The sequence below is a fragment of the Malus sylvestris genome, chromosome 15 (assembly GCF_916048215.2).
Source record: "Malus sylvestris chromosome 15, drMalSylv7.2, whole genome shotgun sequence".
Lineage (NCBI taxonomy): Eukaryota > Viridiplantae > Streptophyta > Magnoliopsida > Rosales > Rosaceae > Malus > Malus sylvestris.
In genome coordinates, this window is record NC_062274.1 from 31806894 (window position 1) to 31863916 (window position 57023).

The 57023-nt window shown below is 36.9% G+C and overlaps 6 protein-coding genes and 1 pseudogene across 12 annotated transcripts; 4 read left to right on the top strand and 3 right to left on the bottom strand.

The window, feature by feature from the left end:
• The first annotated feature begins 13469 nt into the window (after positions 1-13469).
• Positions 13470-18227, top strand: LOC126603887 (uncharacterized). Its single transcript, XM_050270891.1, has 8 exons — positions 13470-13917; positions 14028-14144; positions 14698-14924; positions 15016-15227; positions 15350-15452; positions 15576-15946; positions 16096-16588; positions 16877-18227. Exons 1-8 carry the CDS (start codon positions 13761-13763, stop codon positions 18023-18025), a joined length of 2829 nt encoding a protein of 942 aa, XP_050126848.1. The 5' UTR covers positions 13470-13760; the 3' UTR covers positions 18026-18227.
• On the bottom strand, positions 18085-22744 carry LOC126603888 (probable glucan 1,3-beta-glucosidase A). Of its 7 annotated transcripts, XM_050270894.1 has the most exons (12): positions 22337-22352; positions 22188-22245; positions 21943-22068; positions 21682-21797; positions 21382-21501; positions 20883-21068; positions 19997-20155; positions 19665-19834; positions 19424-19576; positions 18906-19258; positions 18545-18724; positions 18085-18422 (listed from the first exon to the last, which is right to left on the bottom strand). In XM_050270894.1, exons 2-12 carry the CDS (start codon positions 22219-22221, stop codon positions 18337-18339), a joined length of 1683 nt encoding a protein of 560 aa, XP_050126851.1. In that variant the 5' UTR covers positions 22222-22245; positions 22337-22352; the 3' UTR covers positions 18085-18336. The 7 variants fall into 7 exon arrangements, with proteins under 7 accessions (XP_050126851.1, XP_050126854.1, XP_050126850.1 ...); XM_050270897.1 differs by lacking the exons at positions 22188-22245; positions 22337-22352 and adding an exon at positions 22603-22744; XM_050270893.1 differs by lacking the exon at positions 22188-22245 and having other exon boundaries at positions 18550-18724; positions 22337-22487.
• A 4525-nt stretch (positions 22745-27269) lies between these two features.
• Positions 27270-29245, bottom strand: LOC126604870 (RING-H2 finger protein ATL54-like). Its single transcript, XM_050272193.1, has one exon. It carries the CDS (start codon positions 28946-28948, stop codon positions 27668-27670), a length of 1281 nt encoding a protein of 426 aa, XP_050128150.1. The 5' UTR covers positions 28949-29245; the 3' UTR covers positions 27270-27667.
• A 7522-nt stretch (positions 29246-36767) lies between these two features.
• On the top strand, positions 36768-38017 carry LOC126604651 (uncharacterized). The gene is made up of 4 exons (XM_050271935.1): positions 36768-37063; positions 37205-37287; positions 37425-37624; positions 37743-38017. Exons 1-4 carry the CDS (start codon positions 36840-36842, stop codon positions 37866-37868), a joined length of 633 nt encoding a protein of 210 aa, XP_050127892.1. The 5' UTR covers positions 36768-36839; the 3' UTR covers positions 37869-38017.
• A 1645-nt stretch (positions 38018-39662) lies between these two features.
• On the top strand, positions 39663-40904 carry LOC126602922 (protein FAR1-RELATED SEQUENCE 5-like). The gene has a single exon (XM_050269738.1). The coding sequence runs from the start codon at positions 39663-39665 to the stop codon at positions 40902-40904; it is 1242 nt and encodes a 413-aa protein (XP_050125695.1).
• A 1967-nt stretch (positions 40905-42871) lies between these two features.
• Positions 42872-43570, bottom strand: LOC126602923 (protein SEH1-like; annotated as a pseudogene).
• Positions 43571-47361: 3791 nt separating this feature from the next.
• On the top strand, positions 47362-48669 carry LOC126601855 (uncharacterized). The gene is made up of 4 exons (XM_050268624.1): positions 47362-47692; positions 47802-47884; positions 48070-48272; positions 48394-48669. The coding sequence occupies exons 1-4, from the start codon at positions 47448-47450 to the stop codon at positions 48517-48519; spliced, it is 657 nt and encodes a 218-aa protein (XP_050124581.1). The 5' UTR covers positions 47362-47447; the 3' UTR covers positions 48520-48669.
• Positions 48670-57023: the final 8354 nt, after the last annotated feature.

Consider the following 57023-nt stretch of genomic DNA (forward strand, 5'->3'; position numbering starts at 1 on the left):
TTGAAATCATCCCCATCTTGTTCTACAAGTGAAACTATCTTGCGATTTGGGCACTCAACCACATAATGGCCATACCCTTGACATTAGAAGCAACAACCTTGCTTCGGATAGCTCAAACTTAATGAAACTTCTTGATTATGAGTTGTCTTTACAGGTGCATCTATTTTTTGAGCAGGACCAAGTTTGGTATTGGATGCCAACACCTAATTGGTATTGAACTTTTTCAATCCAAATCTTGTGGTACTATCCCACAATCTGCTTATCAACTTTTAAGGACAATTTATCCACATCGCTATAACTCCAATTGGGCTGGAGTTGCACGACATTGCTAATTTCCAAGCGAAGTCCCCCGAAATAACGAGCAATAGTTTGCTACTATGTTTCTATAATGTCGCAGAGCATTCGGAGTTTGTCAAATTCTGCTGTATACTTCTCCACAAACAAATCTTTTTGCTGGAAATTGTGAAACTTAAGAAAAGAATCTTGTGGATAAGTTTATGGTAGAAATTTCTTCTTTCAATTCTCTCCTCATCTTTTCCTATGTTACAATTTTTCTTTTTCCTTTTCAAGCCTGCTACTTCTTGAGATGTCCTCACCAAATTGAAGCATGTTTCTTCAATTTGATAGCCACCAGTTTCACTTTGTGATATTCTGCCACGTCCTTGTAATCAAATATTATTTCCACGGTATTGATCCAATCCATGTATTCTGTAGGCTGCATCTTGCCTTCAAATTCTGGGATGCCAACTTTGATATCAAAATTTGTTGAAAATGATGACACCATCTACGATCATTCTCATCATCCGAGACTCGATCATTGCCACCACTAAAAGTATTCCTCTCCTCATTGGATCCATCATTCTTTGTGTCATGATGGTGATCATCATGTTCCAGAGGCTCGTAGTGCTCAAGACGCCGCTGGAGTTGCTGCACTTGTTCACGATGTGGTGAGTCCGGACGAGCTTGTCGACTTCCACAATGCCCACACCTCCCAACCATGATCGAATAGAGCTTTGATACCAATTTGACACCAGATAATGGAGATCAAAGAGCAACCACAAGTGAACACTCAAAGATAAACAACTCGTTACTAAGCATGAACTTAGTTTAGTGAAGAAAAACACTCTTCACTAAACCAAGTTTAAAGTAATTCTTAATTTCTTAATGATTTATTCCCATACATTAGTAGGGGTTTTAAATAGTCTAGGCATGGAACAACCTTCAACCTTCCATGAATAGGTTACAACCTTCAACCTTCCATGGATAGGTTACTAAGCATGAACTTAATGTAATACTAATCATGAACTTAAATGAAAACATGAACCATCTTTGAAGTAAATATGATGAATGCACTATGTAATAATTAGACAAGTCCAAATTCAGTGTCAAATATGGAAAAATAATTATTGATAGCATTTTAAAGAAACCACATTGTGAGGGAATTGTGGGGGTGGCTTAGCTATTTTTGAGAAACGGAATATACTTGAAAAGAATGTAAAAGTAATTTGCTTCTAGAAAGAGATAATGATTCTCTCTTATAATTGAAGTTTTAAGGTATTGAAAAGTTGGAGATCTTCTAGCAAATACCTTAAATGTGGGGGAGTTTACTCAAGTGTTAGCAAAGTACTTATCAAGTCCAAACGCATGTTTGGAGGAATTACGTTGCAAAATAACTACTCTTGAATGAAATATAATTTTATAAATGGAAGTGCGCACCATAAGAGATAGTCATCAACCTAGTAGATCCAATTAATTAAAGGTTTGACTAGATTAAGTTGTATCATTGAGGGGAATAGGTTAAAAGTCCGTACTTAGAGAAGTCATAATGGAAATCCAACCTAGTTGATTGGAGATCCCAAGATCTAGGTTCAACATGGACAACTAAATTATGACAACTCGGAGTAGCACGGGAGATATATTTTCCTTCTACCGATGTCTCATAATGATAACAGTGCTGCCTGCAATTGAGATGATGATGATGATTGTTGTTGTTGTTGTTGTTGTTGTTGTTGTTATTCTTATTATTATTCTTATTATTCTTATTATTATCGTTGTTGTTGTTGTTGTTGTTGTTGTTGTTGTTGTTGTTGTTATTGTTGTTGTTGTTATTATTATTCTTATTATTCTTATTATTGTTGTTGTTGTTGTTGTTGTTGTTGTTGTTGTTGTTGTTGTTATTCTTATTATTCTTATTATTATTGTTGTTGTTGTTGTTGTTGTTGTTGTTGTTGTTGTTCTTATTATTATTATTATTATTATTATTATTATTATTATTATTATGGAAATTGTTATTGGCACTCCAAAAATCTCATTCTACACTCCAAACTTTCTATATTTGGAAAGAAAAATACACTTGTAAGGAGTGTAGAATGAGATTTTTGGAATACCAATTGACACACCCCGTCCCGAAGGAGGGCATGCTGGCCGTCACCTGAGAACTCACCCTCGGGTGTTACATCTTAGTAATTGTATCTTTAAAGCTTCCGAACTGTGTAAATGGTTACGTCACTCTCACGTGACGGCCAACATGCCCTCCTTCGGGACGGTGTGTGTCACCAATAACACTTCTCATTATTATTACTACTACTATTATTACTATTATTATTATTACTATTATTATTGTTATTACTATTATTACTATTATTATTACTATTATTACTACTATTATTACTATTATTATTATTCCTATCATTCAAATCCAGACCCAATCGCAGCGCTGCCATTTGCAAGAAGACAAGTCCATGGAGAACTCATCTCCTCATGTCCCACCATAGGCTTATCATCAAAATTGATCCTTGATGTAATTTTTACATCACATCATCTTTTCCTTAGAACTACACCAGTGATTTGATTATTCATCTCAGAGATATGTAGACAATTCTTTTCGGATTTAATCACACTCTCTGTCAACCAACTTTACCCTGGGCTATGAATAAAAGAAAGTTTATAACTTTGAGTGTTCGTTCTTTTTTATAATGTGGGAGTACCCAACTTGTTTCGAAACAGAGCCTCAACTTTGAAAACTTTGCATAAATGCATGTCTAATAAAGTTCAAAGTTACACTATCAGAGGAGCCTCATTTAGCCCAGTCTATCTTGAACGCTTAGCAACTTGGGAGACTCGAATCATAATAAGAGCAGTAACGATTGGCGAGCCAAGGGGACGGACATATGGCTCCTTGACCCAGAAGTCCAATGCACCATCTAGCCTCCGAAAAGTTTATACAACAAACAAGGTTATGGGTTATAACATTCAAACTCAGACTCTACACCATTCGAGGGAATAGTCGAATGAGAGATCCAGAAATCATTCGAATATGACTCTGAACTCCGATCCCAAGTATGACTACTTCCATCCCAAACCAACATACTACGCCAAGTATGTCTTGCGGCACGGTGTGCTAGCATGTGACAACTTGTCCCTAAATTCTACAATTTTATTAATTTTAAAGAGTGAATTGACAAAAATGCCCCTAGATACGAGAGTGTTGACTTTTGTTGACAAGCATATTGTGAGACGTATCAAATATTCTTTTAGTGTATCCTCGTAGTGCTCGTCATTACGAACGCGTAGGCATAAGCAGAATTAAATTTGGAGTTATGAAGGAGATTTTACGGACTTACAAAGTCGAAGGGCATTTTGGTAAATCTATCATTCCAGATAAATACCCTTTATTATTTTAATAAATTTTATAGGATTTTTCTGCATGGTGGGACCCACCCACGTGGGTCTCCTATCCCTCTTGCCCGCATGTCATTCCTTCCTACTTTCTCGGTTACCTTTCCTATTTTATTTTATTTTATTATGTTTTTATTTTTTTTTTCAGACTCCTCTTTCTCTCTCACTAAAACTCTCTCTCTCTTCCCCGCAAAAATGGACAGTGATCATACCACACCATCCCTCCCCTCACTCCCATGTATCCTCTCTTTGTCTCAGTCTCTTCTTTTCTTTCCGACTCTCTCTGACCTCTATCTCTCTAAAACTCTCTATGTACTCACCATGCACATTAGCACCGAGACCACCCCCATTTGACTACTCCGGCGAGTTAAACCATCAAACCACCACTGTGCTTTGTCCTCCCCTATTTCTGATAAGCCCAGACCATGTATATCAACCCAAACATGGAGCTTGCACTACACAGTGACCATTGCCATTGTTCATCATCTTCTCCGACGAGTTCTCGTCGATTCCGACTAAGGTAAGGTCCTAGAACACTAGATTTAACTTCCCTCATCGAGATTATGGATGTATGACTCATTTCAGGCATTTTGGTGAAGGGTTGACGTTGAAATAACTTGGGAGAAGAAAATTTTACAGTTTTTTCAACAAAGGTCCGTGACTATTTAACCATCTTTAGGCCATTTTTTCGGCCAACACCGACATTCACTTGACCTCACTTTGCTATGGCTTTGTTCCCTAAATTTCTAACTTCAAAATGGCTTTTGAATCATCAAGTTTGGTTAAGTATCGAACTAGAAATTAGCTTTGAAAGTTGGGATGAAATTCTCCAGATTTCCAACAAGAATCTGTGACCGTTTGGCCAATTTCAAACCACTTTTTCAACGAACTCCAATCTTAACATAGCCTCAAATGGGTCTAGACCTATTCCCTACACTTCTAGCTTCATTTAGTTTCTTGTATCATTGATTTTAGTGAACAATCGAGCTTGATATAAACTCTGGAAGTTAGACCAAAAACCTGGAAAGACGTAGGCCTTCTCGAGGAAGGCGAGTGCATTGGTACTCGCATATGCGTGGACGCATGAGGGTGGTGACGCGTGCAGCACATGGCAGCGCGTGGAGGAACCCAAGGTCCCTCATTAGGTTTCTCGATGTGCCGAACCCGAATCCGCCCTTTGTTTTCTAAAATTTGATCTTTTTAAAATAGTTCTTTTATTAGCCGTACTTTGTACGAAAAACGCGTTTATATGTTAGTACGTTATATATTTACATAAATGGTTTCATTTCTAGGTGAAACGCATCGCAAGGACTCTCAATGCTACGAGGTGGGTTCGACTCGATTACATATTTTTTTAGTGGATCTTTTCTTTGATATATACGTGTATATATGTATATGTTTAGTTTCCATATATACATCTAATAACAAATTTTCTATAGGATTGCCATAACTAAATTAACATTTATAAGAAATGACGTAACGATGAGAATTAGGAGACCATTATAAATCCTACGGAAGGCATTCTAGTCAACCTTGGGTACGTGTCTACCCTACTACACTTCGTATTATTGTTCAAACAGACAAATCGTCTAAAAGAATTGCCCGGATATTGAAATCTAGTTGTGATCATTAATTCTTCAATCACCCAACAAATACTCTGCTAAGCGAATCATTACTGTTGGTGATTGAATATTTCAGAAGCTACCGTTGTAGCGAGATGTTATGCATTAATCTAGTTACTTTGTATTCTAGATTGATGGACTTGTTTTGACTCTCAAATTCTTGATTGTTCTTATAGCCTTCTCAACACAGTTTTTCACTATAAATTCGAGAGACATTTTCATAATGAATCTACTTGCTGAGACATATGTGAAGTATAATGTTTGGATGCCTAGTGTGCATGTCACTCTTGTACCTCATCATGATGCACGTATCACTTCCAAGTTTTTGGGAGTCTTCATGAAAGCCATGGGTACAAAGTTATTATTTATTACCACATTTCACCCTCAGATTAACTGCTAGTCCGAATGAACTATCCGGACCTTCGAGAACATGTTGCATTTATCCATTCTATAGTTTTAGCATGATTGTAATAGACACTTATCTCTGTTAAGGTTGCGTGTAACTACGATTACTATTTCAATTTTGGTTTGGCACCATTCGAGATGTTATATAGAGATTTTAAGCACAATACATGATTGACATGTGAGTATTGCGATCAGGTATTTGAATGATCAAGATTTTGAGGTAGCATTTTGTGTGCTATTGACGTTACCACCCGAGAGGGTAGTACTTGAGCGCGGTCGAGGCGCTAGTCAGACGATTTATATGTATTTCCCAATGAGGGCCAAGATGGTAATATTGCACCCTTGGGAATTATTTGCTTGCTTATCTTAACAACAGTGAGTTGTAGGTATTGCGGGCTGCAGACCATAATATCGATAACTTATTCATTGGATTCGTTAAGTAAGTTGACAAGTAGGTCCGTTTACGTTAGCATTTTTAGTGATACATTTATTGTTTGGGCGTAACCTAAAGATGTTACATTTACCTTTGGAGTACATGATGCAACAAGTGCGTAGGTGAAAAATATTCTATGTTCAATTTTAATTTCAGTACAATTATTTTAACTTTATGTTACTATTTATGTATTTTGACGGGATGTTATTATACATATGTAAATACTTTCAACTTTTTGTTTTTATAAAATAAAAAAAATAGTATTATATTCTAATATTGCACTAAAGAGAAGGAAGGTATGAGTTTGGGGGCATGAAAGAGGAATCATTTCACTCCGATCGCGACGGAATGGCATTATCTTTTATGCAACCGCTCTAACTTGATATCTTCTTTACATAATTACTTTTTTGTTGTCTTTTCACTATTTTTGTATAACAAATTATTTTAAATTTTGGAGACGAAATTTTTTTTAAGGTGGGTAGATTGTGACAACCCGTTCCTAAATTCTACAATTTTATTAATTTTGAATGAGTGAATTGACAAAAAATGCCCCTAGATACGAGGGAGTTGACTTTTGTTGACCAGCATACTATGAGATATATAAAACATTCTTTTAGCGTATCCTCGTAATACTTGTCACTACGAACGCGTAGGTGCAAGCAGAATCGAATTTGGAGTTACGAAGGAGATTTTACGGACTTACAAAGTCGAAGGGCATTTTGGTAAATCTATAATTCCAGATAAATACCCTTTATTATTTTAATAATTTTTATAGGATTTTTCTGCATGGTGGGACCCACCCACATAGGTCTCCTATCCCCCTTGTCTGCATGTCATTCCTTCCCACTTTCCCGGTTACATTTCCTATTTTTTTTTTTTAACTCTTTCACTCTTTCTCACTGAAACTCTCTCTCTTCCCCTCATTTTCATCTTCACTGAAGCACAGTGGCAAAAATGGATAGTGACCATACCACACCATCCCTCCCCTCACCCACGTGTATCCTCTCTCTGTCTCAGTCTCTTCTTTTCTTTCCAACTCTCTCAAACCTCTATCTCTCTAAAACTCTCTCCTCTCAAACTCTCTATGCACTCAACATGCACATTAGCACTAAGACCACCCCCACTTGACTACTTCGGCGAGTTAGACCATCGAACCACGACTATGCTTTGTCCTCCCCTATTTCTGATAAGCCCAAACTGTGAACATTAACCTAGATGTGGAGCTTGCACTGCACAGTGGCCATTGCCACTGTTCATCATCTTCTCTGACGAGTTCTCATCAATTCCGACTAAGGTAAGGTCCGAGAACACTAGATTTAACTTCCCTCATCGAGATTATGGATGTATGACTCATTTCAAGCGTTTTTAGTGAAGGGTTGACGTTGAAATAACTTAGGAGAAGAAAATTTTACAGTTTTTCCAGCAAAGGTCGGTGACGATTTGACCATATTTAGGCCATTTTTTCGGCTGGCACCGACATTAACTCAGCCACAATTTGGTATGGTTTTGTTCCCTACATTTATAACTTCAAATTGGTTTTTGAATCATCAAGTTTGGTTAAGTATCAAACTAGAATTAGCTTTGAAAGTTGGGATGAAATTCTCCAAATATCCAGCAAGAACCCGTGACTGTTTGGCCACTTTCAGACCACTTTTCCAGCTAACTCCGATCTTAACACGGTCTCAAATGGGTATAGACCTATTCCCTACACTTCTAGCTTCATTTAAGTTCTTGTATCATTGATTTTAATGGAGAATCGAGCTCGATATGAGCTCTGGAATTCGAACCAAAAACTTGGAAAGACACAGGCCTTCCCGAGGAAGGCAAGTGCATTAGTACTCGCATGCGCGTGGACGCGTAAGGGTGGTGGCTCGTGCGGCGCATGGCTGCCAGTACAGCCACCTTGTGGTGGCGTGTGCAGTGGCGCATGAAGGAACCCGAGGTCCTTCCTTAGGTTTCTCGACGTGCCGAACCCGAATCCGCCCTCCATTTTCTGAAATTCGATGGTTTTAAAATAGTTCATTTATTAGCCGTACTTTGTACGAAAAACTTGTTTATACGTTAGTACGTTATATATTTACGTAAATGGTTTTGTTTCTAGGCGAAGCACATCGCAATGACTCTTGAGGCTACGAGGCGGGTTCAACTCGACAACGTGATTTGTCAGTGGGTCTTTTCTTTGATATATACGTGTATGTGTGTGTGTATATATATATATATATATGTTTAGTTTCCATATATACATCTAATAACGAATTTTCTATAGGAATGCCATAGCTAAATTAACATTTATAAGAAATGACGTAACAATAAGAATTAGGATATCATTATAAATTCTACAGGGTGCCTCAATTAGAATCACGGCCATGAATACTATTATGTTGACTAGAATTATCGAATCATTGTGGCATAACTATATTTATGTTTTCTACTCATCATTTGATGCACCAGTGTTAGTACTCGCCTGGGCCAGGGCCAGACTTTCACGTGTATGTGCACATCGCACCATACACTCACTTTGGATCCAATGTAGGTGCCAGTCTTATCCGACTATAGGCAATTAAGACTCGTATGTGCTGCGTATAGCGCCAGTCTTCACATGATTGTAGTACTGTATATTATAGTTACACCCAGTCTTGTTCATGTTAAAATATCTCTGCATGAACTTGTGTGTCAACATGTGTCAATGAGCACTTGATATGATATGTTTGCTTATGCGAGATTATGTTGATTACAGACGTCATGCATTTACTTACGAAATATTATGCTGTATTGAATTCTCGAGTTATTGCAGGGTACGGTAAGTACTTTCTTACTATATGTGGTATGTATATTTTGGAAATTATACTTGTTTTACGGAAATGGGTTATTATGTTTTCGAAAAGATTTTTACAAAACTTTATTTTTAGGCCCACTCACCTTTGTTTTTCACCCCTCCAGGTTTATCAGCTGACATTTTGTATCGACAATGATTCTTGACAAATATGGTATTGGAGACTACCTCCAATGGTATAATTCTCAATTCATTCTACTGTACTTTACTTATACTCTGACATCACGTGTGAAATGGGTTCATTCCCTCTCACTAGAGCACTCTTGTATTTAGGCACTTTTAGGTTTAAATTTATTCACATTTTCCACATCACTACACTTTATGGCTTCGTCACCTTCCAGTTGTCGACCAGCATAGCTCGATTCGGAGTCCTAGTGGACATTCTGGATCAGGGTGTGTCATAGTAAGTTCGAACGGCGCATCTAGACTAGGCAATCTCCAAGAAGAATTTTATTTCAACGGAGCTCCAATACACGGAAATACCTTGGTCGAGCCAACCAAGGTAGTCCGATTAGAAAAGCTCAGGCCCAATGCATAAGGTTTAACAAAAAGAATTCAAAAAGTCTTTCCGACCCATATGAAGGCGACCAAGTCTCTAAAGAACTTTGTTTAAGATTCATTGGAGATGGACACGCAACATGAGTTAAAGAAAATATACTCCTAAAAGTCACATTGCAATGCAACATTCGAATAACCCTTAATAAGGGGGCAAAAGGGATAGATAAACAGGAGGACATTCTTAATTTCAAAATACCATCATCTTCAGTCTAGTAAAAAGACAAGGATAAGGCAATAGGTTCTTCATGGGTTCAAATACAAAGAACCGAAGTAGGTGAAATTCCATATATTGCAGTGGGTACCTCTGCAGACACTAAACTTGTGACATGATGTCCTTCCAAATCAACATCATCAAGGGGAGTTGTTAGACTATGTTCTGAGCCAACAAGATTACTCGTACTCTGTTTTGTATCCCACCATCCCAAAGTTAGCTTACTTTGGAGATTTGACCAGGCCAAAGACACGCCTAGCAGAATAAAACCCAAACGACAGGTATAACAATAAAATATGTATACTAAGAAAAAGGCTCTCATATAAAGCCAAAAGATTGAAAGCCTGGACTGGGGCAAAAAAGTTCTATTAGGAATAGGACATGCCTTTATTCTGGCCCAATAAAACACACAAGGTGATTATTCCAGGCTATCAGCATTCGTTGCACCCTCAGAATTAGTCGGAGAAGAACTAACAGAAAAGACTTATGTGATAACGATATCTCTCTCCTTCTGTGGCTTGTCAGATTCAGAAGAAGACTCACTCTATTCCGACAAGGCGAGCATTGACGCATCAACTGCGAGCGAAGAAGGCACCATCGAGTCAGCTCCTTGTATTCCTCCAGCAAACGAGCAGTATCCCACTGATCACGGTGGTCTTGACCAATGTAGTCATCAAGATAGCCCTAATTATACTCCTTCATGATGTCCTCTTAATACTTTCATCGTAGCTCCGCAATATCACCTTTATTCTACTGAAAGGATTTTGCTTGGATCTTCTCAACTCGACTCACCTCCTCATAAGCAGCATCTAAGTCTGACTGGAGAATAGATTTATCGGCATCCCATAAACTCTACTCTGACGCCAACAACCTTTCTGCCTCGTCTAAGCACGCCTTCAAAGCCTCCCTCTCAGTATTCCAAGTTTACTCCACATTCAAAAAGGCCTTAAGCCTGGTGTCTTTTTCCTGTGAGTCTTGCTCATATTTAATCATGTCACCCAACTTACTCTTGTAAGTAGCCTCAAGCTTAAATTTCGTCTGCTCGGGCACGGATCAGGGTTTCGGTCTAAGCATTTGCTTGAAGATAGATGCATAGGGGTAAGTATAAGAAAAAAAAAAAGACAAATAAGCAATGACCAACATGGGAAATAAGAAAGTTAGGAAGGCTAACCGCATATCTGCTTTGGTAACACTTCTCTTGAAGGTTTTCCACATACATCATCCCCCTAAAATTGGCAAGGGAAATAGGAGAACAAATCAGAGCCCGACCATGCCCCACATCTTGAAAACCATTTACGTCTAAGGGAAGTGGTACCAACCCAACAAGAGTCGTAACACAAAGCAAGACGCTTCATCAGATACTTCTCCATTAGCGTCAGAGAGAGTGGATGGCCCTTCTAGCGTCTAATCAATCAAATCTTATGCCAAAACTTTATTACTGGAAGGGATAGCCACTGAGTCGAAATGTGGAGACACAGAAGGTTGCAGTTGCCTCTTCAAAGACTTTTGCCCTGACGTTGGCACCTCCTCAATAATGGACTTACCTTTTTCTCCGCCAAGAACTACAAGAGTTTACTGTGAATTATCATTGGCCGAAGAGATGAGATCAACAGTCATTATGCTATAACCTAGCCACATCTGGAGCCGCTTACTAGCCTAATTTTCTTTTTAGATGCCTTAGCAAAAATCACTTTCGGAGCCACCCCTTCTGATTCCTTTCTTTTCTTTTTCTTCTCCGCCCAAATACACCTTTAGTACGTTTTGGTGGCTTCAAAGCATTCTTAGTTGCAACCCATGCTAAGTTAAGAATATGATGGTTAGAGCAAATGTCAATGATATCATCCTTTATGTGCCCTCATTTCCAACTCCAATGCAGAGTAAGAATGATGTCAAAATCCCTACCGATAAACTCAGAATGACACCAGTTGAGATTCTGTTCATCAATTTTGTAATCAACCTTGCTTCTAGGCTTACAGAGAATTTTTGGTCCAAATATTATTACCCTACCAGTTCCCCTCTACCAAAAGAATGTCCCTATACCAGTCTTTGTTCTGACCAGGCAGGTTGGTAATGTAAACTAGCCACCAAAGTGTAGATTGAGATTCAAAATAATAACAAGTCTCGGCGCTCTTTCGAAATGTGTAAAAGACATGAAATTCAGACAAACCTAGTTTAGTATGATACTACTTATTTAGGCGATCAAAGCATGAGATGATGCAGATAGACGTTAGAGTGAGGTTACAAATGCCGGTTTAGAAATGCACTAGTATCTCTTTCCGCAACTACAACAAAGGAAATCTCAGCCCCAAATCAAGATAACAGGGATAGATTATGGTACAAGGACGAATGTGATTAGAAGGTATGGGGAAATCACCAGTCACATCATCAGTGTCTTCCTACTAGACTCAACACCTATTAAAGAGATGGTTGCGACCCGCGAGAAAGAGTTCCTCTTCTCTCTTTTTTGAACCCTAACAATGGGAGGTTTGGGACTAGCAAGAACATCAAATTGAGCAAAAGAATTGGTAGGCATGATCCATCCTCAAAGGGAACAGGTTGCCTCTTAGATGGATAGTTAAGGGCAATTATGGGACCATGATTTTTCAAAGTAGGAGTAAGTCTGATCTGAATACAGTTACCTTAAAAGTCCGGTCATGGACTTACCAACTCCGAGTGGACCTGTATCAGAAGAAGTAGCAATGCCACAATTACTCTACTCCAGGGCACTAGACGGAGTCCTAGTGACTTTGTTGGATGACCATTTTTGTTCTGTAAGAGATGCGATCTGATACGGATATGGACACACTCAGATCCTATAAATCTTGAAGTTCCCAATCTAGGAATTGACGTGCGCCACAAGTAATCACAACTCCTAAAATGATGCAATATCTACTCTTAGATATCCTCTATGATTCTCCTGACTTAGAATGAGGATTATATCCTAAAATGGTTTATCTCCCCACGATATAAATACACTTATCTAGGGTTCATCTAGGGTAACACAATCTAAACACTTGATTTCTCTTGCCTATTGCTTAAGTCTAAAATCATTCACTAACTTGACCATCAAAGAGCCTTTGGTCGACACGCCCCGCCCCCTACCCCGGCCTTGGGCTTGCTCACAGTTCTTTCACTGTGTTGCAAGTTGCTCGAATTTGTGCTCAACCACTACTCACAGAGGTGCGAATTTGGTTCCAACAATTATTTTTATTTTTATTTGAAAATTGTTATTAGCACTCCAATTTGAATAAGTCACACAATGAGATGGCTATAGTAATTTTGGTATCAAACTTGCCATCTAAAAAGAGTAAGAACCTAAAATTTGCTATGTATAAGTTGACAAAATTACCACTAAATTGCTCAGTTGCAAAGCCAATTATTATCGAAATCAAGAAAACGTCATCGCACGTCTCATGCAAATATTTAAATTGATGATGTCAGTATGGGTTAAAAGACGATAGTAGTACTACAATTTAATAATATTCCTTATTACTTGTAAGTTGTATATCTTAAATATAACCCTCGTAGATAGCGAGTTGATACCACGTTATTACAAGTCATTGCATGCAGCTTAGACTTAGATCTCCGTAACCCTAGCGACGACTTTGTATTATTCACTTTTAAATTTTATATTAATCCTACTGCGACGACTTTGAGAATTGAGAGAGTCAGCAACTCCTCATCAAACTTATATAACCAACCTAACCGTCATCTGGAAGTCTGGTAGCTGAAGTTTGAGAGGGAGAGTCCTCAGCCTTATGGTCCTAGAGAGAGAAACTCCAAAAGAATCCCACACAAGAAGCAAAAGCACCTCAAATTTCAGCTCAAATTCCACCAAAATAGTTAAACAAAAAGGCCCAAATTTTAATTGTTTATCTTCTCTACCTTCTCTTCAAAGATCCAATCTTCAAACATATACTTTCCAATAAAAATGCAAACTTCTTCTCCACACTTGTCGTCGCCAGTCGTACATTTGATGTCTCTTTGGCATTCCCAAAAGCCGCTGCTTAATCTGATAATATGAGATGGTTCAAAACCCCTAGCATTTTCAGTTCAAATAATCACAACCTTCCTTACTACAACCCGATTCGCGAAAACCTCGTAAACAACTCTGAAACGCCGAAAGATGGTGTCCCCAACAAGCTCTTTCGACTACTTCGCAGGCTTATGTCTGGAGGTGGGTTGGAATTGCTTGCTTCTTTAATGTTTTAATTTGGAAATGAATTCATGATTTGGTACTTGGGCTGTTTCTGATGTGGGATTTTGTTGTTTGTGTGGAATGTGCAGGAAAAATTGATGGGGGATCAAGGACTGAGGCAGAGGAGAAGCTCTACTCTTGGTTATACGCCTTGGCGCAGTCCGACAAGGATTTGGTTTTCGAGTATGTTCGATCCACTGAAAGGGGTAAGTGTCCTTAATTACGCACCTTATCTTCTATGTTCTTTAGTAATCAAAGTTACAAGGAAATGGGAAATCTATGATTTGTTTTTCTTATAGATGCAAGTGTGTGTACAAGAAAATGATTGAAGACGTTATGTAATTTATAAATTTACATGGTTATTTTATTTGCGATCTGAAAGAAAATATGAGGAAGTTGGTAGCATTTAAAATGATCGATAAAATGCCAAGATATAGGAAATTTCTCTGATGAATTCGAGGATTTACGTACTCGGTGCATTTTGCAGTATTTGACCAATCCATAAGAATAAGGCTAATGTAAATTTTATAAGTCGAACATTACTCCCCCGATCAGTGCAACGGGATGAGTCTATTTATCTGTCTCTTGACTCGAAATGGGAGCAAATTTGGCCTAAATGCTTAAACTATCGACCCTACTTGTTCGGATGGGTGTTCACCCCAAAGTGTGTCCGGTTTCAAATTCTCTCAGGATGATTCTTGAAACAACATATTGCTCCTCGAAATCTTATACCAGCTACGGACTTTTGCTTCTCTTCAGGATTGAGCTTTACTGAAGCTGAGCGGAGATTGAAGGAAAATGGCCCGAATGTTCCTGTGGATTATTCTTTTCTGAGCTGGTGGCGTATTTTGTGGAATGCTTTCTTTCATCCTTTTAATATCATATTGATCGTCTTGTCTGTAATCTCGTACATAACCAGTGATAGCCCGAATGGATGTATCATGCTTGTTTTGGTCTTCATAAGTGTCTCCCTTCGATTCTATCAGGTAATCCTTGCCTAATTCCTTCGATCAAATATGCGCCATAGCTTTCTATATCAAGCATATGACTAAGACTAGTTTTCCATGCTCCTTTCAGGAATATGGCAGTTCAAAAGCGGCCATGAAACTCTCAGAATTCGTAAGGTGCCCGGTCAAAGTTCAAAGATGTGCAGGTAGAGTTGTTCAGACCGAATTAGTTGTACAAATTGATCAAAGAGATGTCGTTCCTGGCGACATTGTCATTTTCGAACCTGGAGACCTCTTTCCTGGTGATGTGAGGCTTCTGTCTACGAAACACCTTGTTGTAAGGTATAGCGCCTCTAATGCTTGCTGTCGTAAAAATGAGATTTGTGAATTGTTTTATGTCATTCTTCCCATCAGTACAGACAACTTTTAGGTTAAATGATCACTCAAATATGCTTCTTGAACAGTCAGTCCTCATTAACAGGAGAGTCCTGGACAACTGAGAAAACAGCTGATATCAGAGAAGATTCGAGCACTCCATTGCTAGATTTACGGAATATTTGCTTCATGGTGGGTACAGTAGTAGCTGTCATTTTGCTCTAACTATGCTCGAAATTTTGGTAGCGTATATGTAACATCAAGGTTGAAGTTGAACCTCGCAAATTGACGTATTTCCTTGTGTAAATAATTCAGGGAACAAATGTAGTATCGGGCGGTGGAGCTGGTCTAGTGGTGTCCACCGGATCCAAGACGTACATGAGCACCATGTTTTCAAACATAGGAAAGAAGAAACCACCAAATGAATTTGAGGATGGTGTCCGCAAAATATCTTACGTTCTGGTTGCTGTTATGCTTGTAGTAGTCACCATCATAGTTGTAACTGACTACACTACATCTCATGATCTGACTGAGAGCATCCTTTTCGGAGTCTCAGTGGCAAGTGCACTCACTCCTCAAATGCTTCCTCTCATTGTTAACACAAGTCTCGCGAAAGGAGCACTTGCTATGGCCAAAGACAGATGCATAATCAAAAGCTTAACTGCGATACGGGACATGGGATCTATGTAAGTATCAATCAAATGGGTGTGTGCGTGCATGTGAACGTATATCTTAGAATTGCAGCAGGCAATGTAACTGTAATTTCTTATCATCGAAGTGTTTCACTTGAACTTTCGTAGTTTAGTAGTCATTTTCTGTGTTCGGTTTGTTGCAGGGATATCTTATGCATTGACAAGACCGGTACGCTCACCATGAACCGTGCAATAATGGTTAATCATCTGGACAGCTGGGGGTTACAGAAGGAAAAGGTTTTACAGTTTGCTTTCCTCAACTCCTATTTCAAGACCGACCAGAAGTATCCCCTTGACGATGCAATTTTGGCACATGTATATACCAATGGATACAAGTTCCAGCCTTCGAAATGGAAGAAAATAGATGAGATTCCTTTTGATTTCATAAGAAGAAGAGTAGCTATTATCATGGAGAGAGAGGCAGAAGACAGAAGCCACCACATTTCCGACAGAATTGTGGTGACAAAAGGAGCTCTGGAAGAAGTGATGAAAGTTTGTTCTTTTATAGAGGATGTTGACGGGGAAACGAATATAACTTTCTCTACAGAACACTATCAGAGGATTTTAAATCTGACAGAAGAAATTAGCTATGAGGGACTCAGAGTTATTGGGGTGGCAATAAAGAGGCTGGGAACAGTGCGTCTAGAATTCTTTCTTGCTCAATTTCTGCACTTTTTTGTATTCAATTGCATCTATTTATTTCTTTCAAAATTTTGGTACGTTTCATAGTTTTTTATACTGAATTTGGAACTACTTCTTTCATATATTGTATGATATACATTTGCCTGGAAAATAATAAACAAGCAACTACGGATTAATGAACTAGAACAGAAATGTGAAAATGTTACACCAAAAAGAAAATAAGTTGTGCTCAATTGTACATTTACAATGTTTACTAACCTGACAATTTTTGTCACAATGCAGGAAACGAATTATCAATGCAGAGATGATGATGAAACTTTTGAATCAGACATGGTTTTCCTCGGCCTCATAACATTCTTTGACCCACCCAAGGACTCAGCAAAGCAAGCTCTGTGGCGGTTGGCTGAGAAGGGAGTGAAAGCAAAGGTCTTGACAGGTGACTCGCTCGCCCTATCAATTAGAGTATGCAAAGAAGTTGGTATCAGAACCACCCATGTAGTTACAGGGCCAGAGCTTGAGTTACTCGACCAAGATTCCTTTCATGAGACGGTTAAAAGAGCAACTGTACTAGCTCGACTCACCCCAACACAGAAACTCCGAGTTGTGCAGTCCCTGCAGACAGTTGGAAACCACACTGTTGGCTTCTTAGGAGATGGAGTCAATGACTCGCTTGCACTGGATGCAGCCAATGTTGGTATATCAGTTGATTCAGGAGTATCAGTTGCAAAAGACTTTGCTGACATTATATTACTGGAGAAGGACCTCAATGTCCTCACCGCTGGAGTTGAGCACGGTCGACTTACTTTTGGGAACACAATGAAGTACATAAAAATGTCAGTAATTGCCAATCTAGGAAGCGTTCTCTCAATTCTCATAGCAACCTTGTGTCTCAAGTATGAACCATTGACTCCACGACAGCTTCTTACGCAGAACTTCTTGTATAGTGTTGGGCAGATCGCAATTCCATGGGACAAAATGGAAGAAGATTATGTAAATGTCCCACAAAAATGGTCGAAGAAAGGCTTACCGATGTTCATTCTGTGGAATGGTCCTGTGTGTACTCTCTTTGACGTAAGCACACTTATGTTCCTTTGGTTCTATTATAAGGCTGACAGTCTGGATGACATTGTGTTCTTCCATTCTGCTTGGTTCATCGAAGGGCTTCTGATGCAGACTCTGATCATCCACTTGATCCGGACAGAGAAAATTCCATTCATTCAGGAGATTGCCTCATGGCCTGTGCTTTGTTCCACGGTTCTGATTTCCGCCATCGGAATTGCTATTCCTTTCACACCAATTGGGGATGTGATGGGATTCGTTGAGCTTCCGCTATCATACTTTGGATTTTTGGTGGTGCTTTTTGTAGGATATATTTTCGTCGGCCAGGTGGTCAAGAGACTATATATTATGGTTTACAAAAGCTGGCTTTAACTAATAGAATGAGTTCAGCTGACATTCATTCGTTGCATAATAGTGTGAGAAAAGAGGAATTAGGACAAAAAAAATTTCCTATATATTTTTGCAAAGGATGTAATACATATAGCCTCAAAGCTGTTACAAATTCATTGACATTTTCTGTAGATACTCTTTTTTCCACAATTTTGTTATTCGACTCAGCAAATTTGCAAAACAATATGGAACGATATAAATGCCATCGTTGTTGAGCAAGAAAGAAGAATAAAAACCTGCAAACAGATATCCTCTCCGGTTGCTGAGCCATGATGCATCTCAGGTATGATATTTCACAATATATTATGCAGATAGAATGATACATATGCTGATCCAAGCAACACTAGACCGTTAACATTCCAGTTTTTGGGCGAATTCCCTGCATAAATATTAATAACATTCTGTTACTGACATGGTTGATGTAATCAGAGACCAAATTGAGTACGACTTACTTACCTATCAGTTGTTATAGCAATGATTACATGAGTCCAAGAAAATTACCCAACTGGAGACAATTGTTCTTGATGTTCCATTCAAAATCCCAGTGTGGTCTGTCGTTTTTCAGTGTCCAGTATGCCCATCCGAAGGAAGCCAAATTATAAACCTCTAACTGAACCCTCCCAAAGTCTTGATAATCTGTCTGAGAGCCATTTGTCACGTTCCATTCATTCACCCACTCTCCTGCAAACAAATCCAATCTTTTACCAATTAATATAACTCAACCACTTGAAACCTACAGAAGCCGAATTTTTGTACAAGAAAATGAGAAAATTTGGCTCCGATTTCATGACAGAACAAGACCTTGAAGTAAAAAATCGTTTTTCAGGAGAAGGGAGAAAGGAGAAAGGAGGTCTTGCCTTACCGATAAGAACAAGTGGACCGTTTGCACTGTTGAGGGCCTGTAATTGAGCTTCCCTGCTCTTGTATATAAATTGCATATTGTCCACAGCACTCATATTAACAAAGAAATTATCAAAAAGATTGTAATAATGCAAATCCACCACTAGATGATGTGAGTCTATGTTAGCCTGATAAAGTTCCAATGGGTCCGCATTGCCAATTCTTTGGCAAACTATTACGTAAGCGGCTGATGAGTATTTCCGAACAATTTGATAGCCTTGTTTGTAATACGAAACTAAAGTATCCAATGGAACTGCGGCTGCAGATGGTTCATTTAAAAGCTCGATTCCCAGCAAAGCAGGATGCCTTGCATACCTGCAAACGAAAAAAAAAAAAAAAATCAGCGTTTCGCATCCCTGCCCTCAATTTCATGTAGCAGATACACCACAGGTGCCAAAAAGGTAAGATGGCATATGCAAGTGTGTAAAATCTATAGCTGGATCTACAACGTAGCAATTCAAAAATACATTAAGGACATACCTGGAAGCTAGGAAATCTATAACGTGCAGTGTCTGTGAAATGTAATCAGGATTAGGCCAGTCTGTCGAACCATCTCTACTAGCACTATGTTCCATCCCGTTCTGGGATCCAGGAGCCGCGTGAAGATCAATTATGCACTTAATATTATAGGCTCTGCAGCACAGTTCTAATGTATGACGCCAGAACCAAATGTGGAGTTTTAACTTTTATCTGAAGAGAATTAGGTGAAAGAAAGACCTACTGTGCCCACGAGAATGCATTATCTAGAGCTTCCAAAGTTCCACCGATAAATGGTGCAGGAGGATCAGGATCATAAGCAATCCACCAGCCAACAGGAATCCGCACAGTATTTATTCCATGTCTATACAGAAAACTGAAATCTCCTACAGTGATGAAACTGTTTCTATGCCTCTACATTTTAAAAAGATCCAAAGATCAAATAAACAAACAGACAAGAAAGCTACAGTAATTAGTTGTTCTAATCTGAAAACTATAACGTTGAGTATCGAATAAAATAAAATACGTGTGTAAAACATCCATTGCAACAGCCAATGGAGAGTAGCGAAGAGTTACCTTAAGAATATCTTTGGCCTTACTGTATCCATATCCATTTGTAAGCTGGTAATCTCCATGCAAGGTGTTAGCAACAATTGTAATCTCAAATGTGGCTGCATTATCTTCCCATCCTGGCTTCCCCGGATAGTCTGCCGTTAGCTGAGTTTGCAGTGTAGCCTAGAGGAAACAATGTTTTAATTTGGATTCTTAGACAGTCTATGAGGAGGCAGCGGACATGCAAATAAACATAGATTCAACGTTCATAACTCTTCAGCAAAATCAACATCGGAAGAGCCCATTCTAATTGGCGATACCAATAGGTCGAAGTATAGAAGTTATCCAACTTTCCTAATTATTGCATTCCCTTGGGTGTCAGATTGTGGAAAACACTTCAAATCTTCATAGATTTTAAAGACTGACATGAGCTATAATTGCTTAACTTTGAGGCTTTCACTAAATTCATGGAATTTTCGTGCAAAACCAAACACTTCAATATTCCTTGGAACCAGGTCACCTTCAGAAGATTTTTTTTCTACTTCGACTCATTTCTTCAAATAAATGGAGCATAAGAGTCTACCTTGATTCAAGCCTTAGGTTTTATTGAAAATTCAGCAAAACATCCTCCATTCGGTGACATCTCAACTTTCACAAAATGTTCAATCAGAATATAAACAATCCCAAAATATGAATGATTTCCCAATGGAAACATATTTCATGATGAAAAGTTTAAGGTTGACATCTAATCCACCAAAGGGAAGGAGTCAAGGATGTTTAAACACGCTCTTAGATGAATGGTAGTAGGACGAAGAGCATACGAACACACAATTATTCACTCTAAACATAAAGAGCTGGGTTATTTTCATTCTTTACACAGCATAAAGGCAAATATCTCAAGAAAACAAACCTGCAAATATGTGCCATTTATTGTTCTGATGTGAACTCTACCATTGTTATTTCTTTCAATGTAAAAGGTTCCTAGTGTTGGAGGTGGTTCTGCAGTTGCAGAAAAAAAGCAACCTTCTCCATCACATGTTAGAAACTGTCCTTGCAAGGTGCGAAACTGAAATTCTGACTCAGAAACTCTCCATAACTGAAGCAGAACAGAAAAATAGTAATAAGGACCGCGATTTTATTGAGTCCAATTTCTCAACAAACGCATTCTTATAATATATATATATATATAATTACTTCCCCCTCCTTAGAGAAATTATAATCTAAACAATAGTAATGATTTTAGTCTGTCCCTCCATTACAGTGGATAAGGGCTTAGGAACCGACCGTATGTTGAGGGAGTGAGCATAAGGGGCTTAACCAATACGTTTAGTTAGAAAATACTTGAGATTTCCCACATATAAGCTAACAACCAACAGATTACAGGCATGAACTATTTGAATAGAGTGTACCCTAAAGGTTTCCCATGAAGATGCAATATCTCTATCAACTGAGACATTCATCCCTCCACCATTTTCAGCAGAGACGTACTTCTCCAAGGTGACTGACTTTAGCTGTACCTGTGTTCCATCCTACATGTTATCCACAAATGGGTCAACTGCATCGATACGAAAACCCCAAGTTGCACTCAAGTTCAAACCCTCTCCCCGTAGTTTAGATTAATTTAGTGTAATGTATCGCTCGAATAGCAACAAGAAAAACCCAAAAATAAAAATATAATTAAGCAAAAGCTCTGGAAAAAAGAAACTCACCAGCATGTCTTCATTGGGAATGTCATCAAAAAGTGAAGGCTTAATCCAACCTTCCACAACCAACCACCCTCCCAAGTTCACCCCTCTCACTTTAGAGTCCCCACGCAATCCCTCCACTTGGACCAATAAACAGAACACGTAACAATTACAAAAGAAAAACAGAATTAGATAATCACATTTTAAAAATATTTTTTCAAGATTGTGCCTTTATCAAAACTAGCCAACCAAATAATTCAAGAAATTAATGGCATTGGAATTCACCTGAGTACACTCCAGAAACGAAGAGCCAACAGCACAGTAGAAATGCGCATACCCATTTGGTAAGAACAAGTTCCATCAAGAATGCTGGCCTCAAAAGCATCCAGAAAGCCAAAATATACAACCCATCTGCAACGAAAGGTGAACCACTATCAAGGCATGATGGTTTATATTCAAACCCCCCAAAACCACCATGGAGAATCTTAGTACTTGCTTCCTTATCACCCAAATAATATACCAAACTCAACCTTGTAGGCAAGTACAAATATCACTAGATTGCATGCCCCTTATATTGAATTAATTAACCTAGTTCATAGTCCAGACAAAGCAAAAGCCGTCAGGATAATTCAGAAAGAAAAGAATAATGTCAAAGAGTGGAAACGTCTCAAAAGGGTACCTAAAGAGTCCACATGAAAAGGGTGGTTTTGCTTGGAGATTTTGTTTCGGAAATGTGAATCGTGATGGGGGTTCGGTTCTTTGTAATTGGCTGGATTTAGGAAAAGAAATGTAGCATTTTTGTTATTGCTTGTCATGTCTCATTTCATTTAATTACAATTTAATTTTATATTAAATGTCTTTTTCTATTTCTGTCAAACGATAGATTTTGTTAAAAATAAATGTTAGATTTGTCACCGTCAAGAAAATCCAGTTGTTAATACTTACAGTCCCGGGTGAGGTCGGACTGGAAAACCCAGTTGTTGATTTGCAGAAATGATTGAACAAACAGCCCGATCGAGGAGAAGGCAACCAGTCCCTGTTGATGTGGGATTGGGGAACCCAGTTGTTGTTGCAGCAAAATAAATAAATAAATAATCCAAGCTCCCAATCAAACGGCTCATCAGTCACAAGAAAAAAAAAAAAAAAATGTTCAATAAAGAAAACTTTAACGAAAAGCTTACAGTACTGTTCATTTTAACGAAAAATTATATTTTTATACTAAAAAATCAATCATTGTATTATTCACTTTACCTTTTATTTTGTCTTGATCGTTAAAACTCAAAGTTTTCAAATTTTTTTCATTATTTTTCCTTTAAATAAAATGAGAAGATGGATTGAATAGAAGGATTTATGAATTGATTTCAGTTTCTTGGGAATTTTGAGATTGTTTTGCAAATTGGCGTGAGGTTTGTCGGACTTTGTATTCTGAAAAAACTTTCGGGGAGTTTGGTGGATGAGTTTTCTTAATGGATATACACGCAGGTAACATGTGATGTGAGTAATCCGTTTTGACTCGTTAAGAAAAAAATTATTTTAATAATTTTAAAGTTTAATTACTAACAAAATTATTATAAAATAAGAAACTTTAACGAAAAGCTCCCAGTACGGTTAACTTTAACGAAAAACCATATTTTTACACTAAAAAATCAATCCTAGTACTATTCACTTTACCCTTTATTTTATCTTTATTGTTAAAACTCAAAGTTTTCAAGCATTTTTTTATTAATTTTTCTTATAAAATAGTAAAATACTAGCATATAGGCACACACAAAATGTGTGAGAAAATTTTTTATTTTTGTTTTTGAAATAGAAGAAGAGAGGAAGAGAATGATAAAGAATGTGAGAGTGGGAAATTTTATTTTTATTTTTATTTTTTAATTAGAGATATATTATGATTACATGTAGATAAGGATTACATGTGGGAGTGTGAAATTATATTTATGCTCCATATTCTTATTCATGTTATATTTTAATTAAAGGGTTAAATTGATAATTTCATTGAGTTTTGATTGAAAAAATTAAGTTTTATTCATTTATTTATTTTTATTATGAGAGTTTCTTATTATTATTACTAAAATAAATTGTACTTAACATGTTGTTGTCCAAAATTAAAATCAACTAGTATAGTATTAGTAGAGGCAAGAAGACATGCCTACAAGTATGATAAATGTGAAAAAATATATAAACACTAGTGATTCATCATTCCTCCACGAATAAACAGTGGTTACACTTACATTATCGTTTAGATTTTTAAAACCCTCCAAACCCTCATGAAAAGGAGGTAACATATATTTTCTATAATATAGTACTATTGTTTTATTCTTTTCATAATTATTTTTGGTACTCATAATTTGAATGGTTTATAATGTTTGGTTTTTCTATGCTTAGTTTATGTGGAAGAGTGTTAATGTGGAAAGTCTCATTGAAAACATCATCAATATAACTCTTGAAGGCAATATATCAAGCCAAAGTTTTAATACCATTTCCCATGATGATTGATGAAAATTGAAGGATTTGATTGTAAGAAAATGTTCAAGGTTCCAAACCTTGAAACATAACTCCCTTAATTTTGTAAATCTTTTGAACATTTGATATTTTGTAATGTTCTAATGATTTTTTTTATTATGCTCTTATTTTTGGTATGTAAATATGTAATACTTGAAAAACAAGTGTGTTTTTATGTTTTGAACGTGATAATATGATATGTATATATTTATTTAGTATTATGTTTTTCAATTGATTATTTATTGGTTTAAAATATATTTTTCTTAACAGGTAACAGGTCGGATCATATTACCCGTTAATATTATCGGGTCGGGTCATTTTACCCGTTTATTTTAACGGGTGTTACACGACATGACCTGTTATGATATTAGGCATGACACAAAAATAACACAAACACATAAAAAACGACATGAATGCCAAGCCTACTCCTGGGGTGCTTAAAAGAGCAGAAATAAATTAGTAAAGATGAAAAGGAGTAATAGGGATACTTATCTTCATTTCTACAAACTAGTCACATACACAAATCAAACTCATTTATTTGGTAAACTTACTCTCTACAATGTTGCTTCAGGATCAAGGTAAAAACATGGAAGGACGAGAAAAATCGTCTCTAGTCAAAATTCGATCAAATTCTATAAACTTCAGAATTGTACATATTCATGGACATAAGGGTTTCAATCATGTTTTGCTTTAGACAAGGTCATATGACTAAACTGTTTGTAGAGTGAGCTACAAAGCCATGAAATCGTCTTTAGCAAGGTACTTCCCTTTATAATGCTTCAAGCATAAGTGTTCAAATGAAGATCATGGCTGAGACTTATTCAACTCTATTCACGCCATTGTTGGCTTCAATGGATGTCAACTGTTCAAATGTGAGTAGCTTTAAGACTACGAAATGTGAGTAGCTTTAAGGACCCATTGTGAGTGGCTTTGAGACTACAAAAGGATGTCAATTGTTCAAATAAAAAAATAAAAAATATTGAATCATTAATTCACAAAAGTGGGATGTGGGTAAAAAAAAAAATCAAAGTAATGAACTACGGATCACTAGATTAATTCAATAGATCATGACCAAACAGGAGTTGGTCGTGAAAGCAAGAAAATATAGATGTTTGGCCCATAGTGGGTTGTATGTAGGCCTGAGAAACTGGTCGTGTTCGTGTCATTTTCGTTTCATACTCGTTAAGATCAAGCCCGTTAAGATAAAGGGTTCTTAACAGATGACCCATAACGACCCGATTCGTTAACGGGTCATGTCATTTCATATCGTGTTAATGGGTCATGCAATAAATTGTCATGCTTAATGTCTAGGTCTGGCAAACAATATCCTATTGAGTTTTTAATGGGTGATCCCATAGCGACCTAACACGTTAATAGGTTACCCGAGAAAAACCCACCTCATTAATAGGTTGACGCGAAAACCGTTATTTTTGTGTCGAGTTAACGGATCGTGTAAAAAATTATCTACCTTAGTTGTATGGCTGCGAGCTAAACAATTGGGAAAGTCTAAAAAATAGGCGTGGGCCGTGAACAGTGCACCCGAACAAGAGATGGGTGCGAGGTGGAGCAAGAACTAGCCTAAACATTGGGCGTGAGATCCGCGCATAGCAAGCCCAAGGAATTTGGCTTTAAAACCTGAAGCCGAACGGCGTCGTTCTAGAGCAACGCGACAGGAACGACTTGGTGCAACGGCTTCATGCAATTAGGATTTTGACAAAAAAATCTTAAGTTGCTTCTATTTGTTTTTTTGTTTTTTTGTACTCACACAATTCACCGTAGCAATATCCAAAAGCAGATTAAAATACAATTTTTGCATAGCAAAAATAACATAATAAAATATTGCGAATGCATGAACATGATATATATTGAACAATATATGCGGTATAAGACAATAAAGCGTAGATAAATTGAGAGTTCATGCATCATGGTGAATGTTCTTATATGATCAGGGTATAAAATATCGATTTCATGTTTTTGAAGAACCTAGATTGGATGGAAACAGGACTGGTACCACGATCCAGTCCTAGATAGGCATACCTAATTTTAACAGCAAGTATAGTAACAATGAAAATGGCTCCTTCTTTAGTAAGATTATACGAACAAAAGCTGAAAGCCTTTAAATGCTAGTTGTAGAAGGTCTGTCCCCAAAATTTGGAATTTTATCTCCAATGCTTTGTATTACGTCCAACATAGACATTGAAAGAACAAGTAATTGAATTAATAGCAAATAGATCAACTCAATAAAATAATAAATAAATCAAAATAAAAATGATTAAAACGTAATACTCCCCTAAAGTGAAGATGATCAAACTCTTTTTTGCGCAGTGTCAAGAGCGTGCTAATAACGTGTTGTAGGCATATTTTATTGAGGGAAAAGAGAGGGAGGAGGCCAATAGTAGAAAGAGAGAAAAGACAGAATTTAGTGATTATGTGGTGCTGATTTCTCACCCAATTATGCATTTATTTATAGTAGTAAGGAAAGGAGAATCGTTGCCTTTCAAGTAATACACTACAACTAGAAAACTATCTAAAATATATATAGAATCCTACAACGATTTAAACAATCACAACTACCTAATTTAGGACTGCAACAAAGATGAATTACTCATTAAAAAGTTTATTCATTCCAATATTCCAAATAGTCCATAACCTTTTAATAACTTAAGGACCGAATGAGGATTGGTGGAAAGAAAATGGAGCCAAGTGATGATGATGGTATAGGGGAAAGGACCGAATGAGATGGAGGAAACAGGGGAACGAGATTTGAGGCTCAGGATGATGAAAATACAAAAATTTCTCACTGCTTAAGCTGTAAATAATGAGTTCATGTGCACTTGCAGCTATGTATGCCAGCAACTTACCAGTTTAAAAACCATAACAATCCTCACAGAATTTTACGCGGTATACATGGCAGATAATCGCCTCAAGCGTCATTAACAGATTCAGCTTCCTCAAATTTCAATCGATCGATATCAACTTTAAAAATAAATATGAGAAATGGACTTCCCTAAGCATATCTACATACATAATGCTATGAAATGACTTTGCCAAAGTATGCAGAAGCATTGCAAAAGCAAGCTCGAGGAATTAATGCAGCAAAAGAGAGAGAGAGACAATTCAAAGTTGAAATTACGACAAATTTGGTAGTAAAAAGTATATCTTGTCTTGAAGATTTCACGCATTCTGCGTTGAAGACATGTACTTTAACAACAAAAGAAAAATCACCATCGGCAGCCATAACATAAGACCACACTTGTTGCAGTCCATATGTTCTTTTTATTTTCTTACCTTTGAGAGCCTAAAAAACTTGAAATTTCAGTACCAGAACCCTTATTTCAATGTACAACGGCTTTCCTTTGTATTGACACATCACCATACCAACTTGGTTTTTCTCATGTAGGAATGGCGCAAAGGCCGTTTAGAAGGCCATTGATTTCTTGATTTTGCTAGAAACTGACTTAAAAACTTGAGACATTATAAAGGGTGCCCAGAGGTGCCCAAATCTTCATAAGGGTAGGATTGAGCTAAGACTCCTTCCATGTTTGGATGAAAAAAGCTTCCTGCCAGATGCAAAGGGCTTTTTCATTGATATTGACCCCATCTGCAGAGAAAACCCAATTGAAGAACTTCTCATTAGTTTGGCTAGGCTAGAACTTGAACTGCCATGCTTCGAAACATTCCCCAAATTCATATTCTTTACATGTGATTGGGAATTCGAACTTCCTTCTTCAGGAATTACCTTCGCCACATCGCGATATATCCTCAAAGCAGACATTGAATCCATCGAAACTGATCTCCTCATTGGTTGAGTATCCTCTTCAGTAACACGCCGATTGTCAGTCAAATCACTGAATGCTCTCGGATCACAACTTCCCACAGGCACAATGGAATTTCGCAAAAACTTCCTCGAACTTTCAGCGGCCCTTCCCTCAATTGGAATTACAGAAACATTACCATCCTCTCCAGCCCCAACCTCATTAGTCCAACTTCCAACACTTTCAGCCCCTCCATCACCCTCCAAATTCTCCACCTCACCGCTATCCCTTGAACCTGAACCACTCGAAACAGGCTCCGGGACACTCACCTGAGCACTACCAGTGTCATAAACAATCGGAGCGCGGCAAAGCGGGCAATTCTTATGTGATCTCAACCAGGTATCAATACAAGGGATGTGAAAGGCATGACTGCACTTCGGCAAAAGCCTAAGACTCTCATCTTCTTCAAACTCATTCAAGCAAACAGAACAATCCGTTCCCTCAATCAAACCCTCATCTTTTCGAAACTTGCAGACAGTTATAGAGTCAATCACAGATTGTGGGAGACCAACAGTCTGTATGTACCAAATGGGATGATCAAGAACAGGACCGTGATCTTCATCAATAAAATCTTGTTGGGTATCAAACAAAATCGGTAAGGACCTACTCCTCGACGAATTGTTGCGGCGGCGGCGGCGGTAAAATCTAACAATTGAGAAAACAATAGCAAGAAGAAGAGCAGCCCCAATCGTACAAATTGTGATAGTCATACTTGTTTCAATCAACTGCTTCCGCTCATCAGTCAGGGTTGGCGGCGGCGTACATGGTGGCGTAGGAGGGTTTGGTACAATTGGAGGAGCAAGCTGACTACCAGCATAGACTACAAGATTCTTACAGACAGCAGGGCAGGTTTTGAAACAAGATTCAAAACAATAACCCCCTTTGTTCCAGAGTGGATTACAAGCAAGTGAACAAGCCAATTGCTCACTCAGATTTGTTGGTGCTAGGAAATTTCTGTGATCAAACTCCATTGAAACAAAACAAAACAGAGCAAAAACAGAGGAGATCCAAAACAGGGGATTAGCAATTCATACCTTTTATTGCTTATGATCCAGAAAAGGGGAGGATCGGAGAGAGTCAAAGGCAACAAGTTGGTGAAGGTTTTGTTTGGAGGGTTGGTTTCCACCGCAGACAGAGGTTTGAATGGATTGTGATGGAGAGAAATGGTGGCCGTGGGTGGGGACTTCGCTTGTTGGGACGTAGCTTCCTTGAAGAATTTCGCTTTCGAAATTACTTTTCCTTGTGCATTTACTTGGTGGTTTTGCGTTTCTTTTTTGGCACTGTGGAAAGTCAATGAGATTTTAAAGACTCTTCCGCGTTAACTGTTGAATGAATGGGGTATCAACCATTCTTTTTCCTTTTGTTTTTTTTCCCCAAGCATATTAATTTTTAATGGTGTGTCAGTTCACTTTTGGCTATACTTAAATGGATACATTTCTTTTAAGGAGGCAGATTGTCTTCTCTCAAATTTGGGTGCCCTTTTTATCCCTCATATTTTGTGCGATCACGGTTAAACCACGTCAATATTTTATATTAATTTTTTTATAGAGATAATAAGATAAAAAATAATAAGAATATAAAATGTTGACGTGACTTAACTATGACCGCACAAATAGAAAATGATGAGAATGACACTCAAATAGGATGACAGACAATCTGCCTCCTTCTTTTAAAGCTATCAACTAAGAAATTACTTGTGTTTTTACTAGTTTCGTGCCTCAAATACAAAACTAAAGAGCAAGTATCAACTATTCAACTATTCAAGCATGTATTTGACTGGGGTTTTCTTTCTTAATTAATGTTTCCGTCTTTTATGCAAATTTTACATGTAATAATATGGTTCACAATAGACTAGTAATAACATGGTTTAAATTCGTTATCAATATGTCTATATAGTGTTACTAACGTGGATTTGATATTCGATTGTTATAAGGAAAACTAATGAAAAACGGTTTGAAAACTTTGAGTTTTAACGATAAGGACAAAATAAAGGGTAAAGTGAATAGAACCATGATTGATTTTTGGGAACTTTAATGAAAAGCTCCCGGTACTGTTCATTTTAACGAAAAACCATATTTTTACACTAAAAAGTCAATCCTGGTACTATTCACTTTACCTTTTATTTTGTCCTTATCGTTAAAACTCAAAGTTTTAAGGTCATTTTCATTAGTTTTCCTTTGATTTTTTAGTGTAAACATATGGTTTTTCGTTCAAGAGAACAATTGAATATTAGAAAGCGCAATGAAAAAGACTAACAAAATAATAGAAATATTATTAAACAACCGAGAATGCCGGAACGGTTACAAAACCCTAAGAGACTACATTGTGAATAACTTATACTAAACTGAATAACAAACATGTTATTTATAATAAACTAACCCTAACCTAAAAATGTAAGAAACCGAAACCCTAATGTTAACGGGCTAAGCCCAGAAAACCAAATATTCAAATAACTAAAATCCTAATATTTTCCAACACCCCCCCCGGGTCAAACTCATGGCGGTATATGACATGGGTTTGCAAACAAGCAGATGCGGATTGACTCCGTTAGGCGGACTGGTAGACATGCAAACTTGACTTGACTAGCGAATTTGACTTGACTTGACTTAACTGGCAAATTGGCAAACTAATTCTTGATTCTTGATTCTTGACTTGATTCTTGATTTTGACTGGCAAACTAATTCTGGTTCAAATTAGCTAGTGTTGAGAGTATGAAAAGAACCCGACCCGTCTATAAACAGACGAGTTTTGCATATCTCAATTCTAGCAACGAACAAACAAACACAAATTCTATCACTTGGGTGATCACAATTCCAAAACAATCTCAAACAGGGCAACCAACAATTCCTGCGAGCCAAAAAACAAACTTAAACCATATTTTTTCTTTTGCCTGTGTGGGCCTAAAAAACTCCAACATTTTTTTTTTTGTCTTTTTCCTTCTTTTTCTTTTCTTCTGGGCGAAACCGATTGCAGCAAACAATATTTTTCAGTTTTCTTTCTGGACTGATAACACAAACAACAACAAGCAATCTGATTCATGGATAGGTGGATGTAGCAGCGCAACAAGGAGGGAGAGGTTCACAGTTAATTTGCAGGTGGTGGGTGGGCGCATAAGATTCAAGCAGGCGGCGGCGAGACGACGGCAAGGGATCTGGGTGCAGGTGCAAGTGGGTTCGATCCGAGTCTGGTACATGGTGCAGCGGCATGAGTCATGCAGGCAAGGTGGGGTGAGTCGAACACGTGCAGATGTAGAGGTGGGGTTATGGTAGATTCAACTTTTGTTTTCAAACAACAAAACCCTAACTAAAACAAAATTGATAGTTTGATACTGAACAAACAGATCGACATCAACCCCCAAAACAGATTAATTCCAGAAGGATTTAACCTGCTCTGATACCAAGTTGAATATCAGAGTGCGCAACGAACGAGACTAACAAAATAATAGAAATATTATTAAACAACCGAGAATGTCGGAACGGCTACAAAACCCTAAGAGACTATATTGTGAATAACTTATACTAAACTGAATAACAAACATGCTATTTATAATAAACTAACCCTAACCTAAAAAGGTAAGAAACCGAAACCCTAATGTTAACGGGCTAAGCCCAAAAAACCAAATATTCAAATAAACTAAAATCCTAATATTTTCCAACAAGAACAGTACCGGTAGCTTTTTGTTATATTGTCATTCACGTCGTTTGTATAGGGCTTCTTGATTTGCACCCCAAAATGCCGGCAAATTTCCCGCGGATCATAGAAGCCCAGGTCTCTTTTATCCCAACTAACCCAACCATTTTGGACCCTAGGCCATAAAAGCCCAAATTCTGCCCTTTTTTATATCCTCTTTTAGATCATTCACTTTCTCCTGTTGTGTGGGCTGAAATTTTGTTTATTGGGCATTAGACTTTTGCAGTACCAAGACGACCCAAGATTTGCCATAGACCAAAACAGGTAGCCGAATGGTCTGCTCTTCATGTTTATACATGAATTTAAATGTCAAATTTAAGGATTGTTTGATAACTATTTCGTTTTTAATTTCTCTATCCACGATTATTTTTCTATCTAATCATTGTATCGAATAAATTAAGAAGCAAAATTAGAAATAACAAACCTATAACACTGTTTGGACCCAATTTTACATCATCGGCCCAAGCGATTCAGGCCGTTGAGTGGGCATGATTCTCAACCACCGGATGAGAAAGTGGAGATAATTTGATTATTAAAGGATAATATTATAATTATCTTTTAGTCCGAATTATCTGCATCTTCTTAAACCAGATAAACAAGACAAAATTATATCCCAACGGAGAGACAGGTGGAACAGTCCAATGTAATTTGGATTTGTTAGCAGTGTACCGTGTGTGTTAGAGCAATTCGGTTTGGATGCCTATTATATAATTATATATATATATATATATGATTATATATATGTATATGCCGTAACATGCATATGACAAGAAAAGAAAGCCTAGCTAGGCTAGGCTTTTAAATATGATGGGATTATATTTTATTATGCATGCATGGGATAAAGGCTATGTTGAAGTTATCAAGACAAGAAGCCTAGGTGGGCTAGACTTCTAGTGTGATGTGATAAGACGAGATGGGTTTTTATCCTATTTGAAAAGTCACAAACAACAATCTAAAGGATAAGCCTCTGATACGGATCAATTTTTGCTCTGCAAGTTTGAGTTACAGCTGGACTCTACAATATTATCAGGTTGTGCCAAGCAGATATCCAAGTCCTATAAATACAAGAGGTCGTGCAACATAATAAAGCCCCTGCAAATCAACACAAAAATTGCCCTGCGCAAACTCTCACAACTTGAGATCTTTTTCTTTTCCTTTTTCGCTGACACATCTTCCGTTGGCATCAACAGCACTGTGGAAGCAACCGGTGATATCTTAAGTCGGCATAGATAGCTCTGTCACCGTAGAGTCGGTCGGTCTCGCAGTATCTTCCGTTGGCATCAACAGCACTGCGGCGAGAACGATCGATTGCCTATCCAAGTCTCGGTCGAGAAGGGTTTTCGAATCCTTGTTGGTCGAGGTCATCTCATTAGCCTTCTCGGCGAGGTGAGGTGTTACAGTTATTACATTCGGCACATTGTAAGCCGAATTCGGTTCGTGAACTTTGTAAGAAATAGCAGCCTTGTCTTCAGGCTCGAGAACCCAAGAGGCCGAGACGCGTTCCTTTCTCGGCCGCAATCGCAAGACGCAGAAGTCAGTAGCGCGACCCAACGCAGCATCATCAAATTTACTCTTCGGCCGAGCCTCGGCCGACGAGTTGGCACGCCCCGCAATCACCGAAGGACGTAGTTAGCTTAGAATATATTCGGCCTGCGCGCCACGTAGGCTTTGTAATTTCTAGGGTCAACAAACACACATATCAATGTCATGGGTAATCTAGATATTTTATTTCCTTCTATTTTTGCATCTAATAACTATATGATGAAGATAAATTTTTGTAGCACTGCACTATTGAGACAACTATCACGTAGTGTGGGACTAGCGTAGGTCAAGTGGGATAAAACTACAATGATGTTATATTTTTGATAGGCACATTATAGATGACATGGTTGAGTGTCGCTACCCAAAATGTCATTCCAAGCAATTTCTAAATGGGTAAAATTGTAATTGAATTTTGTTATGCTATATGTCCAAGTGTTTGTCCTCTCTTAATTTGTTGGGTTCGAATGATTTTTTTGCAAGGATAATCTTCAAATGAAGATTAAGAAATTGAACGATTCCGTTTATAAAATTAATACAATGAATATACATTATTCGTAAGGGGTGAAATATGTGCGTTTCCCTACTGAAAAATGCAAGTATTATTCCTGATCCGAATAAGTCTATCTATGTCTGTAAACCTAACAAATACTTCATAGCCTTTTTTTTTAAATATCTTCATAGCCTTAAACAAGCCCCAATGGCTTGCTCTAATTGGATTAGGCTTTCAATTTTTTAAATTTCTAATTCCGACACTTGTCTTTTTGTAAGAGTTGCTCAGTCTCTCGTTATTGTGTTAGTGTATGATGACATTATAGTCAGGAGGAAACTCACCAACAACTTGTCTTTTTATCATATCTCAATTGGGTCAACCGTAGTAATTTATCATATCATACCTCAACTAGGTAAATGACACCTACTAGTTCACTGCTCTCTCAAATTAAATATATTTCTGACTTGCATCCCAAGTTTGGACATGGTTGGTGCCTTGTATATAGATCTCTAGTAGGAGCTTTACGATACGATACTTGGTCCCGACTACATATTTTGCTTTTGTGGTTGGCCAACTCTTCCAATTGATGCAAGCTCCCAGAATACCTCATTTTCAAGCATCAGAGAGATTACTGAGATACCTTAAGCGTAAGAATGAGAGAGAAAGAGACATGAAAAACGTTACCGGAAAATTCTCTTAACAACTAATCTGAATGTTGCAGAATATATGAAGGGTTGTCTGCTACACTGTCGAAAAAACCTCCCCCGATAAATAATGCAGCTTGTCATTAAACTTTGCATATGCATGTAGATAACTATGGTACTTGTGTCAAACACGACTATGCATTTGGTTATGGGACGACAAGGTCCTGTTTCTTCGGAATTTAGATACGTTTCCTTTTCCAGTATTTGCAGGATGGCTGGATTGGAAGGCTGCGGTTCTTTACCTCGGTTTGGTTTTTGGCTAATAATGTTCTTTTCCTTTTCCAGTGGTCTTCTTGACCACTATCCATGTTAGAATGAGCACCCATCCTGCTTCACAACACACTAATTAAATGTACTTGCATTCTCTTGGGATAAGCTCATTCTTCAACTGGCAAATAAAAGAGAGAATGGGCTCAGTCATTCAATTGCAAATAACGTATCATCACCTTACAAATTTCAAAATTGAAACTGTTCAATTTCTTAATCTTCATTTGTAGATCATATTTGCAAAAAATTATTTGAATATAAGATCGTTTAGTCGTTCAAATATACACCAAGTAACATAATAATGATGAACTGTCCCTTTATTTGATACGTTTGGATATCTAAACGAACTACTTTTTTTCATCATAATATGAAGATTAAGAAATTGAAGGGTTCCGATTATGAAATTTTTATTTTTATATTTACATTAGGATTGTTTTGAGCTACAGCACTTGTACTATATACACAAAATCTCACTTTACCCCTGTACTTTATTTTGTCCCACTTTACCATATGTGCTCACTCATTCTTAGTGTTTCATTTTATTCTATTTCATTAACTCGGTTACATAAACCGTTAAATTGCTAACGTGGCATAAACATTTTGATAATTGTACCTATTAAAAATAAAAGATTAAAATACAATAATATAAAAAATAAAATAAAAAACTAATTAAACAAAAAAGGTATCGATACCGTTTAAGATAAACTATCATTGTTCAAAACTACATCCAAGATTACATAATGATGACAAGGTTCAAGTTAATGACAAAGAATGAAGCGATCATTATTATAATAAGGTTGGTAGTTACATTGTGGACATTTTATTATGCTGTCAAGGTAGGTTTTTGTACTTACAAAACATCATGATCGTGTTACAACATAACATTAACATACAAAGTCTAAGACGTACATTGTACGTTCAAATTTACATCCAAAGTTACATAATTCTTTGGTATTATTATACCAATGTTGTATTTGTTTACACCAAATAACGTTGGTATTATTACACATAGATCTTAGATTACACTGATAAGATAATATACTATAATTGAACATTATTGCATTATAGTTTACGGTAATGCTAGGGAGACTAATTTTGTAAACAAAATTTGCAAATTATATGATTTGTCACCAATAGGAATGAGCACACTTATCCACGCTTAAGTAATAACTCAATCATCAACTTCCATGCCATTTAGTTTACAAAATTTTATTTATAAATCTAGCCTCCCTATCATTATCTGTTTAGGATAATGTTCAAATTAAATAATACTAATACCTTTTTTTTTTTATTAAAGTACCGTAGACGAACCCTTTTTAAAATGCTTAAGCCAACAGTTAATTATATTCTAACAATTCTATGTTAAACGTGTTTTCTTATTTTACGAAAGAGGATCCTCTTCCGATTCTCAAATCGTATCTATTTATCGTATATCGTGCAGTCAGTTTTTGTCAGGTACTATTTATATTTAATTTTAAATAAAAATATTTAAAATAATTTCTGACTGCATGATGTACGATGAATGAACACGATTTAAAAATTCTCAAGATCCTCACAAAAAGAGTTCGAAGAAGATCCTCATTCTTATTTTACAAGTTGGAGACAAATGGTGTACCTACAAGAGTTTTGTCCTTGCGTAATATCAAATGGAAAGCTATTATCTATCATCCCTATCAGCGTCTAGCTGGCCTTGGTACTGGGGTAAGCCATGTGAAGGAGCAAGCCACACACTATGTGAATAATATATATTTTCCAAAAAAGTCTTCAACATCACCCGAACTTATGACGAAAAATATTAATTTCACAGGGAGTATTATTATATTTAAACACGTTGGCGTATAGCAATTAATAATAATTACAGTCAAGAAAACTCGTAGTTGACCATGGGATGCTAAGGAAAGAACAAGTCATCTGTTTCGTACTTTCCTAAGGTCCAATGTGTTGGCGTGCATGTATGTATCCATATACCAAATCCATTAACAAATTTTGGACGATTACAGTAATCATGGAGCCCCTCTTGGATTATTTCTATCTACTTTCCTTGACTAGTTTTTTCATTGAACCTAAATAGCCTATATATACTAGCACCCAAGGAACAAACCTCTCATCACCAGAAATACTTCAAAAAAAATTACTATTAATTGTAGGAGTTGATCAAAGGAAGAACTAATGTCGACATTCACATCAACTGATCTTTGCAAGTGGCCTCCTGGATTGTTCCGGCATGTTTCATCATCGACGTTGAAATGCCAGCAAGGTTTCAGAACCAACCATGCATTGTTGCCTCTCACAATTGGTCAAAGGAGTAGTCTCAGCAATCAACCATGTAGGAAGAACAAGATTGTATGCAATAGTTTTCCATTACCTGGAGTTCCAGGTCCTTCCCACTCTTGGTAATTGGCAATGAAACCTTTGTTTTTCTTTCTCTTTCTCTAGATTCTATACTAATGAATCTAGTCGTCTTCTCTCTTTTTTTTAATCTCTTTGCAAGTAATGTACGATAAAACTGAAATCTGATCGACCATTTTAAACAGGAAAGGATGGTTGATAGGGATTGTACTATCAGTAATATTACCCTTCTCGAGGAGCAAATGGGGGCCCTTGCTAGCATTGAAAAGTAAGTATTCATAACTATCTTATTGCAGAAAGTTCTGAGTTCAAATTTCATGGAAGAGAGTTTGTTGTATTTAAGAATCTATTGATTAATTACCATATTTCTCATGATCATTGCTTGAATTTGTTTTGATTTTTCAGAGGAGGTGGACATGATTGTAGACACAGTTGAAGCAGTGGTGGAGGTGGTAGAACAGGTAGCAGAGAAAGTGGAGGAAGTGGCAGATGATATAGGTGATAGTCTTCCTGAGGGAAAGCTTAAGACTGCACTTGAATTAGTTGAAAATATAGCCAAAGAAGCAGCCAAAGACGCTCACCTTGCTGATGAGCTGATTGAGAAGGTATATGGTTTGTTTTACATAATTAGTTAGTGTTCTACAAGTAATTTAAATCTCTAAGTTAATCAACAACAAACATATATATGCAATTAATTAGTGTTTGTATGAAAATTGCGCGTAGGCGGAAGCACTGGAAGACCGGGTGGAAGACTTTTTTGAGTCAGCCTTGGATAAAGCAGGAGATGTTATCAAAGATGTTGGTGATGAATCAAATGTACAAGTAGCTACAGAAAAGAAAACCCAGTGATACATATATGAGAATCTGAGATTTTCAAATCAGAGATGAACATAGATTCGTTAATTTATTCATCTCTAACTGTAAAAACGCATGCACCATTTGGATTTTGTATCTGTTTCTATAAAGTTGAATTCATTAATATCAATTCTTTTGTATTAGATTATCAAGTTCTAATGGTGAAATCTATCTTTTTGCATTTTTTATACAAGCATTAAGGTTTAGGGCGGGGATTCTCCTATCAGGGGAATAAAGTTGGCCAGATATGACCAACCTCTATTATGCTCAGATTAACATTTTCTCTACCCTTATGTTTACTAATAAACAGATTATCAGATTTTGCGAGAGGCTTGTAGCTCATATGATTAAGGACATTTACTCATATAGTTGAGGTTTTATCTATGAGAATATGAAGTTAAAAGAGTCCTACAACAATAAAAGAAGAAACTTGGCAAGAGCTTGGGCTTTTCTCTATAGTGCCAATTGATTTATGATAAACCGAATCTTTTTTCATGATATGGAGCAAGTTGGCCCATGTGTGAAGCCCACATGCCACACATGCTCCATGTCACCTGACACACCTCGACTCGGAATGTCTACGTGTATTCCCAAGTTGAGATGTGCTGGTCGACACATGAAAGATGATAAAGCCATAAAGTGTAGGCGATGTGGAAAAGTGCTAATAAATAAAAAATTGAGTTAATTGAAACAAAAGTGAGCATTTAAGCGGGTCGGAACCTTTACTACAAAACATTAGTGTAAGAGCATAAGTATAAGAGTGCAACAAAAGTAAGGAATATTCACATCCTAAAATATGGTTATTATTATAGAAAGGGAAAAGACTTCTTATGTCATTGCCTGCTCCGTGTCCCTCAGTCCGTAGCTAGGGATTATTTCTCCCGGTCTAACTGCCAATACCAGATCCTCGCCCCAGGCGGCATAGTGTCCACTAGGTATGCACAAATAGTTACGCCTCTCATAAATAACCACTTCATAGTATAAAGTCATCTATCGTCTATACTATAAAGAGGGGTTTCTAAAACATATTCTAGCATCCTATCGTCATCTATCAGAAAGTCTACCCGTTCATGGTTTTTATAGAAAATACGATATTTTAAAATATAGCTCAATATAGGTCAACAATTAATTCCTCACAAAAAACGAGACGACAAATAACATATTTCATAAATCTGCTTAACATAAAATCAGTTAATAACTCGTAAGGCATGCATTTCATGGCTCCAGATGTGCTGTCCCCAAATGTGTGTCACATTTGTATCTCTTTGCTGATATGTTGACACATGTCATTTAACTTAACTTAAAACTTAACACTGTTAACTTTATTTATTTAATATTTAAATTTAAAAAAATCCAAAATAATAAAAAATTGTTGGGTTAACGAGGTGAGCAAACCCAAACAGGATTCTTCACCTTCTTTTACGTGACTGTTCAGTGCACAAACATCTATGTTCAAGCTTTCTGGTAGGCGGAGGAATCACCAGACAGGAGTCGGTCCAGGTGTAAGTTAATCTGCCAGTGCTGTTGGAAAGTGATTTTAATAAACAAGCTTATGCGTCCTCCATGCTATGAATTAAGTATGTGTGTGTCTTTATATACATACACATATATATATATATATATACGTGTATATATACATATATATATATATATATACGTATATATATACATATATATATGTGTGTGTGTGCATATATATATATATGTGTGTGTGTGTGTATTCTTGCTGAAATATTCACATATAAATTTGACTCTTATATGTTGTATTTTTCATTTTTCCTTAAGGACATGGACAGAGAAGATAATCTCAATGAAGCTAATGGAACAAAAGCATATGCAAAGTCACTTCTGAATTATGAAACAGGTATTGACTTGAATTCTGTTATAGACTGTGAAAGCAATGAAACGGTAGATTTGGAAAAAACTGATGTCCGGAAACAACTAGTTCCAGTATTAGGCATGGAGTTTGAGACAGAAGAAGATGCCTTTGAATTTTACAATGCATATGCTTATACCGTTGGCTTTAGTGTTCGAAAAAGTAAAGCTCATAAAAATGAGGATGACAAGTTGATGGACAGACTTTTTGTTTGCTCTTCGGAAGGGCATCGTCAAAAAAAAAAAAAGTGTGATCCCAATGTTGAATCTCATCGCGCTGAAACAAGATTTGGATGTCGAGCAAGGATGCAAATCAGTTGTGGTCGATCGGCAAAGAACTATAAGGTTATTAAATTTATTCATGAGCATACACATCCAACATCAAGTCCTAGTAAGACTCATTTTTTTAGGTCGCATAGGAACATGTCTTTTGCACAAAAAGTTGAAGCTGATATGGCTGATAGTTCAGGAATTGCTCCAAGAGAAAGTGTTGAATTTATGAGTAGACAAGTTGGTGGTCGTCAAAATCTTGGATTCATTTATGATGACTATAAGAATTATTTGCATTCCAAGCGAACAAGAGAGATTAAGTTAGGTGATACAGGCGGAGTGTTGGAATATTTACAAAAAATGCAGTTGAATGACCCTAATTTCTTTTATGCTATACAAGTGGATGAAGATGATTTGATTACTAATATCTTCTGGGCTGATTCAAGGATGATGGTGGATTATGATTATTTTGGTAATGTTGTATGTTTTGATACCACATATAGAAAAAATAAAGAAGGAAGGCCTTTTGCGATGTTTGTTGGTGTCAACAATCATAAACAAACTGTTGTATTTGGTGCTGCATTATTGTATGCAGAGACCACTGCAACATTCAGTTGGTTATTTGATACTTTTGTCAAGGCTATGTCTGGAAAAAAACCAAAAACTATTCTAACTGATCAAGATGCAGCAATGGCCAAAGCATTGTTTGAGAAGTGGCCACAAACATGTCATCGTTTATGCATCTGGCACATATACCAAAATGCAGCCAAGCAACTTAAAAATGTCTTTGAGAATTTTAATGATTTTACCAAGGAGTTTAGTAGTTGCATATACGACCATGAGGATGAAGATGATTTTCTATATGCTTGGAATAACATGTTGTAGAAATATAATCTTACAGACAATGATTGGTTGAATCGATTGTTTGCCATAAAAGAGAAATGGGCATTAGTTTATGGGCGGCAAACGTTTTGTGCTGATATTACTACTACTCAGCGCAATGAAAGTATGAACAGTGCTATCAAAAAGTATGTCAACTACAAATATAATTTGCTACGATTTGTTAAACATTTTGAAAGGTTGGTTGACGATCGTCGGTATCAAGAGTTGAGAGCTGAATTTAAAGCAAGTCAAAGTTCCCCTGCATTGTCATTTCCAGTAGAAATATTAAAGCATGCAACATGTATTTATACACCAGCAGTGCTTAAATGGTTTCAAAACGAGTTAGGCAAAGCTCATGATTGTGTCTTGATCTTCAATGGTGAGATTGGAAGCGTCAGCAAATATGAAATCATCCCTCATAGGAAGAATTGGCACCATACAGTCACATTTGACTCGACAAACAATACTGTTTCATGTAGTTGTAAGAAGTATGATTTTGCAGGAATCTTGTGTGCACATGCTCTATAGGTTCTTTCAGCAAGAAATATTATAAGCATTCCAACTCAGTACGTCTTGGAGAGATGGACAAAAAATATCAAGTCTAGCAGTGCAAGAGTTACTATCAACATCTCAAGTAAAGATGACCCAAAGACCAACATTGTAAGGCGTTATAAAGAGCTATGTCGATTGCATATTCAATTAGCAACACGAGCAGCAGAGTCGCCGGAAGCATATGAAATTGCTATATCAAGACTGAACAAGACGTTGGGAGAGGTTGATGCATGTTTGAAGGAGAAAGCAACTCAACAACCAACTCAAGTGAGTGCATCTGAGCTCAGTGAGACTATATGCATTGATGATAATGTCATTCAAGTTAGAGGAATCAAAACTAAGGAAAAAGTTGCTGGAAATTCTAAGAGGCCAAGAAATGCTCTAGAAAAGGCCACAAAAAAGAAAAAGCCTCGAAATAAGGAACTAAAATATTCAACGGTGGACTCCGTTGCCGGTTCTATACAAACAGCTCTACCTCATACTCCTATATTGCAGTCGGTATGTAACCTTGTGATCTGTGGATTCATTGAAACTCATGGTTTTGAACATTTATTTTACTTTCATTTAGTGTTGACTTCCATCTAATTTTGGACGGTTTTATAAATTTAGGTTGGTCAACCCAATCTAATGCCTGGACATATGCATTTTGGAGAGCCATTTGATTTTTCACAGGTATATAGGTTCACTTATACAAGCATACTTCTACAATCTTGCACTTATTTTCTTAAATATATTGTTTACTTATAGGCATATTTTTTGCACTTCTGTTTATATGTATATTAGCAATACTATTTAGGGATCCAAAATCCTACAAGCAGTTATCCGCAAGGTCCAACTAGCATGGTTAATTTATTGCAGGTAACTCTTTTGTAATTGGTTAATACTTTCTTCTTTTTTCATTTATAATTTCTTTCCTAAAGGACTAATTTTATGTCATTATATATGCATATAGGCGCAGATACAATTACCAACAACGAAGGATTAGGCTTTGATAAGCTCTCAAATGACAAGCACCACGAAGACACATGATAATGATATGAAAGTGCAAGATGCTATGAGAAGAGCGCTCAGGGAATTTACTCTGTTTTTTGGGACTAAAGCTTCAGTTAATACTTTTTATTAAAGAACCATCTTATTTAGTTTGATGTTTGGAAAGTAGTGACTATAAGTTCTTCTGATTTGCTAATGACTCATAACATAGTTTGATTGAAAAGAATGAATTTTACTTTGTTTTTAGAGTGAAATTCGTTTGACCCCAAGCACCTGCAAGAGCTTTCATTTAGTCACAAATTAGTTCTTGCATTTAAAGGACATATATAACACTATAGTTTTGGTTTTGTGTAATTCAGTCACTTCAACTATGAATGATGATTTCATATTGTTATAATCTCACTTGCTTCAAACTAAAATATAGAGCACTACAGTTTGAATAATCTGAAGCGAAAATGCTTCAAACTAAAATATAGTGCAATCTTCTCCAATGATAGCCTTCCATCCAAGTCAGGGGTTATCCCAAGATGCCATATTGATATTCCCTTATGAGTGGTAACAACAATTACCTCATATGACCTTCCAATGTTCGGTGCCCACGCAACTGCGTAGACCTAATCACCATTGTCACCAGGCGAAGCCAACTCTGCAACTGGGAGCCATCTTTGATGAGCCTGATCAAATTCCCATACCTCGGTGGAATTAAGTTGTGGTGTTTTTAAATTGAAACCCAAAACAAAAATTGATTCCTGGCTTTTCTTTCCTTTGTGGATTCCAAGGTATATAATGCATATGGCATGGCCAACTGTAGACACCGAGTCAATAACACTCTGAAATTCAGCCTGAAGCTGCCAATTCTTCAGTTCCAATGGATTCATTAGCTCATAGAGCTTGACACGAGCATCTGAATATGCAGTAACCATTTTTAAACCTACTGGTGAGACTCTATATTGGGTATCTAGCAATTGAGCCGAACCGCTATTAAAGCTTGTGCACAGCTTCCATTGAAGAGGTTGTGCATCTTCAGCAACTTCCTCCCACAATGATAAAGTTCCATCTGCACAGACACACGCCACTGCATCGCCCAATTTCTATGGAACCCAAGCAATTTTCACAATTTCGTCCATGTCCTTAAGGAAAAATGAAAAATACAATATATAAGAGTCAAATTTATATATGAATATTTCAACAAGAATATATATATATATACACACACACACACACACCACACACAGACACACACACATACCTGATTCATAGCATGAAGTTCTTTGATCACCTTTCAGTTGGGACGCAGAAGCTTGTTTATTAATCTCACTTTCCAGCAGCACTGGCAGATTAACATACACTTGGACCGATTCCTGTCTGGTGATTCCTCCGCCTACCGGCAAGAACCCACGCGCCATCATCAAGTTCTACTAGAAAGCTTGAACAGAGATGTTTGTGCATTGAACAGTCGCGTAAAAGAAGGTGAAGAATCATGTTTGGGTTTGCTCACCTCGTTAACCCAACAATTTTTTATTATTTTGGATTTTTTTTAAAATTTAAATATTAAATAAATAAAGTTAACAGTGTTGAGTTTTAAGTTAAGTTAAATGAAATGTGTCAACATATCAGCAAAAAGACACAAATGAGACACACATTTGGGGACAGCAAATCTGGAGCCGCATTTCATTTATGTTACTAGTCAACTAAAACCAATTATTGCAAGGGTTTATAAGAAGCTGGGCCTTCTATTTTGTCAATTAATTTTATAGTGAAACATCAAATTTCTTCATTATCCACATTGATAAGAGAAGTGTTATTAGGATTCCCAATTCATTACCGGATGTAGAGAATGCATTGTTGACATATTTCAATTTTATTGTCACTTTGTAGTGTTGAATAGTAGCTTGAAATCATTTACGAGTAATGACCACAAAATTTTGGTAGTGAGTTATTAGCACTTCGGATTTCCACTTCATAGGATAAGTCCAAATAAAATGTGAGAAATCATCAACAAAGATAACATAATTAACACCTAACAAAAAATGCGATAGACATCTATACATCAGAATCTACAATATAAATTGAAGAGGAAGCACTATTATTATCATTTACATAAAAAGGAAGCTGATGATGAAACTTACTAAGTGGGCAGCCCGTACAAAAAGAATTTTCTAGCTTAACTGAAGGACCTAGACTATGATGAAGACGAGACATGATTTGAAACTATGATGATCAAGACGGTTATGCCAGGTGAAAGATGCAGCGGCAAGGGCTTGAGGTGTGGTAGTGGAAGCAATCGGAACTTCACCAAAAGTAGTTGTGGGGGCGGCCAACGTTTCCAGCCTCAGCAACTAGACTAGAATCCATCCTTTCCGGCCGGAGATGAGGATTCTACTCTAACACATGCTCATTCACCAACTCCCCTGCTCACCCCCGCCTCTCTCTCTTTCCTAATCGATTGGATCGTACACATTTAATTTCTCACAATTTATTTTGTTGAAATTTTATTTTCTTGCATTCTATTTTCTTGCAATAGGAGTAATCTAACGTAATTATTTATCAATTAGATTCCTTTGACTAGTTCGGGAGGGTTGATGCGATTCGCCTTCCCTACATCCCACCTCACCACATCAACCATTAAAATCTTTTCACTTCACTGTCACGAATAACGCATATTCTAAAGTCCTTGCACCCAAGGCACGAAGAACCTTTAACCGAGACGCGTTCCTTCCGTGATCATAAATCGCACTAAAAGAAGTCAAATCAAGAGCAACCAAAATCACCAACTTCTCTTTACTAACTTTGGCCTTAGGTTGTGAGTTGATACGCCTGCAACAAAATGGGAAGCACCAAGGGCGATGCGGTCGAAACTGATTTTGGGACGAACAAAAACAAGGGATAATTTGATAGAATTTCAGTGATAGTATTGCCACTGACAAAGCAGGAACCTTGAATTCTCATTAATAAGGATCCTCTAATCATGTCCGTTCATCGTATATGGTGCGGTCATAAATTATTTTATTTAAAATTGAACAAAAATAATATCTGGAAAAAAAAAAAACTGATTTCACGATGTACGATGAATGAACACGATTAAAGGATTCTCAAAATCATCACAAAGAAGATCCGGAAAGGATCCTAATTCTTCTCATTAGGTGAATTGCATAGGGTAAAGTACACATCAAAAAAGATAAAAAGGAGAGAGAGAGAGTGAGAAAATGTAGGTGACATGTGGTGGATTGTATGTAGTAGGTAGTAAAAGTTGATTAGCAAGTAACCCTTCTCTAACTCAAAATGTTTTCTTTTCAAATTCTCAGAAGGTAGGAAGATTCCTCAAAATATATCATCTTGATCTTCAAAATACTCAAAAAGGTCAGATGCCTTAGAATAAAAATTTGAAATTTTGACACAATCATCTTGAAAGACTCACAAATCTGCTCCAATTGGAATTACTCCAAAATTATTCCGCTCCAATTGGAATTACTCCAAAATTACTCCAAAATTCGTCTATTTGATCGTTTTATGCCCAAAGTAGTTTTCAAAGTTCTACCTAGAAAATAAAATTTAAAGTATCAAAATTTTCACAAAATAAATAATAAAGTAATAATAAACATAGAGTAAAAATATAGAATAATATCGACTCATCAAACACTTCAAGCATGAGTTCATGAGGACGAATGAATCTAGGTTCAAACCGTTTTTTCTTCTCGCAAATGAACACCAACATTTTACGTATTTGAATTTTGAGTTAATTAAAGAGCGTTTCTTAAATGATTAGAATTTAAATTTAAATAACAACAGATCAGAGTTAAATATAAACAACATATTGATCATATTTAGCGGACATAGCGATTAGAAATTAATGACCGACTACATTCTGAACAACTGGATGTTTCCATAGTGGGTTTGAAGAATGGTCGTTTTCTCTCTCTAAATAATTTGTGCACCAATTGAGCATGAAATGTTTTTAGCATTATACTTGTTTTCTCGTATTTGTAATTTTACTATTAATTATAAAGACCTAATGCAAGTGGTCTTATTATATTCCAATAATTGCACGTTCTTATTTTATATTCTAAAAGGTGTTATAAAACAACTAAAATTGTATTTAAAAAAAATACATATTCGACAAACTCTATAAAAAGTCTCTATAACAGTAAAAGTGACGGTCACTTTTAACTCTACAAGCAACCATTCATCAGCTAGATATTAAAAAAAAAAAAAAACTTAACGGTGAACCCTTAAGCAAGAAAAATGTGAAGAGAGAAGATTGTTTTAAAAAATGAGTGGGTTAGGTTTGAATAATAATGAAATGTTCAAAATTTATTAAAATAAAAAGTGTTGTTGGAGATGAAAATTTAAAATGAGTTTTTTAAAATAATTATAGTTTAACAAAAATTCAGAGCTTTTCTTACAAATGCTAACAATTATAATTTTACATATGAGCGCTATAAACGTGTTTTCCATTTTACAAGGTAGTGACGTTATTTAACCAAATATTTTGTCTTTGCGCAATATCAAATTGCTTGACAGCCTTCCAAAACCTATCAATCCATCTCAGCGTCTAGCTGGAATTGGAATCGGATATTGCGGATCAAGGCAAAGCATTATTTGTAATGAGTTTATTTTCCTATGAAGTCCTTATAAGGTCCCTCAAACCTATGACTTCTAGAATATATTAACTAGTTAAACAGGGACATAAGAGGAATTCTGTACAAAAGCTGACCAATTATGTTTTGTTAAATAAATGAATACAAGATTTAACATGTTGGTTTAAAATAAAAAGACGAGAGAAACTCGTAGTTGACCATGGGGCTTTGTACGTCGACAAAGTCATCTGTTTCGTACTGGTCTTGGATTATTTCTTTGCACTTTCCTCGACTACTTTTTCACATCGAACAAATATTAACTATATAAGCCTCTCATTAACAAAAAGTTCCATCATACAACAAATCTGAGTGATATAAATCATTTTTGGACTGTTAATCGGAGGACGAGTGATCAGGAGAAGAACGAATGTCAATAATCACAACATCAATTGATCTAAGTCGGTCGGCAAGCGGTTGCGTTTTTGTGAAGCATCCTGGAGTAGTAGTTCAACCATTTTCATCATCATCAACATGGAAATGCCAACAAGGTTTCAGAAGCAACCCTGCATTATTGTCTCTAATTAGCAGCCAACCATGTCGGAAGAAGATTGTACGCAGTAGCTCTACATCACCTGGAGATCAAAGTCCTTCTGTAGAGTATTCAAACTCCTGGTAATTAGCAACCAGACCTTTTATTTCTCATTGATTCCTTTTATGATCTGTTTCTTTTTTTGCAACTAATATATTTATAGATAAACATGTCATTTGATAATTTGAACAGGAGAGGCTGGATGATAGGGATGGTATTCTCAGTAATTATACCTTTTTGGAGGCACAAATGGGGGCCTTTGCTACAATTGAAGAGTAAGTATTGTAAGTGCAGGTCCAGATTTCAAATTTTATGGACGACACTTTAGTTTTCGTTAATTTCTTTTAATATAGATAAAATCGAATAAAATATTCCTTGTAAGAGACTAAGTACTTTTAAGAATCCCTTGATTATACCATATTTTCTGATAAAAAAAGATGGATTGAATTTGACTGTGCAGAGGAGGTGGACATGGTTGTAAACAATGTTGAAGCAGTCGTGGAGGTGGTAGAAAAGGTGGCAGAAAAAGTGGAGGAAGTGGCAGATGAAATAGGTGATCATCTTCCAGCTGATGGAAAGTTTAGGGCTGCTTCTGAAGTAGTTGAAAGTATAGCCAGAGAAGTAGCCAAAGATGCACACCTTGCAGACCAGCTAATTGAGAAGGTAATTAGTTTAATTTGCATAATAAAAATTAATTAATTGACGTCAATTTCTATACAGCACACTAATTTATACTTAGTAGTGGCTAATAATTAACTAGTTTTTTTTCCTGAACAACGCGCAGGCGGAAGCACTAGAAGATCAGGTGGAAGACTTTTTTGAGTCAGCTATGGATAATGTAGGAAATGCGACCAAAGATGTTAGCGATGAATCAAATGTACAAGTAGCTACAGAAAAGAAAAGCCAGTGATACACATGTCATATATGAGGTTTTCAAATAAGAGATGAATTAGCTGGATCCTTATAATTTAGTCAACCCTAACCGTAAATATTGTGTTCATCATTTATTTTATTATTTTTCGATTGGTTTTATTTATTTATTTCTATTGGTTTTGGTACATTTGACTTTTAGTCCTATAACTGTTCGAATTTAAGAGTAACCTTTAGATTTGTAATGTAATAAAAGCTTATTTTTAGTTACGTATTCTAGAACTCGATTTTAACCTCATTTTGCTTATTGTAACTCAAAATTCGTCATTTTACTTCTTGAAGCTCATAGTTCGCTCCATTTTGTCCCCTGAAACTTGATTTTGATCCTATTTTGCCCCCTTAAACTTGAAAGCCGTTTCTATAAAACTCAAAATTCGTTTACATTGCCTTAGATCTGTTAATTTCTTAGTGGGTTTACGATAGGATTTTTACCACCTGCAAAAGTAAGGATAAAAATAGTTAAAAATACTTGCAAGAGTATAAGATAATTGTAGTATAGTCAGCTCTAGTAAGGTCGTTTTCACAAGGATTGAATGAATAATTTATATAAAACCAAATCTTACTTAATTATTTGAATCTAAAGTTTGGAAAATATTGATTTTATGATATAAAATATTAAAAATGAATTTAATTAAAAACATTTAAATAAATTGGGAAAGTAAAGAAAACAAAAGAAAATAATTTTGAAAATCTATTTAAGTACTAGGGTTCTGCTATCACCTTAACAATCATACGTAATTCTTCTAATTACTTATGGCTTACACATGCATATTTTAAAGGTTAGGTTTTCCTAAAGTATATCCAACTTGGAACCTTCAACATAGAACGTATATCAAACATGCAACCTTTAACATAGAACGTATATCAAACATGCAACCCGTCTGTGATGTCCAGATCGAATGTGAATATGCAAGACTCATTAAATTTTGTGAAAACCTTTTGATAAACCATGCAATCGTGTCATTCATCCTAAGAGTTTACACATATTAACTACAAAAAACCTTAGTCAATTTCAGGGACAACCATCCACCAAAATTACATCGAATTACTTTTCTAAATATCCTAATGGTGGCCAATCATCAAGACAATTAGATAGTTTCAAACAGGGTGATTAATAATTCAAAACCTACATGCATAATATCATAAACAAATTGAAAAGAGACTACATATTCTTGCTAAGGCTCGTGGCCTTGCCCTAGCAAACAGAAATTAGTTACTAACAATCATAAAATAAAATATTATTGAGAACATGGATAGAAAACACCTTGAAAATAAACTTGAATCGTCAAAAGCCCTCTAAGAAGAATTCTCCAAAGTAGTGCCTTTCTAAATTAATGCATTCCAAAAACCCTAATGGCTAAATAGCCTTATTTATACTACTACAAAATAAAATCCTTACTAGAAAAGGTGTTCTAAAAACTAGGAAACATAATAGAATAAGATAATTAACTAGGAAATACATTCATATTCAAACTTTGGGAAATCTGCCCATTCGTAAAGAATCCCACGTTTCTGGATCTTTAGAGCTCCAAAACAGGCTCAAAACGATTTGAATTAAAGCTTGAGATGTGCCGAACATAATTCTAGAAGGCCTTAAACCCAGAAGACATCATCTTGGAGTCCAAAAAGCCCAAATAAGCCCAAAACATCACTTTGACAATACTGCGCACTACTCCTTTATTTCATTGCCATAAATAAACTACATGGTAGAAAAATTAGAAACTTTGATACAAACAAGCTGAGAGACCCATGAACATCTTCCAATTAGAATCACTATAAAATTCGTCTGTTTGGCCCAGAGGAAATCAAAAATCCTATATTGAAAATACAATTCATAGTATTAAAATTCTCACAAAATAACCACTAAATTAATACCATGGTTCCAAAAGATGCTAGGCGCTAGTCAGGCGGCAAGCTGGGGCCTAACGCCTAGGTGGATTAGGCAGATTTAAGTAAACCTATTATATTTCGTGTAAAAAAGTGTATGTGTATACTTAATATATATATATAATTTCATTATAAACTACAAAATAGAATGACATATATATTAGGAAGTATTAGAACATAATGAAAACAGGGGGAACATGCATATAATGTGTATTCATTTAAGTATTCAACAAGTCTCTTATAATGTATTGAAAAAAAATAAAATGCAAAATGAAAGTTATCTATTTTCTGTCTAAATGAGTCGCAACCTAGGCGGGTCTGGGCGGTTTAGGCGGGTGCCTATGCGGTCTAGACGGGTGCCTTAGCAGGTCTATGTACCATTTCTTAATTTTCAAACGCCTAGGCATTAATTAGGGTAGTGACCAACCGCCTAGCTGCCTAGGCAGGGTCTAGGCAGCGCTAGGCGGAGATTTTTAGAACAGTGATTAATACTAAGAATAGGGTAGTAAAATATATTGTATAATATGGATTCATCAATTTGATTTTGGGTGCACTATTCTAATCAATTTCTTTTTTATTTGTTTCATCTCTTCAATTTCTTTTGAACTTAATACTCCTTAATTGTTTAATGTTAATACATAATGAAGATTTATAATCAAATTTATTGCACATGTGGCATAGTTTTATTGGATGCTGGGTCATACATGTGTTTTAAAAGGCGACCTATAAGTTTTAGGGAGAAGAGAGTTCACATGTCAAAGTGAAACAAATTTTGAGTTTTAGGGAGTAAAATTGTAAGTTTTGAGTACATGAGGCAAAGTGAGATCAAAATAGAATTATGGGAGGTGTAGCTAAAAATAAGCCTAAAAACAAAATAAAACAAAGCTAGCTCCTAGATCCTACAATTAAATATGACTCATGAGTACCAGCTTTTTTTAAGGAGGGGCGAAGGAAATAAGAAACACCACCTTTAACTAATGGGGAATGCTAGGGAGATAAATTTTTAAATTAAATTTGCAAATCAAATGATATGGTTGTAGGTAATTGGATTACTAATTAAGTGTCGATTAACATACTTGTTTCTTGTTGGTTACACATCATTTAATTTGCAATTTGATTTAAAAAATTTGGTCTCCCTAGCATTATCTTTGACTAACATTACTTTATCATTTCCTGCACAGCTTACCAAATGTTTTGGCTTTTTTTTTTTTTCAAATTTAAAATGATATGAATAACTAATTATTATGGAAAAAGGGGGTCCTATTTACTAATTTTTTTAATGCACAAAAATTTTATGTTGCTTCGGAGTATCTCATAGTATAATTGTATGATACAGGTACACTGGTATAGTGACATTCTCTGCAATAGTATAGAGACATGTGTTAATTTCTCTCTTAAATCATTACATCATTAGCACAAAATGTCATTGTAGTTATGTATTTATGTCATACAAATCCTTTTGGTATGGAGGAGGTCCATATCTATAATTTACATGACACGCTATAAATAGTATGGGTGAAATGTAAAACTTTTTCTTTTTGTTTTGGTAAAGGGAGATATGTGAAAACTGGAAAGGCTCTGTTCAGGCGAAGATTTCTCTGGAGAGGGCTCATCGACTCTCAGAACAGCTCCCCAAGGGATTGGCACTTGTACTCATGATCTTGCTTGCTGATGTGCTGCAAGAAGAGGATATAGTTAGTTTTGAAAGGTGCATTTGTGGGGCCTTAGGTGTAGGCCTTGAGGCTTGCAATCAAAACTAACCAAGTGTTAAGCGTGCCACTGCTATCTCAATATAGCAGATGTAGAACAAGATTGTGTTTAGTCGATTACTTGTGCCCCAAGTTACTCGGACTTCTTGATATCAAAGGATTGTCGTGGATGGGTTAAGTCCACGTTAAGTTCTTTTTTTTTTTTGCCTTGCGAACAAGGACTTTCAATTTATAGTCTTGTATGTTCAAATGAAGAGAGTTCAGATCCCTTTAAGTCATTTACTTGGTTCTTGATTGATTTTAATGATAGCATGTCCATTAAACTAACCAGATCCATATGCAAATGGAACTTTTATAATGGGAAAACTGATGGAAATGACTTGAATACATGCTGGAGAGGACATTAAGTAGTAGATCTATTAAATTATAAAACAAACAAAGAGCTTTGAGCAAGATTTCACCTTGTTAGGCAAGGTTGAACTTCAATCACTTCTCTTTTGAATTTACAGGGTTTATTTACTAAAAAGGGATAGATGGTAAACAAGTTTACGCAAGGGAATCGATATTATGCCACTAGGGGTGATAGCAGAGCTTCTAAACTAGACAAAAGATGGCTTTTGTAGGGAATGATCTTGAAAATGATTGAGATCTGGGCTGATTACATCTTTTAGATGCAAATCTGGCTTGATAACAGAGTTTGTATGTTTGTTTGCTTGAATGGTTGGGTGTCTTTGTCTCTAGGGCCTCTTCCTCCTTTTATAGGCAGATTAGCTCGACTGCAGTGACTTTGCTCTTGCCTGAAAGCACTTGGAGGGTAGTGAGTCATCAGCTTTTTATTTATGTTGCCACTGAAAAGTGCTTTTTGGCTGATTATGAGTCAGTCCCCATCACTTGACATTTTAAATCATAGGCACATGGCCTATGCATTATTGGGAAGGCGCCAACTTGTCTCTAGGCTTGATGATGGGCTTCGGGCAAGTCTTCTTTTAATCGGCATCTTTGGGCTTCCACATACTTGCAACCCAAGGTTCAAATATTAACCCAAACAGTGCCCCCTTCAATCGTTATTGAGCCTGCAAACCAAGGCATAAACAATGATTGAATAGCCGTCTCACACTTTTGCTCGGAACTTGAGCCATTTAAAGCAACCGTTGGTTATCTAAAACCTTTGCACTAACCCACGAACTCCACCGTTAATTGGCCACTTACTATATAATCCTTTCTTAAACCCCTCAGCAGAATACCATAGCCATTCCAAGCCTTTAAATTCCAGAAATTCCTAGAAATTTCAGAACCTTCATAATTTCCAAAAAAATCCTCTTTTTCTTTCTCAGTCTCCTTCAACTTTACTCAATGGGACTTCAAGCTGCATGAACCCAATTTCCCTACGAGACTGGCGAGGGAATTTCCATCATGTGTCGTCTTCTCAATGGCCTTCATCGCCCTCGGGCAGGCCTGCACACTGAACTCTTCTTCGAGGAGGGAGGAATGCACTCCTTGGGACCTACATGGACTTCTCAGGTCCCAATTGCTGTTGAAAAAAATGTGCCCAAGGATAAATGGTTCACCTCAAACCCTTTCAGGCTAAGTCAGGCATTTCGTCCTCCAAATGGTTGAACCACCGTCGTGGCTTTCCTTTGATGAAGGATGAATGATGGGTGCAATTGATCAACGGGCTTGAGCCAACCTTTAAGAAAAAGTGGATGAACAACAGAATTTATGAGCTGATAATGTTGTCCAAATCGACTATGATTGCTAAGCCTGAGCTGCTGACAACTGCACTCCTCTTCTGGAACTCGGGCACCAACACTTTTGATTATAGGATGGGCCCTATGTCCCCGACCATCCTAGACATGGCTCAGGTCTTTGGGCTAAGGCCTTCAAGAAAAATCGTGGATGTTACCCACGATTGGGCTCATTCCTCTCACTCGAATGCTAAGAATTCGAGCAGCCCTCTTTCCTTTCTTCATTTAGATTATAACTCTGCAACTTTCAAGAGTTATGGAACTTCATTCATGAGTTTTATCCCGTTTGTCAAGAAGGAATTTGGCCCTTCTTCCTCCAAAGCTAATAAAGATCAGGAGCACATGTATTTTCTCCTCTACTGGCTCAACAAACATGTCTTCCCCAATAAATCTAAAGGAGTGAAAGTGGAATGGATTCCCCTAGTAGAGGCTCTTCACAACTTTGACAATGTAGCCACGGGCCCCTTTCTCCTTGTTCATATTTATCATCTTTTGTACGAAATTACAAAGGGTGAACCATTTGAAACCAACCTTAATGGTCCAACTTGGATGATCCAGCTTTGGCTCCAATGGTATTTTCCTGAGCTTCAGCCTCCCAACCTAGAATTCCTAGAAGGAGCAGCCTCTGCTCGAATTTTAGTTGAAGTTTCTCCAACCAATCACTTTACCTTCGCTTATCTATATTTCTTTAGAGTCTACAGGACTCAGGCAGATCTGGAATGGGGTGCTTTAGTCTTAAGGAAATACCATTGGTTCTCTGACCAGACCTTCCAGGATGCTTTTGGAGAAGATGTTAGTCCCTTTTGTAGAGAAAGATTTATTAGCTACATCCAATCGAGAGATCTGGCTTGGGGTGTGAGGAGTAACAACTACGAGTGCGAGTTAGAAGTTTATCATCCAAACTTCTGTAGCAAGCAACTGGGCTTCAGGTAAGCCATCCCAGTTCATTTTATTTGACTCTATTCAATGTGGCACCTCTTATCGTCTGCGCTCCCTACCTGAAGTCACTTTTCAAGCTGCCCAACGTAGTCTTGAGGTCATAAGCAAAGTCGTCCGAAAGCCTATAGCTCTGAACTTCAAATGCACTTTAAGCTTCTCATCTTGGTGGGAAGTAAAATGGACTAAGAAATATGGAGGAGATATGCACGAAGCTCATGACCGCCTCTTCAAGCAATTATCCATCAAGTCCTATCCAAAACCAACTGAGCATGAAGATTGGAAGGAAATGATTCATTAGAAGAATCAACTTTTTTTTATAGGTATTTCTTACCCCTTTAACTTGAAATTTTCATGAATTTGCCCTCTCTAATCATTTCCTTGGTTTCTTTGTACTTGCAGCCCAAGGCAACCCCGCGAAGGTGGTAGTCAGTCAAGATGAAGAAGCTGGGGATGCCTTTGTCCTTCAAGAAGCTTCAGTTAAGTAAAAACTGCAAAGTACTGGAGAGGGCGGAGATGTCTCCGAGTCACTTGGGGATTCTGAGGGTAAGGCAGAACCTGTAGTCGAGTCTTGGGCTACACGTTGGACTCGGGTAATGGTGGTAGAGACTTCAGAATTTGAGCCCGAAGAGTGGCCGGTTCCAACAAAGAAAAGGATGAGGGCACAAACTTCCAAAGCCTCTAAGTCTTCTACTTTAGTAGCTGAGCCAAGTGTGGGTAGGAAGAAGCAAAAAGCCTCCAGTGAGTAAACCTTGTTTAATTCCTCTTATTCTTAGATAGCAATTTTGTAATGAGATCTAAAACTCATATTTCATTTAACTTCAGGGCCCCAAGCAACCAAAAAGCCTAAAATCTGCAAGATTCCATCTTGGAAGAACTGGAGGTATAACTTGCATCTTAAGTTTCATTTCTTTGAGTTCTTCCTTTTTCTTTTCTAGTCTCTTTTTGACTTTCTGCCTGATTTCTGAAATAGGCCATAAGGAAAGAAAGAATTTCTCCGCCCAAGGCATCTTCATCTCCAGCTCGAACGGTATAAACTTCCCCTTCAAGGGCTAAGTCTCTAAAGGTACATCTCTTTTTCATTCTTTTGGCTTGTATTTCTACCAATCTTAGAGTTTCAACACTTGTCTTTCATTTTTTGTAGGTTAAGGTTGGGGAACCTGTGTTGGCGGTGTCTCCAACCTCCCAAATCAATCTAAAGACAAATGAAATGCTGCATTTTGTATACGAAGATACTAATTTGGTGAGTATTTGTTATTTTAACACTTTTATGCTTGAAACCTCACTCCTTTCATACTTATTTTCTTTTTACTTTTCTTTATCTTCCCATGTACCAACCTTTCATCAATTAGCAACATATGCATTTGGGAAGCCCGTAGTCCCTGAGATCCCTGTGGTTTCAGAGGTCACAATCCCACAAGCATATCAAGCTGCAAATCCTCTTGATGTAGTTGTTGCTTCTGAAGCACCCATATATCAACCTTAGGTATATAATTATTTAAACTTTTCTTTTTGTTTTTTTGCAAACTATCCTTTTGACCTTTGTCTTTTTTATGTCTATAGGCCTCTGGTGAGGGCTCGGGCATTATTCCCCATTCTTCAACAAGCACGAATGGTCATTCTCCATCCTCCATCTCCTACCTTGGTTCTGAACTTAACTTAGGTATATTGACCTCTTTTGTCTCACCTTCCTCTACTCTGAATTATAAACTTTTTTCTTAACTTATCTTCCTTGGTTGCAATAGGGCTCCGGGGAAGGTTTAGGCAAGTCCCCACCATGCCTAGTGTGCAAAACAGAACTTCCTCGACCTCTTCTAGCTTTTGGGGTAACAAGGACTCCTATCCCTAGGCCTAAGAAGAAGACTAGGACCATTACTGCTTATATCTCTCAGGCTTCTCCTTCTGTTGAAGCCTTATCCCTTGCTACACCATCTGAAGTAGCTAGAGCACGACCTTATTCTCCTGTACCGGTTCCTTCAACAGTATATCTGCTCAAGCTTTTTAAGGAATTCGGGTATCTTAAGACAAAGCTGAGATCTTAAAGGCATCCATTTGAGTTTTCAGGCTTTCAAGATCAACGCCGAATCTTCCAAGAATAGTCTATGAGGGATTTCTTAGCATCATTCAACCTCAAGGCATTTCATGATGTAGAGAAAGCCGCGACTGACTTGTTTAAGGCTGATCAACTATCAATAGTTCAGTACGAG

Bases quoted from the DNA above. Each gene is read 5' to 3' on its own strand.
- LOC126604870 (XM_050272193.1), bottom strand. From the start codon at position 28,948: ATGGAGTTTGATCACAGAAATTTCCTAGCACCAACAAATCTGAGTGAG.
- LOC126602922 (XM_050269738.1), top strand. From the start codon at position 39,663: ATGGACAGAGAAGATAATCTCAATGAAGCTAATGGAACAAAAGCATAT.
- LOC126603888 (XM_050270892.1), bottom strand. From the start codon at position 22,472: ATGACAAGCAATAACAAAAATGCTACATTTCTTTTCCTAAATCCAGCC. The intron at 21,502-21,681 runs GTGAGTTTCTTT...GATAACATGTAG, and splicing joins TTCCCAATGAAGACATGCTG to GATGGAACACAGGTACAGCT. The intron at 18,725-18,905 runs GTAAGGCAAGAC...ATTTGTTTGCAG, and splicing joins CGGTCCACTTGTTCTTATCG to GAGAGTGGGTGAATGAATGG.
- LOC126601855 (XM_050268624.1), top strand. From the start codon at position 47,448: ATGTCAATAATCACAACATCAATTGATCTAAGTCGGTCGGCAAGCGGT. The intron at 47,693-47,801 runs GTAATTAGCAAC...TAATTTGAACAG, and splicing joins GTAGAGTATTCAAACTCCTG to GAGAGGCTGGATGATAGGGA. The intron at 48,273-48,393 runs GTAATTAGTTTA...AACAACGCGCAG, and splicing joins CAGACCAGCTAATTGAGAAG to GCGGAAGCACTAGAAGATCA.
- LOC126604651 (XM_050271935.1), top strand. From the start codon at position 36,840: ATGTCGACATTCACATCAACTGATCTTTGCAAGTGGCCTCCTGGATTG. The intron at 37,064-37,204 runs GTAATTGGCAAT...CATTTTAAACAG, and splicing joins CCAGGTCCTTCCCACTCTTG to GAAAGGATGGTTGATAGGGA. The intron at 37,625-37,742 runs GTATATGGTTTG...AATTGCGCGTAG, and splicing joins CTGATGAGCTGATTGAGAAG to GCGGAAGCACTGGAAGACCG.
- LOC126603887 (XM_050270891.1), top strand. From the start codon at position 13,761: ATGAGATGGTTCAAAACCCCTAGCATTTTCAGTTCAAATAATCACAAC. The intron at 14,145-14,697 runs GTAAGTGTCCTT...GCTTCTCTTCAG, and splicing joins TGTTCGATCCACTGAAAGGG to GATTGAGCTTTACTGAAGCT. The intron at 15,453-15,575 runs GTGGGTACAGTA...TAAATAATTCAG, and splicing joins TACGGAATATTTGCTTCATG to GGAACAAATGTAGTATCGGG.